General features: G+C 40.1%; 1 protein-coding gene across 1 annotated transcript; it reads right to left on the bottom strand.

Moving 5' to 3' along the window:
• Positions 1-31,805: 31,805 nt before the first annotated feature.
• RAB38 (RAB38, member RAS oncogene family) lies at positions 31,806-60,569 on the bottom strand. Its single transcript, XM_088140843.1, has 3 exons — positions 60,118-60,569; positions 46,157-46,437; positions 31,806-31,958 (listed from the first exon to the last, which is right to left on the bottom strand). The coding sequence occupies exons 1-3, from the start codon at positions 60,326-60,328 to the stop codon at positions 31,806-31,808; spliced, it is 645 nt and encodes a 214-aa protein (XP_087996969.1). The 5' UTR covers positions 60,329-60,569.
• Positions 60,570-68,617: the final 8,048 nt, after the last annotated feature.

Below are 68,617 nucleotides of genomic sequence, written 5' to 3' on the forward strand. Positions count from 1 at the left end.
AGAGAGTTGTTTCAACATCTGTATGTAAACTTACCTAAGTTCTCATTTTCAAACAAGTACACAAATGGAAGCTTCATTTATCCTTTGAAATGCCCATGTCTCTGAATGCTGCAGTGAAATTTGCAGAAAAGCTATAACTATCATACCTGCTTATCTCTGCTCCTTTTAACCATGGATTAAAGGACATTTGAAACCTGTGACATGTGTGGGAGCTGATTAAGTTCTTAGGACATGAAGCCTTTTCGTTACTTTTGAGCCTATTTGGGGCCACAGCAGGGATATATGTAGCACGTTAAATGCTCCAATTAATTGATTGATTATGTGCCATCAAGTCAGTGTCAACTCTTAATGACCACATAGACAGATTTTCTCCATGATGATCTATCCCTAACTTAGCTGTTCAAGTTTTCCAGTGATATACTCCACCCACCTTGCTGCTGATTATCCTCTTCTTCTCTTTCCTTCTACCTTTCCCAGAATTAGAGCCTTCTCCAGAGAGCTGGATCTTCACATAATGTGTCTGAGGTAGGATAATCTGAGCCTGGCCATTTGTGTCTCGAATAAGAATTCTGAGTTGATTGTTCAATGGTCCATTTGTTTGTTTTCCTCACTGTCCATGGTATTCTCAGGAGTCTTCTTCAACACCAAGGTTCAAAAGGGTCAATGCTGTTCCTATCCTACTTCTTCAAAGTCCAACTTTTGCTTACATGGAATGTCACAGGGAATACCACTGCTTGCATTATTCTGATATTTGTAGGTATAAAAATATCACGGCATCTGAACTTCTTTTCCAAGGCCTTTGTGGCTCCTCTACCAAGTGCTAGTCTGAGTATTTCTTGACTGCTTGTTCCTTGACTGTTGATGGTTGATCCTAAAAGGCAGAAGCTCTCCACCACTTTGATATTTTCATTGTCAATTCTAAGGCTGGTTGCTGTACTGCTGTCATTAGTTTGGTCTTCTTTATATTTCATGTTAATCCCATTTTTTCACTATTCTTCTTGACTTTTATTACTACAGCTTGCAGATACTTTATATTTTCAGCTATCAGAGTAGTGTCATCATCATAGCATGAGTTCTTGATGTATCTTCCTCCAGTTTTAAAACCACACCTATATGTACCTGAGAGAAATACCCCTGGAATTTAAGGGGACTCACTCTTGACTAAGCAAATATAGGAGAATCCTCCTTTATTACTCTTTTTATGATGGGATAACCTCAACTGGTTTGTATATTTCCCATAATAATATGATAGTAACAAGGAGGAGGACAAGAAGGGAACTGTAAAAGTATACAGGAACTATTACATTTAAAATGCTTGCATGCTAATTTCCTCTCTAAAATTGTGGATCTGCACATTTGATAGGGTTTGAATCCTAAAATAAGTTATTTTGATAAATCTAATTTAAAAAAAAAAACACCCTTCCTTGTTCCAGAAAAGCCTTGTGGGAATGGAGCACAGATGGTTGGGGAATGGGGTGGATGCCTTCCCCTCCCTAAACCTCCTTAAGATCACAATAATATACTTAAATTCTCAACAGAGATTGCCATTTTTTGTTATGGATTGGTCTCTGTGATAAGATGGCATGAAAATGTGGCCCTGTTAGCTTATATTTATATCCTGATTTTTGAAAAGGGTCAGCGTAAGACTTTAAAGGGAACAACAAAGGAAATACACACCTGGTTACTGGCCAGGTAAATGCATACAGTCCTCATACATCTGGAGGAACCCAGGTTGAGGAGAGGTGATTTAGTTTCCCCAAACAGTTCCCCATTCTCTCTACATGCTAAGAAGAGCTTAAGCCCTTCTTCTCAATTACCTTATTTTCACTCTCCAAACCTTCTCTCTTCTATCCATTTATCTGGTGCAGAATGAGAGGGAGAACTCAGTGCAGTTAAGTGGCGAGCTGCCATATCCCTCTCTAAGACAATGGAACTTGCTTTCTCTTCTCTATTCCATTTGTGTGCTATTTTTGCATCTCACCTCCCAGACCTTCCTATCAGCTTTAGTTGTGGCCTAATTGCTTATCTGGACCTCTTGGCTTCAGAAGATTCATTTTGGAGAGAGAGTAGTGGTCATTTGCTTGAAACTTTGGTCTGATATCAATAAACCTTTCTCAGAAATAGCAATGGTGAGACATATGTAAATCTAGTGGATGTATAGGTCCATAAAGGTGACCTTGGAGAAGGCATGTGGCAAGCATTAGTAAAACGTGAGCTTAGCCAGGGAAAAAAGAAAGTGTGAGAAAGAAAGTCAAGATTGCTTTAATTCTGTTTGGTATGAAAGGGAGGAAAGGGAAATCCAGTCAGGTTTTCAAGATTCTGTTATTGTAGCTTATATCCACAAAGTACAGTATAGTGTTTTCTGAACTGTTCTACTCACAGGGCTTATATCAATTCTGAAAGCCTCACAATATTTCCCTCTTCCTCCCTCTTGCAGCAAAGAGAGTCAAGGCAGGAATCTTGAGTTTCTTTCTCATGCTTCCTTGTTTTCTCAGGCTAAGCTGATGCTTTAATAATGGTCATCACAAAACTTCTCCAATGTTATCTCTGTGCTCCTCTACATTGGAGGGCTGATCAAGAAATATTTCAGCATATTTCTAAGGAGAATTGTAGTAAAGATTAGAAAGTTAGAATCTTGACCACAATTCTCATATTTAGAACTGCAGATGGAAGATCGTTCTTCCAGTCTTCAATTTCCATATCCAATTTCTGTGAATACAGTTTTGAAAAGGAGCATAGTCGGGGCTCGATCTCATCCTTTAAACATGAGAGGTCCCACAGCTACAAAACTCTACCCTGAAACCACAGCCAATCACTGTAGGCAATATTACTCTAGAGGGATCATATGTGACATATGTTCCAATTTTATTCTCCTTAGTATCCTAAACTTAGGAATATAACCAAAGACATCCAGCTGTAATACATATAACATAATCAGTACTCTTTGGGGGATGAAGCCTTTCAGATTCAGATAATAGGGTTGCCCTTGGAAGATTTAAGGCAGTAGTGATAAAGGAAGAACCATGAAGGAAGGAAGGAAGGAAGGAAGGAAGGAAGGAAGGAAGGAAGGAAGGAAGGAAGGAAGGAAGGAAGGGAGGGAGGGAGGGAGGGAGGGTAATTTTGAATCCAAGACTCTAAATCATTGGAAGATGCTTACAATTCTTGTCAACTGTAATTTCCTAGTAATTTCTAGAATGTGGAACGAATGCATCCTTAAATGATTTCTGGCCATCACTTCAGCCACCATTATTAGTTGTACTCAAAAGAAACAAATCTAGGACATTTTTTTTAACCAAACAAGTTGTTGTGATCTGGAAAACAACTTCACAATGATATGTCCTTGATAATGCTGGAAATACCCTGATAGAGTGGCATAACAGCACTCCCATCTTTTCCCTTCCAGCAATTATAGTTCTGCTTGAAAAGTGTTTAGTGGCACTTTAAAGCTACTTTCCTTCTAGAACAAGTGGCAATTTTGCATTGTGGCAAAGACAGAAAAGATGAAGGGCTTTAAATTCCTCTTCTTTTAGGCCACAGCCTCAGTCTTAATCACTTCACATATGGCTGATATGTCATCATCATTATTACAGTGCTAGGCCAAAATGTTCTCCTGCATTTCCCTCGATGTTTCTTATTCAGTTATATGGACAAATTATTTACTTTTAAAATCCTTTCAAAGGAGAAGAGAATGTTGATGATATTTTTATAGGTGGGATGTGGTGTCCTTGCATTATTTCATGACAAGGAGGGCAAGAATTCTGTGCAAATGTCCTGGAATGACATAACCAGGCTCCTGGCTTCCAACATTTCAAGGAAATCCGATAGCCTCCCATGATACCTTTTCATATTTGGAAGTGAGTGCAAAGAAAGAGGTTTCTGAGCAACAGAATGATATATCTTGGGAAATGACAATATCACTTCCCATCACCTCTAAAATAAAGAAATAAACCACTGAGGGTTGCTATTCCTTGAAAGAAATGAGTTATAATGCCAAAATAAATACACAAAGCTCCAAATTCAAAAGGCTTTTCAAGTACCTTAGATAAATGTGGAAGAACAGAGGCCACTTTCTGAACAGAAGAAAACTTTCAGTGCCTGAATCCCCCTGACAGGGAAAGACTGGAGAATGGGATTGATATTTCCCAGAAAAAGTACTTTCTGGCCCGTATCTAGGTACTAAGAATTAGTTTTCTGAACTCTACAGCCGAAGTGTAACAGCATAACAACAAACAAACTTGCCCATTTCACTGCTTGCAAATCTCACTCTTCTGGCCTGATGCGTATGGAAACACAATAGGTTGACTCCTGTGGGAAGGTAAATATTATACTCTCTATATAAAGGTCAACAATCTTTTCAAACTCTGAGGTCCTCCATTCCCATTGTCTGAATTCTCATTAGATTCACCAGTCTCACTCAACATCTTGTGTGGGGCCTTCAAACTTTTTCCTAGACTTGCATTCTCACAAGGGATATTCTTTCATTTCTTGAAAATATTTCTAGCCCACCATCCAGAGGTCATTGGATAGATAGATAGATAGATAGATAGATAGATAGATAGATAGATAGATAGATAGATAAATAAATAAATCCCTCATGACATTTGAGAGTCCTGCAAGATTGGGGTCAGTATTTTAATTTTTCAGTTATTTTAATTTTGATTTCATCCTGAGAAGCTATGGGTGATCTTTGAAGATAAAAGAACAGTACCATCTGGGGTGTTACCTCATGTTTCCTCTACATGCATACCTTTGTGGACATAAGGGTGAAATATATTGGAGTTCAGCTTTAATTCAGAAAAATCAATCCTTTGCTTTACTCTCAGAATAAGGGGAAAGCTTTGGGTTTGGTGATCTTTCAGCCTGACTCACCAGTTTATTATATTTCCCTGCTTGTGTTCTATTACAACTATCCATTGGTGAAAAGCAAGCTTAAAATCTTGTCTTGGACTTGAAAACAGACTTTGCTGGCTTAAAGAGGCTCTCTCTGGTCAGTCTTCTGATTATATTTAGCTGATGTTCAGTATTAGCCACCCACACTGTATCAATGCACTGCTTATAAATTATACATCCAAGCTCTGAATGGGAAAAAATGTATTTCGCCCTGTAATTTGAGAGTTACAAGGCTGTTCGGAGGGTTTGCGCCATCCTCCAGAAATGAGACAAGAAATATTTTCCATCACTTGTAACGATTTTTATCCTTGACTTCATATTGTGAGATCATAGATCCCACTCCTGTTTTAATCATTTCCTGACTTCTGTCAGATGGTCTGGTCCCCCCCCACCCCATTTTCTTTATCCCTTCAAGAGTGAAAAGTTCCACTTCATCACTTTCAGTGAACATCCTCCTTCTGAAAACTCCAACAAAAGGATTACATGGGACATTAATGGTGGCACCAGGGAGTTCTTAGAACAAAGTTAAATTCTTGTTACCAAGATAACATGCACCAATGTCCACTGGTAGAAGAAAGCCAAGAAGATAGCACCAGGTTTGAGCATTCATAATTTGAACTAGAATGATTTACATGACTCTCATTGTGCCAGAAGTCAGCCCAGACTTAAGGGACACAGTGATGGCTGTAATGGGATGTGAGAATAACCTTGGGAGACAGGAGGAAGAGCCGCAGCCTAGACAATAGTCTGACAAGAGATATCTCAGCCCACAGAAGGAATGGGAGTGGAGAAAGCATCTCAGAAGGGACCCTCCCTGGTTCTCTGGAAAGTAAAGGCAAGGAAGAGGAGAAGTGCTTTCAGACTTGCAAGATTCTGTTACTGTATCCATGCAATAAAGGTTGTGTTAGTACTCATGGTTTTGGTTTCCCATCTGGACTACCTTAAAGGGCTGACAGTGGTTGAAAAGTGAAATATGAAGACTAATAAACTATAAACAGGTTCACTGATCTCCAGAAACATGAAAACAGCCAGTCATTAGCTGACCCTTGATGGCACTGGTGTAGGAACCTTTGAACTGGTTCACCATGATTGTTAAGAAATGATGGTTCTTTAAAGTTCTTCCCCCTGTTTTTCTCACACCCAAGCTTGCTTTCCAGACAAAGCTGCAACCTAGCTTCATGCAGTGGGATCTGGGGAGGGGATATCAACAGGATGTAGAATGACAAAAGCAGTCTTACACCATTGTAACCCAAGCCTCTCCCCTTTTGTAGATATGTCATAATGTCATATGTATGAATCAAAGGGGTGAGTTTGGCCATAAAGTCATGACAGTGAATCCTGCGAATGCTTCATGCCCACAACCTGGGCTTCTAACCTATTTAGATTCTGAATATAGGTTGAAAATGGGACTGTCCCAAAGATTTTGCGTCATTTGGTCTCTGGAGAGACACAATAAAATCCCATATTTCCAAACCACTATTTCCTATTACCTCTTAATGTTATCACTTATTTCTTTGTTTAACTTGACATTCAGCTGATTACCAAAGCCTCTTAGCAGTTTATAATAAAAACCAGTTTCAAGTCTAGATGTTAAAAACAGTCAAGATAGTAGTCATGTGATCCCAGGAAAAGATGACTGTCCTGCACTCTGCAAAGGATCTTTTTGCCTTGAATTCTGTCCCTAATACATATATGCAGATGGACTGTTTTTTTTCTCCACAGATATTTGACTTAATGTGCATAATATTCCATCCACTTTCATGCATTTTGGAACTGTCATTTAGCTAATTTACTCCTGTTCTTTCTAACAACCAAAGCAGTCTGGATGAGCAACTGTGTAACTTAAAATATTTATAAAAGTTCTAAATATGTTAAGAAAAAAAAGCAAAACAGTTGAGACAATAAAGTGCAATTAATAAATAGCAAATGTAAAACCCACAGTTCTAGGGTACTTAAAATCAAATTGAATTCAGAGCAACAGAAATGTTTGGATGCATTTATTTCCAGTCTGTGAAAAGATTTGCCTTGCGGATTTCTGATTATCAAATGGTATCAAATGATGAAGTTATCAAATGATAGCTTTGAGTATCTGAAGAGCTGTCATTTGGAAGAGAGGACAAAATTACTCAGAATGGTTCCAAAAGGCAGGACAAGAAATGATGGTTTTAAATTCTAAGCAGGTAGACTTTGGTTGGACTTCAAAGTAATACTCCTAGCAGGAAGAGTTTTTCAAGGTGGAACAGATTGCCTTTGGAGATGATGGGCCTCCTTTGCTAGAGGTGTGCAAAGAGAGGGTAGATGGCCATCCATCAGGGATGATGTAGTTATGGATTCCTGCACTGGAAGGTGGTTGGGCTAGATGGTTTCTAAGGTACCTTCCAATTTAAATTATATTATCCTACTGCTAAATATACAGGAACAGACCATCTTTGGCAGCTCAGTGGGCTGTTGGAATAGCAACAGTGAGTGGGGGACGGATAGCCTTTTTTTTCTGCTAGTCATTCATCATAATAAAAAATAAATATAAATAATATTCAATACATATAAGTAAATACATTTTTCTATGTCACATAGAATATAAATTATATGAATGAATAAATGTAAAAAGAAAAATATAAAAATAAAATAATTAATCATAAACATCATTTTTATCTGGAGGAAGGCTTATCCACAGGGTACACCCAATTTAGTAGGTTTGCACTGCTGTTGCCTAGCAACTGGGTGGAGTCAAGAAAGTTTGTTTTTCTGCTATCTAAAATATAGTTTGCATAGTACGATGCCTGCCTTCTGCCTAAGCCTGCCCTGAGCGACACTATTGAAAACTGGTCTGCTGTTTCCGATTTCTTAAGTCTAACAAAATTCTAGTTAGATAATTCACTGGATTCCATTTGCTTAACAAGGAATTCTACTACTACTAACAACATGAGTTATCTGTCATAAGTACTTGACAGGTCCTACCCACGGGGAAAAAAAATAAACTCTATCATAATGATGTTGAATTTTCTTTTGTTATTCTCTGCTGCTAAACTGTCCAGCTCACCGTGACTCATCTTAAAAGCTTACATAGGGTTAAACATGGCTAGTATTGGGGTTAATGACTACCAGGAAATGTCAGGTCTGTAAGATAGACTGGGAATTTAAGAAATATTCTGAAAGAAGGCACTGGGAAATCACTTCCATATTGCTGGGTCTACACGGACACCAGGAGTTGACCATGACTCCAAGGAAACTTTAAAAACTGTAACACCTCTCCAGAAATGCAACAATGGTATACTGAAATATCTGCAAGAAATACCATTTTCCTACAAGTAAGAACTGGTGGGGCCACAAAACAGACAAAGTGATAGAAAATGAAGAAGCTCAAGTGGTCTGGGACTTTAGAATTCAAATAGACAAGCACCTGCCACACAACAGCCCAGACTTAACAAATATTGATAAGAAAGACAAAGAAGTCTGGATAGTGGACATTGCTATACCTGAAGACAGCAGAAGAGAAGAGAAAGAACTGGAGAAAATCACAAAATATAAAGACCTGCAAATAGAAGTAAAATGACTATAGCAAAATAAAGCAAAGATAGTATCAATAGTCATAGGCACCTTGGGTGCAATCCCAAAACATCTGTAGCACCACCTGAACACCATCGGCATTGACAAGATTGCCATCAGTCAATTGCAAAAGGCAGCTTGACTTGGAAGAGCTTACATCCTGCGACGATACCTTTAACAATATCAAACAATATCTGCCTATCCCAGGTCCTTGGGAAGGACTCGATAGGTGAATAAAAATGCCAAATCCAGTCTAAACATCTGGCTGTCTATGTGACCAACCATAATAATAATAATATAACCCCTCCATGGATACCTCCTTATCATGGGGGAGGGGCTTGCAATGCTCTGATGAGGTTGAAAGCTATGCTGGCAGTAGTGTATTCTACTAGAAGGGTCACCCATGCCAGACAGGCCCAGCAGAAGAGTCAGACTAAGTGTATCCATCAACCCATTAACTATGGTGAGATAACAGAAAAAGAATCCTATACTTAATTGGTTGTCGCGCGGGTCAACAAGGACTGTGTCAGATGTTGGAGTCCCTGGGCATCTGTCGACAAGTGGGCAATGGGACTCAGGAGCTATGGCTGGGCAACCATACAGGGCTTAGCCCTGTAGGATTACCAGAAGAACAACAACCACAGACTCGGCAAAAATATACTGTGTTTGAAAATCGCGCCATTATGGCCTGCAATTACAAATCAGAACCAACGAAGCAGGGCTACTTAAAGTGAATGTTTGAACTGTGGAAAGGAATTTATCCAGACTCAGATATCCCTGAACAACGATTAGCAGATGAAAGGAGATTCGTTACCAAAAATAAAATATTCAGGGATGCAGAACTGGAAGAGATTCAGAAAAACGGTGAAAATGGAAGAACCAAAAGCAATAGTAGAATAGTAGAAGAAACTCAGATGACAACAATTGGAAATATAGAAGAAACAGCTGATATGAACTACAGCAATGATAACTTAGAAGAAGTAATAACAGGCCAGCACTGAAACAACCTATGAATTGAGCCCCTGACAAGAAGAATTAAAAGAGAAAATTATGGCATATGCAGAATTACCAGTAGAAAGACAAAGACTGCCAGCACTGAAAGTAGTCCCCAAAAAAGACCTGGCACCTATCATGAAGGATGTGAATAAGGCGCTTGAAACTATTAAAATAACATCTATCGAACAGACCAATCAGTTTGCCTACAATACAGCAGTTGTGGTTACAGAAGAACTGGGTATCGAAATCAGAAAACTGAAAGCAGAATTGTATTCAATCCCAAAGTGGAAAATCAGACTGAAGGCCAAGATAAAGAAATCAAAATCAGATGTGATTACGTTAAAGAACATGAAAGAGCAAAAATTGAAGAATGTAAGGATCAAGACAAGCCTAATTAAAAAAAAAAATTGGCTTAGCACCAGAAAAATTGAAGAAGCTTTGAAAAACATAAAGCAACAGATAACAGAAAGAGCTGGGAAAATTGAATGCGATGAGGCACGAATCATCTGATTTAAGCAAGATCAGCAATTTCAATCAACCCAGAGGTGATTATACCGAAGTATAAATGGCAATAAAGATGCTGAAAATGGAAAACCAAAGAAAAAGGAAACAATCCAGTTTTGGAAAAATCTATGGGAAACTGAAAAAAAAATAATAAAAATGCTGGATGGATAAAAGAATTTGAAAATGAATTTAGTAAAAGTCAAATGGAGGAACTAATAACAACAGAAATGGTTAAATATTGAGGGAAAAGGATTAAAAACTGGACATCTGGAAATTAACTGAATGGCTTTTGGCTCAAATATCTGACTAGCTTACATCCAAATATAGCTAAACAGCTTAATGAAGTATTACAGAAAGGAAACATCAGTGACTGGTTAATAACTGGCAAAACTTATCTTATTCAAAAAGACCCAGCGAAAGGGATAACCATGGGAAACTATAGTCGATACCATGCTTGCCTACAGTGTTTAAATTACTCATAGGCATAATAGTGGACAACATCCAAGATTATTTAGAAGAAACTAACATCCTTCCAGTAGAACAGAAAGGAAATAAAGGAAAAAGCAGAGGTACCAAAGATCAACTTCTGATTGATAAAATGGTTTGGGAGAATTGCAAAAGCCAAAAAACCAATTTATATATGGTCTGGATTGTCAGGTCTAGCCCAAGAACAACAATGAGGCGATCCAGTCCAGTATAGTTCCTTTATTAGCTTGCACCCAATAGACAGAATCTCACCAGACTAAACCTATGCTAAAGCAACTAGTGGTTATACCCCGTGAGACTCTAGGGAGGGTCTAGTCTCATCCTCTTTATCTTCTCATGGTCCTGCTGCGGCCTGAGAAAGCACTTTCCCTGGAATGCTCCCCCTTCCTCCTAATAACCTTGAACCTCCATTCCAGTATCCTTCTCGCACATGCCTTCCATTACAGGATTGATTCTGAAAAGGCGTTTGATTCATTACCACAGAGCTGGATCATCAAATGTTTGGAAACAACTGGTGTCAGTAAAAACATTAGAATGTTTATAGAAAAAATAATGAAGCAGTGGAAGGCAGAATTGATGGTTGGAAATGAAAAATATGGGCTTGTCAACATTAGGAGAGGCATCTTCCCGGGTGACTCATTATCACCCTTAATATTTGTCATTGCTATGATTCCACTTTCAGTGATTTTGAAGAAAACAAATCTTGGCTATCAAACAGCAAAAAAAAAAAAAAAAAAAAGCTAATAAAATCTCACATTTGCTTTATATGGATGATTTGAAGCTTTATGGAAAATCAGAAATTGAAATCCGGTTATTAACAAATGTTCAGCCCAGATATAGTAATAGAATTTGGCCTAGAGAAATGTGCTACAGTAGCAATAAATTGGGATAAAATCACAACACTAATGGAATTGAAATGCCAAATGGCCAAACCATTCGGAGCCATCAGGATGAAGCCTACAAATATCTGGGCATTTTACAGTTGGATAACATCAAGCATGGACAAGTTAAAAATGTGATTAGTAAAAAATACATCCAAGGAGTGAGAAAATTGCTAAAGATGAAATTAAATGGTGGAAGCAAGCCATCAATACCTGGGCCATACCTGTTATATGATATGCTGCTGGAATTATTAACTGGACATAAGCTGAACTGGACAGTTTGGACCAAAAAATTGATGACTATTCACTATGCGTTACGTCCCTGTAGTGATATTGATAGTGATTACATTGTATCCCCATAGCGATACTGATATTGATACCTGTCCCACAGAAATGGAGGCAGAGGTTTACTTCAAGTCAAACCAACTGTCAAAGAAGAAAAGCATGCATTGGCTGATTATATAAAAGACAGTCAAGAACAAGCACTGGTACAAGTTAAAAACTGGAACTCACTGAATGTACTGGAAACAAAAGCAAATATCGAAATAACGTAATAAAAACATGAACAGAAAGCTGGCAAGGAAAAGCATTTACATGGTCAATTTCTACAAAAGATTGAAGGGAAAGTTGATAAAGATAAAACCTGGCAATGGCTTACAACTGGAACTTTAAAAAAAGAAACTGAAGGCTTGATTTTGGGTGCTCAAGAGCAAACTATTTGAATTAATGCAATCAAGGCCAGAATTGAAAAATCATGAAATGATTCAAAGTGCAGATTGTGCAAAAAAGCAGAAGAAACAGTAGATCACATACTCAGCTCATGCAAGGAGATCACACAAACTGATTGTAAACAATGACATAACACACTTGTCAAAATGATTCACTGGAACATCTGTAAAAATTAACATGTGCTAGTAATGAAAAATTGGTAGGAACATATATTTGAAAATGTAGTAAAATATGAGCAAGTTGTGAGATTTCCAAATACAAACTGATAAAGCCTTGGTGCATAACACATCAAATTTAACTCTGGTTGAAAAGAAGAAAGTGTGGATAATTGATGTGGCAATACCAGGGGATAATAGAATAGAAGACAAAGAATTGGAGAAGATCACAAAGTATCAAGATCTGAAAATCGAAGTTGGAAGATTGTGGTATAAACCGGCAATGGTGGTCTCAGTGGTTATCAGCACACTGGGTGCCATACCAAAAAACCTTGGATGGCACTTAGAAAATCTGCACATTGACAAAATTTCCATCTGTCAATTACAAAAGGCCACACTGCTTGGATCTGCACATATAAATATGATTATATAAATAATAATAATAATAATAATAATAATAATAATAATAATAATATACTGTGCTGATACATTAAGACATCCTAGGTTCTTGGGAAGAACTTGATGCGAATGAAGGCCAACACCAGCTAAAGAACTGGCAGCTGTGATTCCACATTGTTGTGTAGAAGAAGAAGAAGAAGAAGAAGAAGAAGAAGAAGAAGAAGAAGAAGAAGAAGAAGAAGAAGAAGAAGGGGAGGGGGAGGGGGAGGGGGAGGGGGAGGAAGCAGAAGAGAAAGAACCCTTGTAATCTGTGGTAAAGAGTGTTGTGTACCCATGAATTTGGGACATGATTGTATTTCAAGAAGAGCTCTTGGAATTTTTTTGGTACATTTTATGCATGTGCAAAATGGCAGAACTGCTTTTGCACATGCATAAAATACAATTTTGCAAAGTCTCATTGCCTCTGGTTTTGTTATGTATAGATTTGGAACCCCCACACATAACAAGATTCACCTATACTGTGGTTTTTATAAATACAGGCAATGCCCATTTCCCAAGTAACTCATAGTTTTACTCGCTCTCACTGTTTGCTATTCATCTATTTTTATGGACGTGTGCAGGGAAGGATAAAATGAGAAAATGAGATCTGTAACATTGCTAAATGTATGTGTTGTGAACCTACACATGACGGTAGGTATATGTACCTATGTATATGTATATGAGGGACAAACCTTGCATTGAAATGTCACAACATCCATTTCATCATTCCTACAAAACCGTCGGATTCTGCAGATGCCTCTGTTTATTAGTTTGGTTTATTACCTTTCTTCTAAGGAGCTTAAGATGATATTACACAGTGTACTGTCTTGGCCATCTGGATGTTTCTCTCTTATCAGTTAAAAGAAGAGTTTCCTCACTAGTTCACACCAAGACCCTTAATAAAAGCCTGAAAAGGTCTCCACCATAACTGGCTGAGAGATAAATTGGGTTGTAATGTAAAGAGTTGGTGAGATTTCCTATTCTCTTTTAATAAATCTTGTTAAAGAAACTCCAGGAGAATCTTGTTTTTTATTGAAAGGGACTGCCAAGAGCTTGACAAATACCGATCATTTTTATCTATGCAGCAACAACCCTGTGAGGCTGGGACTGGTTCAAAATCACCCAGTGAGTTTCTATGGTAGAGGGAGAACTTGAAATGGGCCACCATTTCAATCATTACTTAACGTTCCTCTGCAACATTCCTTTGCCCATAAATGCAGCAGCCCTACTATGTAAACATTCAGCTTTTATTTTTCCATCACTTGATTAGGAAAATGTGCCAAAGAAAAGCTTCAGCCATTTTTTTACATTCAGAGGACAGTGCAGTAGGACAGTTGATGCTCTCCCTGGAGATGTGAAGTTGAGCTTGAGAAGTTCTGAACTAGCTGGCCCAAAACAGGGCCAGTGTCAAAATGTTCCAGCCAGCCATGGCTCCCCAGTGGGTTTTCATCTTTCCATCTAACAAACACTCCAAACATATTCACATTCTGAAAGGAAGATAACCCCTGAGTTTAAGTAGACTGAAGAACTATGGACAAATATCCAGTTTTAATGCACAGCTCCCCTGTCTTGTCATCCTAGAATTGCCAGCTCCAGTTGAAATAAGTCTCCAAGTTCCTCCAATGTATGCATATAACACACTTATGTACATATGCATATGTGTATACATACCAGCCAGAGGCCATACTCATTCACAGATAAAACAAACTTACATTTTGGCTGATTTCACCCATTGCACTAGACTCTAATGTATGGGTGGACTTTTGGCTTTCAGATTAAGTCTGATGTGTATGTGGTTTACACAGACCATGGCTTAACAGTGTGCAAATCCAGTTAATGAATGGTATAAATGTAGAATTCTGTTCATACTTATTGATTCTTCTTTGCATTTGTTCTGGAATCAAATAAAATGCAAAGATTGCATTTCATCCAGCATTTCATTTCGTTTCCATGGCCATTGAAAGACTGGGTTATGGCATATCATGCCTTTTGCAGCAAAAGATATATACTGTGATTTATAAATAGATTTTTAGATTTATTTATTTATAGTGTACAGGTGTGGTTCTCCTGACCCTTTGCAGGATAGTATATGACACATAGATTATTTGTTTTTCCCTCTCTCCTTATGTTTATTATTCTATGCTACCTGGTGGAATATAGGAGTATCTCATCCATCTTTCATGTAATTTAATTTTTAGCCCATCCAATATCAGCAACATTCTCTGGCTGGGTGACATAAGACTAAAATAAGATTAAATAAAATAGAATCAATGAATATAGTAATCAGCATAGGAACAATATATAAGAGTGCCCTTTCCAACCTTTCTTGGATCGAAAATCTAATTTGTCAGCACTTCAATTGGCAGCTCTCTGCATGCCAATCTCGGCTTCGTTCTGAACGTAGCTCTCTCAGCCTCTTGCCAAGATCTGCTGGCTTTGAAGTCAGCTCAGTGCCGGGATTTCATGTTAATTAGACATGGCAGCTACCTGGCACAGGGGCTCAGAGGGGCTCCTGCAAGTATCAGGAGCTCACAGCATCCGTCCTCCATCCTTGACAACATCAAGGAGCAGATGCTGGTCAGGTCTGCTCCAGCAGTGTGGTGTGCAACTTTGATTTGACAAGGCAAGGGCCATCTCACTGAAGGAGCAGGATCTTTCATCATGATTTCTTTCATGACAATTATGTCTAAGCAAGGAATATTTATTATAGGAATGGGGAAAAATAGAGCCTGTACTCCAACATTTAACATACAAAAATACATGCAACTACATATGGGGAGTAGCTGTGTGTGAGTCAGCCCACTCCATTCAGATATGTTTTTAAAAACTCTAACTGAAAAACACCAACTGAAGTGTGTTTTTTTCAATGCACTGAATCTTTCCAGCAGTACCTAGTGTCTACTTAAGACACCATGAATCATCATTAATTCCTTGGGCTGGCTCATGCTGCATGCTAGGCTAAAACATAGCTGTTGGTTTTTTTTTTTGCTTCTTCCATGAATTGTGTGAGCACAACTCACTTTTCCTATTTTCTCATTCCTAAGTGCTTTTTATCCCCTTTCTGAAAGTGTGCATGAACATTCTGTTCCAGATTAAAATGGAATTTGAGTCATAGCAACAATTTTTGTTATTCACGTTTAGTAGAATAGCTGAGCTTAAAATGACCTAGCTGATCTTGGAAGCTATACATGTTTGGCTCTGGTTAGGACATAAATGAGGCTACAGCCTAGACTGGGAAGTTAAAAAAAACATCTTGTATCTTGGAAGAAGGCAACGCTGGCTTGACATTGGCAAGAAAATTACATAGATGCCTTTAACAGGAGTCCATCTGAACACAAGGGTGTCTTTCCTAAAATTCTATTTTCAGCAATCATTTTGTGGAAGTGCCATAGGACTGCAGGGGCCTTGCTTTGTCAACCTAGGACAGACATGTCCAGCTGGCTATCATCAGCATATTGATGATACCACATCCTGTGTTGACATATGACCTCCCCTAGCAGCTTAATGTAGTTATTAAATAGAAAGGAAAAGAATAGAGCCCTGAGGCTCCCCACAAAACAGGGGTCTCTGGCTCAACCTCTCCTCCCCAACACCAGCTGAAACCAGTCCTGAAGAAAGGACCACCATAATACCATGCCTCCCACTCCCAATCCCCGAAGTTGGGCCAGAAGGCTACTATGATCAATGGCATTGAAGGGCAAGGAGGGCCAAGATGAACGCACTACCCCCATCCAAAACCACTGCAGTCAATACTGTCTCAGTACTATGACCAAGCCTGAATCCTGCCTGAAAGAGGTCCAGATAATCCACTTCTTCCAGGGCCCTCTGGAGCTGTAAGGTAACCACTTTCTCATTGCACCTGGAAGCCTACTGGCAACCAGTGCAGCTCACCAAGCAAAGGTGTGACATGTGGAATAGGTGGAATGCTCATAATTGCCAGTGTTGCTGCGTTCAGAACCAGTTGCAGCTTCTGAGTGGTTTTCAAGGGTGAGGTAGTATAAGAGTGCAGCAGTAGAGCCCACCTTTGATGTTGGCACCTCATTACTGGAGTTAGTCATCCGCTGAATTTCTGACAATGCCCCTGGCCTGTCATAATTCTGGGATACTGCTGGAAATTAAATGGGTAATAGAGTGGAATGTGTGGAATGCTGCCAGCAGCAGCCCACCCTTGAGACAGAAAAGGGGGCCCAATCAGAGAACACAATGCAAGGGTTCCTTCAGATCCAAAACCAACAGTTCAGTTACAATGGCTGGTGTGGGTCTTCCGGGCTGTGTGGCCGTGTTCTTGAAGTTTTGTTTCCTAATGTTTCGCCAGCACCTGTGACCGGCATCTTCAGAGTGCAGGAGCACAGACAGGAGCAGTTCTCTCTGTGCCCTGCTGTGAACTGCTCCTGTCTGTGCTGTGCAGGAGCACAGACAGGAGCAGTTCTCTCTGTGCCCCCTGTGAACTGCTCCTGTCTGTGCTCCTGCACTCTGAAGATGCCGGTCACAGGTGCTGGCGAAACGTTAGGAAACAAAACTTCAAGAACACAGCCACACAGCCCGGAAGACCCACACCAGCCATCGTATGCCGGCCGTGAAAGCCTTCGACAATACAGTTCAGTTACAGTTGTGTATATTTGCCAATATAGCTTCTCTTTTGGAAAAGCAGCCTTTCAGTGCTGCAAGGCAGGCTACTTTGAGGAACATCTTCTCCCTATGCTATAAGAAAGATTGCAGGATCTGTAACCTGCACTTATCAGGATGATATCTTGAATTCCAATGTGACTGCCACAGGCAGATAATAGAGACAGAACTCATCAAGCTGTAAGACCGTAAGTGGATTATTTTGTCAAGAAATACAGACACAAACCTCTGTGTTGGCCAGAGATAAGTCATCACTGTTTGTGTGCCAGCTTTACCTTTGAGTTCCCTCAGATACCTGCAGCTTCATTATACCTAAGGCTACTGTTGAAGCTCAGGTCCAAATGGCTGGTTTATGGCTGTAATTAAGGCAGACAAGAAGACTCAGTACTCACTCTGAAAAGAAGGGTCTTCTGGGGATGGGCTTTCCTTCTGAAACAACACCAAATGGATATTTATATGCCTCACATGGAAGTAAGGAAGCTGTTAAAACTTTTTTCAGCAAATGGGGCCAGAGATGGCTCTGGGGCAACAAAAATTGGATTCTAGGTCTGCCGGAGTTCCCTGGTTGATCATCCCCACCCTAAAGAACAGTTCAATAGGATGATATGAATGAAGGCCTTTCACAGAAGCTATTCTTGTATACTTTTCGGTGGGAATGGTTTTTCATGGCATTTGTTGCTAATAACTTACTTTTTATAATAGAACAAGAGAGTCTAAAGGAAGGGACAAGATGTGCAGGTATGAATTAAGTATACAAGTCTAGGTATAGCCTGAGCAGAAGCTCTATTCTGACAAGCAATCTGTTATCTTGAACAGTCAGTGCTTTTAAGGGAAGATGGGTATAACAAATCTCTAAACAAATTCTCTTCAGAAGTGGCTCATTTCTGGCTTCTGGGGAAGAAATGGCAGACTGAAGGCATGACTGCAGCAGAATGAAGAGCTGGCAAGTAGACTGGCCCTTTGTAATTCTTCTCTGGACAAGAAGAGGACTTGAGATCTCCCACAAGTGCTCCAGACAGCTGCTCCTCATGAGGAGACTGCAATACAGCAGTCTCTGGAGGATTTAGAGCTCTGGGAGCTGAGGGAATGGCCATCTTGCTCAAACCACAGTTGACACCTTCAAAAGGATGCTGGGTTCACGTATTTCTTTTTCTAATCACTTTTGGAAATTGCTTGTTAACTGCTTTTCAGCTACTAGGAACCTTTGGATCAACACGTCTGAAAATATTGGGTGAGTTCCCTTCAACCCTTAGCGAAAGAAGTTTTAAATACAAGTTTAAGGACTTTATTTCTGGAATAAACAGCAAAAGGGTGATTAAAACTTTGATTTTAAAAAGCTACAAATGGACTAAAGGTCCAGATAAATTTGAAATAAGATTTTGGAATTAATTATAAAGAATCCTTCTAGTGGGAAAATGCTTTTGTTTTGATTTTTTAAAAAAAAATAAGGTAAGACTTTAAAAATTGGACACTAGAGAGAACTAGAGGGAACTAAAGATTACAATTAAAGGAGAAGAACACTTACAATTACAGAATGAAGCATAATATTTTAACATTGAACATATTGAAGGATATTTTTGAACAATGGACCCAGCAGTTAATTTTAATAGTGTCTGCATCTATAGATAGACTGTGTCTAAACGATGGTATGAAAGAGGAACAAGTTGTACCTGACAAGATCAAAATTGACTTGAAAGTGGATGTAAAAATGACAGGCTGCAAGGATGACATGGTAAAAGATGTTAACCTTTTGATCAAGGTTAAAATAGATACGTTGCTATCTCTGGTAACCTTTAATGGACTTTGCTGACATCAGGACTGAAACAAGGCTTTATGGATTTGTTTATAGAAAAGAGATGGGATATGGGAAGAAGAGATCATTTGTTGTATTTTAAGAGAAGGTGATAAATTACTAAAATTCTTTATACTTTTTGTGATGAAAGGGAAAGTCACGTCTTTATATATTTCTTTTCTTTATTCTTATTTTTTCTTCCTTTTCTCTTTTTCTTTCTCTTTCTCCCTTTTTTTCTTTCTTTTCTGCACTTTCCATTTTTTCTCTTTATTCTTTTTTTTTCCAGTTTGTATTCGTTTTTATTGTTGTAATCATAATCTTTAATACAATTACATTTTTTGTTTGTTTGTTTTTAAAAAGAAGTGGCTCAGTGCTGGAACAAGAAACCTACTGTAAGGAGGAAAATGGGGAATGGAGGAGTATGTATATGTGTGTGCATAAGTATGTGTGTGCATCATACCCATAGCATCCTCATCCCTGGCTCTGAGGGTTTGTGAATCCAGTCCAAGGTTGGAAAGTGGCCACAAAAAACAAAAAAAACCAAGAGAGCATTTTTCTTAACTCTAACCAGCATAATTCAAGCTTTCCCTGGAAGATTGGAAAGGGATTTTTCTACTGAGAAGGCAGCTGTCTTTGAATCAACTCCATAAAAACCTCTACCTGTCTTCCCAAAATTAAGGAAAAATTGAGAGTCTCTTTTTTTCCACCTTGCATTTCCTGCTCCTTCTTCCTGAGCCAAAGACATTATAAGGAGTTTTCAACATGGGCTTGCTTTTCAGCAGTAGCTGGTGTCTTCTTATGAGGCACCTATTTTTAGCAGCTGGTTTCTGCCAAAGATCCAAATTCTAATTTACTAAAGCTTGTTCCAGATTGTTCAAATTAGCCTCAAGTGTGGTTTGCTCCCAGTGGGGCTGAACTTGAAGCTTTCTAGCTTGAAGGGAAATTTATATTCTGTGCTGTTGGCCAGAAGGAAAGAGGGCCAATAAATGGCATTCTCCAGCCATGCCACAACCCATCTAGCTTCCAATTCTTCTGTAATTAAGGCTGAAATGAATGCTACTGGGAAGACCTTTCTTTACAAACTGTTCAGAAGGGACAAACAGAAATGCATGACACCATTAGCAATTTAGGGAAATGGATGTGATCATTAAAAAAAAACACACATCTGATTTTCAGATGAATGTGGCATTCTTTGGCTTTCCCAGGTTGAGGAAACTGCACTAGGCCATGAAACATTGCTTGCTTTTGACATCAGTTTTTTTTTTTAAATCCATCCTGAAAATGAAAGGTGATTCTTCCATGACTCTCCTAAAAGTGAGAAGGGCAAACCACTTCTGCATTGTTGCCAAGAAAAGTACATAAATGGGTCCATCAAGGCAGACTCCCAAGCCTGCACTATCTGAACATCAGTAAAACACTTGATTGAAGCAGTTTCCTGCATATGTTAAAAGTGAGATTGATTAGGGAGATTTTGATTCCCATGCTTCCCTTTTGCAGAGAGCAAAAGCTTAATTAAATCCTTTTGATGTAATTAATTCATCTGCAGCAGGGGGTTGATAGTATTTTCAGGTAATGGCCCAGGGCTCTTTCCTCTTTAACTGAAATCATGCAAGCTCTTGCATTCCTATTGGCAATTTCATGAGGTGTCACCCTCCCAAATATATATTGGGGCATGCAGGCATCTGAATACTCTCCATGGCAGAGTTGAGATTTTGTATTGTGATGGGGACGATTGGCTGCTACAATTTCCTTCAGACACAAGTGCAACTGGTAACTACATTGGTGGTGTCCCCTACATGCTATAGTAAGAGACACCACCATTGATAGACACCAGCCCCTGTACCTGGTGGTCTTTGGATGTCCAGTTGATAGTGGTCACCAAGGCCATTTCCTATTAACGGTATCTTTTATTTCTTGGTTAGATTTAGGTTCTGTCTTCAGATCCTGCCTCCCAAAGCATAAAACTGGTACATGATTCACTCTCTCCATTGATTTTTCCTCCAAGAAGAAACCCTCTAAGGTAAGCTAAGGAACAAGGACTGGACCAAAGATAATCAATAGCCTTCTGTGGATGAGGGTACTATCTTGGAAAATGATGCAACAGGTACTAAATTTGCACCCCTGCACACTGCATAGGACTTTTATGGAGCTGAATTCAAAGCACCGCACAGCTTATTAACTACTGCACCAATTGTTTTTTTCCACTGGGGAGAAATTCTCACCTCCTTTCTTGAATTTCTTGCTCTTCTAGTCGTTTTACTTCCTTCTCTTCCCCCAAGCAAGTGTAAAGAAAAGACCATATCTTTCTCTCTCCAAACTCATCAAGTTCTTCAATTCCCATTGCTGCTGCCTAATGTCAGGAAGAGGGGATTTCCTTGCAATAAAAAAGAGAAAATCTAACTGGAGGAGGAGGAGCAAATTACAACAGTTAAATGGTACTGATGGAAAGACAAGCTCCATTCAAGTAATTTTATTTTCCTCCCCACAAAAATCATAACCTGAAATTGATCGTTTAGTTTTCATGGATAACTTACGTAGGTTGCTCAATGTTAAGCCTCTCAATTTAAATCCTCAGGGTGCTCATTTTGGCACTACTTGGGTGCAAATGAAGGGGGGTAGGCAACATCTTCTTGTGTCTTTCTTATTATTTGGCAAAAACTCTGGTGATCTTTCCATTTCTCTTAAGACTCTGCAGTGCAATCTTTCTTCTGTATTTTAGCTGATGTATTTTGCTCCTTTACGAAGTCCAACTCTTTCCTTTTATATTTATATTCCTCAAAATCCCTACCTTCTCAAGATGTACCTAGCTGATAAGGGGAAAAGTGGATAAATGCTTTCAAGATGATGACTGACTTTGCTAATACCACAAGGGGCAAAGCTGCCTTAAATGAACTTGATTGCCATATGGATAATGTTACCATATAGTTAGTTACTATACTCAGCATCATACTTAGGGTCACAAGAGTCTACAATGATTCTTCAATTCTTGCTCCAAAAATGAATAAAATACTTGTCGAGCTGTGTGATTAACATGTTCTCCAAGTCTTTGATGGAACTGGCCATTGGTGGTAGCAGGTGAAATATACATCCATTGAATTAGACATAAATTCACATGTCAGAAGAATGGGAAATGTGAGCTACAATCTTATTTTCATTTATCTGGTTATACTTTATTTACCTGGAAGTAAGCTCAACGAAATATGTTCCTGAAAATACATGTCTAGGACAGTACTGTTCAGTGTTGGAGATGTGAAAAAGATGAAATATTGAGATTTCATAAGAAGAGAAGAGAAGAGAAGAGAAGAGAAGAGAAGAGAAGAGAAGAGAAGAGAAGAGAAGAGGCAAAAGGGATGAAGTTGAGGGGACAGGAAGAGGTAACTGGACAAGGAAGGGCGGTGTAAGAGAAGCCATATTTAGACTTTACAAAAGGGTTATAGTTCAGCATGTAAGAAAAGCAAGTAGACCTGAAGTCATTTCTCTTACCCTTTCTTATCCATTGTGGTGTCTTTAACATATTTTTTTGTAAGGGAATGTAATGCCAATGCCCCCACCCCAATTCCGAGGTACTTATTTGGGAAAAACTCCACATATTCTTATCTTGTAAATACAGCACATTAAAAAAAAATCAGTTAATTGGAAATATGCCCCAGCAGGAAAAATATCAGCTGTCTCTAGAGATGGTTGACAGCTCCAACTGTCTGCATGTCACTAAATTAGAGAGAAAACTGGATGGGATGGGGTGGTGAGGAATTTGACTGTAATGTTATGTGGGAATAATCTTGGGAGGCTGGGCAAAGAGATGGCGCCAAGGAATGGTCAGATAAGAGGCAGCAGATAAGAGACACCCAGCTGGATAGTGGGTGGGGCAAGAGGCTCAGAAGAGACCCTCCCTAGTTTCTTGGGCTGTAAAGGAGACGGGGGAGAATTGCACTTTCAGACTTGCAAGATTCTGTCAATGTAGCTTTACAATAAAGTAGAATTAGCTTACGAGGTCATGTTTCCTATCTGGTCTGCCCTGCAAGGCTGACAATTACAGAGGATTGATTCCATAGCAAGTGCTATTGAAATCAATGTGAAAATGATTTTTTGGGAAACTTACATTAATCTGGGGCTAACCTAGTGGATATGTATCTAACATAACATCCCTTGCATGGAGGACAAGGTCGACTACCACTAGTGGGTTGGTGTATAGCTGGTATTACAAAATGCTAAATATAATTAAGCTCGACTTTAAAATGAATCTGTCTTTAAAATGCACAAATGTGTAAATGCGCAATCATTGTAATCATGGCTTCATAATGCGCTGTGATACCACAGAGTGTTAGAGAAGGCAAAATGTGTATATGTATATATTTAATTCCCCATTCCCCTTTCTTTCTAAATTATTTATGGCAGCCAGAAGAGATAAATGGCCCAGGATAAGTTTGGATGTTAAATAATGGCAAATTGCTGAAGTATCTTCATAAATCACATGAATAAGTCAAAAGTTGGGGACCACATGGGCTGTCTCCTCGAGCAGCACTGGAAGCATCAGGAATGGTTTGCCAGATTTAGAACCTCCATATTATTGAAATGATGGGGTGGAGGGAAGCAAGAGAGAGGGTTTGTCAGTTTCAGAAGAATTCTCCCCAGTTCAGAAGCTGAGAAGGAAACTTCAAATGGAAATTTCTCAAAAGGATTACTTCAGTTTCAGAGGTTGTCAAGCAGATACATTCTGTCTCTCCCCCTACCAGTTTTAATTCAATTTGATGAAAGGGGATTTACATTAGAAATACTTTCAGCCTTCTCATTGGCGGCACGTGTGAGGTTCTTGTACTTTTCATTTCCAAAATGGCCAATATCCTGTCTTTCACATCTCCAGGGGTCTGCATGTTCTCTGCTTTCCATGTTACCATTATAATCCCAAAGAAAGACATCAAGGAACTTCTTTATTGAACTTTTTCTTAAGGGGAATTCTGCTTTTGAAAAATGGTTGGAGATGTTCTTCTTTCTCTTGAGAAACTGTCCACCCAAATTCTCTGCTGATGTATACTTGGGGGAGACTTTTGAAAGGTCATTTGTGCCCAAAGTTGCCTTCAGAAGCATCAGTACTGGTATAACAACATAGCAGGCTATACACTTGGAAACAAAAGGGTTCCCTGTGTACATAATATATTTTTTCTTTCGTTTCTCAGTGACTCCATCTTTGCTCCATTTATGTCAGTGTGCACCACCTGAGTATGCTATTAGAAGAATAGATATCATATTAGAGCACAAGTGAATGACACCAGAAGGCTTTTTATATGCTCGCATTTCACAGCAGCATTTCAGTCTTCATTTGGAAAGTTCACAATCATGCCGTGAAAGCTTTAATTCTAAATTATGGAGCATTCATTCAAGGATCTCAAAATGATTTCAGTGCACACGAACTGCTAACTAACTACCCAGGCGTCTTTTGTGGACTGGCTCTGTTGCAAGCTCACCGCCAATTAGTGATCACTTAAGCTGACTTAAGTGAAAACTGACTATGGTGTCAAAAGCAGAAAATGAAAAAAAAAGAGAAGTCAAGCAGCAGCCACAATTTATCATGGGCAAAGAAGAAGAATCACGCTCTTCAGTTTCTGCATGACTCCAAGAGAACGTTTGCAGCAATAGAAGGTACGGATGTAATGGGCAGAAGGAGTAAATCTGAGGAACAGAAGGACGAGTTGCAACCAAGACAATGGTCAGATAAAAGGAATCTGAGTCTGGGGCAGAAATGTAATTTGAGGAAGTGTCTCAGACATGACCCTCCCTAGTTCTCATGAAAATAAAGGTAGAGAGGGGGGAAGTGCATTTAGACTTGCAAGATTCTGTTACTATAACCTTATAATAAAGGTAGCATTAGCTTGTGTGTCTTTGGTTTCCAACTTTGGTCTACCTTGGAGGGCTAACAAAGGATTGTTGTACCAGTTATTTGAATAATGTTCTCACTGAGGCTGAGTTTACAAGGCTAGTTCTTTAACAGGGCCAGTTAAAGGTTCAGTCTGTTGGGTGAATGCACTACCCAAGTCAGTATTGGAGCGGAACAATATTAACCCCAAACTGCCCTGAAGTTATTATAGTCAAACTACCCTCTCCCAAACAGTCATGTTGTACATAGCGAATAATCCTCCAAGAAAATGAGACAAGTTCTCCCAGAGAATGAGAAGAGCAGCTGAACACTTTGTTGGAAAACTCATAGCCAAGTTAGGAAAATATCTCCCAAATGCTGATTGGTTGCAGCCTACAAGCCATATCTCTAGCTGTCTATTTGGCCAGTGGAAAGGAGCCTATTGACATAATGAAGTCAAGTCAATACCTTTCTGAATCAAAGGCTTAGAAGATAGTAGGTAGAATGGGAGAGAAGGGACAGGAAGTCTGTACTCCCCCCACCCCCACCAAAGTGGACCTTTACCAGATTAGCATGCTAGTGTGGTGCCAGATCCAATAGTAATGAGCTAAGAATGGGTTAGTGACTATTATACAGGTGAAACTCGAAAAATTAGAATATCGTGCAAATGTTCATTTATGTCAATAAGGCAACTCAAAAGGTGAAACCAATATATGAGATAGACACATTACATGCAAAGCGAGATATGTCAAGCCTTACTTTGGTATAATTATGATGATTATGGTGTACAGCTTATGAAAACCCCAAATTCACAATCTCAGAAAATTAGAATATTACATGACATCAATAACACAAGGATTGGAAATAGAACAATATCGGACCTCTGCAAAGTATAAGCATGCGTATGTACTCAGTACTTGGTTTGGGCCCCTTTTGCAGCAATGACTGCCGCAATGTGGCGTGGCATGGATGCTATCAGCCTGTGGCACTGCTGAGGTGTTATGGAAGACCAGGATGCTTCAATAGCGGCCTTCAGCTCCACTGCATTGTTCGGTCTCATGTCCCTCATCTTTCTCTTGGCAATGCCCCATAGATTCTCTATGGGGTTCAGGTCAGGCGAGTTTGCTGGCCAATCAAGCACAGTAATCCCATGGTCATTGAACCAGGTTTTGGTACTTTTGGCAGTGTGGGCAGGTGCCAAGTCCTGCTGGAAAATGAAGTCAGCATCCCCATAAAGCTCGTCTGTGGAAGGAAGCATGAAGTGCTCCAAAATCTCCTGGTAGACGGCTGCGTTGACCCTGGATTTAATGGAGCACAGTGGACCAACACCAGCATGACATGGCTCCCCAAATCAACAGAGACTGTGGAAACTTCACACTGGACTTCAAGCATCATGCATTGTGTGCCTCTCCATTCTTCCTCCAGACTCTGGGTCCTTGGTTCCCAAATGAGATGCAAAAGTTGCTCTCATCAGAAAAGAGGACTTTGGACCACTGGGCAACAGACCAGTTCTTTTTTTCTGTAGCCCAGGTAAGAGGAATACGACATTTGAAGCCCATGTCCAGGATCCGTCTGTGTGTGGTGGCTCTTGATGCACCAACTCCAGCCTCAGTCCACTCCTTGTGAAAGTCCCCAACACTTCTGAATGGCCTTTTCCTGACAATCCTCTCCAGGCTGCGGTCATCCCTGCTGCTTGTGCACCTTTTTCTTCCACACTTTTCCCTTCCACATAACCTTCTATTGATGTGCTTTGCTACAGCACTTTGGGAACATCCAACTTCTTTTGCAATTACCTTTTGGGGCTTTCCCTCCTTATGGAGGGTGTCAATGATGGTTTTCTGCACAACTGTCAGGTCAGCAGTCTTTCCCATGCTTGTGATTCCTACTGAACCAGCCTGAGAGACCATTTAAAGGCTCAGGAGCCCTTTGCAGGTGTTATGGATTCATTAGCTGATTAGAGTGGGACACTTTAAGCCTAGAATATTGAACCTTTTCACACTATTCTCATTTTCTGAGACTGTGAATTTGGGGTTTTCATAAGCTGTATGCCATAATCATCACAATTATACCAAAGTAAGGCTTGACATATCTCGCTTTGCATGTAATGTGTCTGTCTCATATATTGGTTTCACCTTTTGAGTTGCCATACTGACATAAATGAACATTTGCACAATATTCTAATTTTTCGAGTTTCACCTGTATACTAGGGGAAGTATATCACAGGAACACCACTGATAGACCTAAAAAACCAGGTTAGGGACAGATCATCATGGACAGAATTTATCTATGTGGTTGCTAATAGCCAACAACAACTTGATGGCACATAATCAATCAATCAATCAATCAATCACATGAACCCAGTCAGATGTTCTCCAGTATTCAGATATAGGTTTTGTCCAAGTCCTGTCTGGAGACGGTCAGATTTGAACCAAACGACTTTAATATGCAAAGCAGGTGCATGACCACTGAGTTACAGCATTTCCACAGCTCAGTGTGAAATTATCATGTGATATTTGCATAGAGGCCAGCTCAATAGGGGCTCAGCAGACATTCAGTTTCTTCAGGCAAGGCACAGTAGGTTTTGTGGATACAAGAATGTGCATACAATTCCTGCTTTCAACCTCCTCCTTGCTACCCACTCATTTCTTCATTTCCTATTCTGAGCTGGATGGAATCATGGGGACTTTGATAATTGCAGATATAAGTAGCCAGCTCATATGTTCCACACTATCAGGAAGTTCTCATTTATCTGGCTGGATATCTGTTTGAAATAGTTTTAACCTACCTTTTGTCCTAGAACAAGGGTTGACAATGCAGACCTTCAAAGACATTTCCTAAACTTCTAACATCTTATTCCTGTCTCCATGGAATAAAATAATATAGTAGTTTTAAAACTGCTGGTGTTTCTTAAGTCAGATCTCATGCTGTAGCTATGATCTCACATGATCTTGTGCAAGAACAAGATTGCACAAAATCTACCAGAATTTTAGAGATTTTTGCTAACATCCAACAAAGCAAAGGACAACTTATTTCAGACCTTTCAATTCAATCAAAGAAAGTTAGGAACTGCCAGACCATGTAGATGACAAGATTTATGCGTGACATATCCATATCTTTGCTGCACTTCTAGCCTGCACAGTACTCCAATGAATGCAACTGTAGGAGGTAGACCAGATCAGGAAACTGACTCCATATGAAGGTAGAACTCTACTTTATTGAGAAAGGCTATAACAACAGAAACTTGCAAGTTTGCCTGTGTTTTCCCTTTCCCACTCATATACCCCAAGGAGTAGGGGTGGGGGGAGTCAATCTACATCTCTTTCTCATAGTTTCCCACATGCCTGGGCTTAGTACATGCTTCTTCTGCACCTATTGTCCTAATGACTTCTGCCTGCTTTTTCCAAGGTCATCTTCATGACTCCCTACAAACATGGTTCCCTACCAACATTCCTTACAGTGGAATAGAGTTCAAGTAAGAAAAGGAGGGCTTATGTGACCTTTGTTCAACATACCCCATGGAGGTATGTTGAACAAAGGAGGAACTAGACATACACACATTGGTATATACTGTACATAACATCCCTTCACACAGTCATGAATTGGTCTTCTGTTCTGTTTGCATGTGACTTGAAAATAGAAAGTGCTACTTTGCTCCCTTGGATGTGTTTAAAAAGTTGAAAGTAAGGATATTTATACCACCTCCTCACCATGAGCAATGATTGGAGTTTTCTAACCTTTCCCCCAATTTAATTCAGTAAAATATTGAAAGGTATGGAAGAAGAAGAAATACAATTAAGGGAAAAATTGATTTATGTTTTTGAGTTCATTGAACAAATATTTCTATGTGTACGAAGTGGAGCGTATCATTTCAGCATAATAATACGAGTTAGAGGCAATGTACAATCACATTATCAAATTGCATAGCTATTCTGCTAAATTGCATCCTTAAAAGCAGTAGCACATTTTTAGGAGAACAAAGAAAAATGAAACTGAACTGGACCTCTGCATGTCCAGTTGAGATAAGCAGATATTTTTATGCCTGATAAACAAGCAGGAAAAATGGAGGTGGAAAGGATTCAAGCCCTGTTCTGTCCATAAATCTAGTATCAAACATCTACAGTTTTTGGTTTTCTAGCATCTGCTTGGACACATCCAGGGAAGATGATGCTCCCCAAACCCTAGGGATTGGATTCTGGTGTAAAACTGTTTTATCGTCAGGATGGCTTTCCCAACGTTCAATAGGAATCTGTCTTCCTGAAATTTAAGACCAATTCTATCATGTCTGGGCTGGCAGAAACTAGTCATGGTCTTGTTCAGCTCCCATAAGTTCTAGGGAGATCTCCAGGTTCACAGTGACCACAGGCTGAGAAAGTTGAATCCAACACATTAGAAGACCACAAGGTTATATATATCACAGAACTGGAAGGAGAAATAGGCTATTGAGTCCAACCTACGGCTCAATACAAATTAAAGCATCCCAAACAGATGGCTATACAGCCATTATCTGAACATACAGTATTGGGTAATTGGTTCCACTTTCAAATTGCTCTTACTGCTAGGTAGATTTTAGATCCTGTAATTTAGATTTGTTATTTTATTTTTTTACTTCTGGGATAATAGATTACTTGTCTTGATTTTCTTCTCTGTGACATGTTTTCAGGTATTTGAAGAATGCTATCTCCCCTCCCATCCACTCACTAATACCAAAATGAGCCATCTAAATAGCGGGGAGTGCTGTCAAAATAGACATTCTACACCCTCCCTTAAAATCTCTAGAAAGATATTGCAAATCACTCCATCATCTGTATCGCCAAATTGCCATGAAAATATTTAGTTCTGTGATTGTTGTTGCTTTCTGTAGATATAGTTGCATACAGAGGTTTGAGCAGCCCTGGTCAAACTGTATGCTTCAATGAATCCCTAAGTGAACAGAAGCTGACATTGTCTCTCTACACAGTCAGAGTTAAACAGAACATTTTTCTGCAAATTTGAATGCATACTTACTATATATGTGCAGTCGCTTACAGATTCAAAATAAGAAAATAGTGAATATAGCAGGTGCAGAGATTTGGACATCGTTCCAGTTAATTCAGTACTTTTTAAAAACTCTAAAGTCGTTAATAAGGCCCCCAAAGACTTAATAAGCCTACAATTAGCCAGGTGACAACAACTCCACAGGTGAAGAAATACTCTGATTCTTCTGATCGTTCAGAATCCGAATATTGTTCTGTCTACTTTCAGCAAACATAGGCTTTTCTAAGCAGCTGTCTCAGCATCTGAAAATGAATATAGTTCACTCTTACAACATGGGAAAGCTATTAAAAATATCTCTAAATGCTTCCAGCCAGCAACTTTAAGAAACACTGTTAGGAAATGGAAGTTAATGAAACTGTTGAAATCAAGACAAGATCTGGAATACCAAGAAAAATCTCTGCTACAGCTGCCCCCCAAACTGATCAGATTTGCAAAGCAGGGTCCCTAGACCACTGCAAAGGATCTGCTGAAAAGTTTAGCTGACACTGAAGCACTTATTGACAGGTCCACAGCACAGCATTTTCCCCACAACTATGATTTACATGAGAGAATTGTCAAAAAGAGACATTTTCTCCAAGCTCATCGCAAAAGATATTGTCTAAAGTAGTGTTTCTCAACCTTGGCAACTTTAAGATGTGTGGACTTCAACTCCCAGAATTCCCCAGCCAGCCATGGGGTTCTATGGCACAGGAGATTCTGTGCAAGGGTAAGGAAGAAGGGATTCAACTCAATATCAATCTATCCTAGAAGCTAATGTCCCACAGTCACTGAACGAAAATAAAAATGGGAAAATGGTTGGATATTGCAGCAAGACAATGGTCTGAAACATACCTTAAAATCAAACTTGAGGTAATTACAGAAAAGACAGAAAAGGGCTTTCAATGGCCTTCACAGTTCCCTGACTTGAATGTTCTTGAAATCTGTGAAGAGATATCAAACATGATGTGCATTCAAGGAGACCGACGAATATTTCTGACCTAGACAAGTTCTGCAAGGACAAACGGGAAAGCATTTCAAAACCAAGACTAGAAAGACTCTAAGTCGGCTACAGGAAACCTTTGGAAGCTGTTACTTCTGTGAAAGGGGTGTGATCAAGTATTGACTGAAAGGATGTCTAAACTTCTGTATTCACTGTTTTCTTATTCTGAATCTGTGCAAAACGGCACACGCAGGATAAGTATGCATTCAGATTTGCAGAAAGAGGTCAGGTTTAACTTTGTACCATGTCAAGGTTGTGTCAGCTTCTGTTCACTTAGGGATTCATGGAAACACACCATTAAACCAAGACTTCTGCATGCAGCTACGTGCTTGGGATTGAGATGCATGAGGAGAAAATCTTCAGGAAGCAAAATGTAGCCATCTTCAAGAGAGTAATTCATACCACAAAAGTGACAAACGATATGTTTGGACACCTTGGTCTTCCCGAAGAAAGCCCTTTGGCTGACCAAGTATAATGAACATAAATTGCCCAGATAATATCTCCTATTTGCAGAAGACTCTCTACAAACTATCCAAAGAATAATAAAAAAATATTTGTTTTAAATATTTGGGTTTTTTTTTTTTTCTTCCCAGCCATATGTGTGAGGAAGGATACGCGTTTTTTAAGCTTGGTTTCTGTTTTGTTTTCTGTTTGCTCAAGGGCAAAGCACGCTCAGCTCCCTTGCATTGGAGAGATCCTGCTTCATGAGTTATTCATGAGTTATTCATGAGTTATTATTTGCTCAGTTCCAGGGTCCACGAACAGCGTGGAAATTGTATTGTCGAAGGCTTTCACGGCCGGCATACGATGGCTGGTGTGGGTCTTCCGGGCTGTGTGGCCGTGTTCTGGAAATTCCAGGCCACGCAGCCCGGAAGACCCACACCAGCTTGGAAATTGCTTAGGATCTGAAGCAAGCTGAACAGCGAATGAGTTTGGAGGAATTCAGGTGTGGCTTAATGATATCTGGCTTGATAGACTGCACCGGTTCACTCTCACTGGCAATTATGTGTTTCACCAAGCACCGAGCAGCTTCATCAATGTTTATGTTTTCCTGGAAGTGGGGAGAAAAAGACAAGAAAAGGAGAAGAATGAGTTACAATAGCTGATTCCCGATGCTCTCTGGACATCTTGGGGTTGCAACTCCCAAAATTCCTAGAAGACATTACAACTCCCAGAACTCCTAGCCAACATTAGAATGGCTAGAATGTTTATGGCCAAGTCCCCAAATTACCTGCTAGCAGATATCCCCAAATATCTAACATGCTAACTCCCAGAATTCCTAGTCAGCACAACCAACTCCCCAAATTCCTGGACAACATAAGTGGTTAAGTTAGAGACTCCAATGAATGAAGTCCATCTGAAATTCATCTAAGGTTCTTCTCCTGAGCTCCATAGAGTCCCATTGTTCTAGTTCCAGGAACTCCCTAAGATTAAACTTCAACAGAAAACTGCCAAGTAACAGCAGCATGATTTTTTACAATTTTGGAGCAAGCAAACCAATAAAATATCTGCCTTAAGCCTAAATTGATACCTATGGCAGTTAACCTCTAGGCTAAAAAATCATTTTCCATGGAGCCCTTAGCCACTTTATATATATTACAGAGAGAGAATTTAAAACAGGTTCTCAGAAAAAAAAAAAAGATTACCCATACTTACTTAAGGCTGAATTTAAAGTACATCTTTAGAGTTCTACAATTCTGAATAATTTGGGACCAAGTTCATTTGAAGAATCAGTGGCATCAAGGGATCAGAAATGACCTTTTCGGTGTGACAATGTATGACATTCATTTAAAAGTCTTCTGAGTTTGTTGTTATGAAAACTATATATGATTATCAATTCTATATCAGTGAGGGTTAAGGTTAACTATGGCAGGGATAGGAAACCCCTGAATTAATACTGAACTACGATGGGTTTTGACATGATCCAGGAGGGTAATTCTTATGGCCTTACCCCATTTTTTAAATGTCTTCGTTTGGCTACTCCTAACACTCTTTCTTGTTTTCTTGTTTACTGGTTTGATTATTTCACTAGCTTTATGCTATAAATTTCAGTTGTTCAGCTTGTTTTTAATTACGTTGATTTTAACCTGACAACTTCTGCTTTTTTTTTTTTTTTTGCACTATTTGGTGAAGTTGCTAAAAAACAGAGCATGGAAAAGCATTTACATATATGCAGAGAAAGGATGCTTTGAGATTACATCAAAATTATGGAAGCATGCAGATTGCAGTGAATCAGTAATATTGATACAATATTATTTTAAGTTGTCCTCTTCTGGTCATCTATTTGGGATGCTGTAACACTGGATTTTCTCTAGACAGTATCTTTCAAATTGCTTGCAATTTTGCATGTTTACAAATTCTTGCAGGAGTGCATGGCTTAATATTAACGCTTGTGCTTCTGACAGCCAAATGCTAGTTCTCAATTAGCCACCATCTCTCTTTGGAATTTAACAATTTAGTGACTAATACTGAATGAACAGGAGGCACCAATTTGCTATCACAGAGAACAAAAGTTGATCATGAGATTTTCTGAACAGACCTGGCAAATTCCTCTGGTTGATGAGTAGTTATCTTCAAGATGCTGTGAAATGCCACTGGAGAAAATCATGTAAACCTATAAATTGCTTTTCAAGTCCAGCTGAGAATGCTAGAGAGAAAACAGAATTCCACCACTTCAGAAGTTGAGATTTAACGTCTGCTCTCAAAGGTGTTAGGCCAGTGGTAAAGAACTACTGTGCATGGAGAAGGTTCCATTTCAAATTCTCAGCATCATTAGAAAGACCTGGGGGGGGGCGGGGGGGGAAACTCTGCCAGAAACTCTGGAGAATTGCTACCAGTATTAACAAGGCCACATTCCTAAGAAAAGTCAAACCTTCTATCTAGGTTTATAAACTGCAGTGACCTGAGAAGCAGGACAAATTAATACATTATCATATTAATGATGAACCGTTGCATCTGCTCATGGCTCAAAGGGGCTTAAAGCTATGTACACAGTCATCCCAACCCATTTAATTGTCACAAAGATAAACCTAAGCCAGGCTAAAGTAGGATGGCTCTTTATCCCTATATCTGTCAGCCTAGCAAGGTAGTCCAGACAGGAAGCACAACCAGATGGACTAATTCTAGTAAGTTTACATTAATAGCATCATGCAAGTCTGAAAGGGCATCTCTCCCCTATTGCCTTTACAGCCTAAGAAACTAGGGAGGGTCCCTTCTGAGATGTTTGCTGTGCCCACATTCCTGCTGTGGTGGGCTCAGCTGCCTCTTATCCGACCGTTCCCCTGGCTGTGGCTCTTCCCCCATCTCCCAAGGTCATTCCCACATACCATTACAGTATCTATAAAAAGTGGTGTACTGCACGTGTATTGGAGCCCAGAGGTTGATGCACCCAGACAAAATTGCATAGATAGAGAGAGAGAGTAGATAGATGATAGAGTAGGTAGGTAGACAGACAGACAGATAGATAGATCCCACAGGGCAATCACAATATGTTCTATTTTTTCCCAGAGCAAATGTTACTGTATTTAGGAATGTTCAAAAATCGTGTGCCAAGTGAGAAAGCAAGTGTTTAGAAGAAAATGGCAACCAATTCAAATATTTAATGTACTGTATATAATGTTTTATGGGACCTGACATACATACATATATACATACGTACATACATACGAGAGACAGGGTGGTATAATGGTTAAGGTACTGGATTAGGAGCAGGGAGACCCAGGTTTTGGTCCTCCCTTAGGCATAGGGAGGTGGGTGGCCTTAGGCCAGTTATTCCCTCTCCAACCCCAAACGGTGTCAAGCTCTCCAACAAGCTGGTTGAACAACAAATCCTCACAAGCTGTGACTGAATAGTACTAATATTTGTAGTTGGTGTTTCCTGTCTTGCTTGGTTTTAGGAATGGAGCATTAAAAGGACAAAGGGGTTTAGAACAGAAATGGTTTAGGAGCAATTCTAAAAATTATCAAGCTAATGAGTGGGTGGTACTATTTTCACAAGTTGTTGTTGTTGTTTAGTCGTTAAGTCGTGTCCGACTCTCCGTGACCCCATGAACCATACTGCGCCAGGCCTTCCGGTCCTTCACTGCCTCCCTGAGTTTGCTCAGTTTCATGCTCATTGCTTCAGTGATGCTATCTAACCATCTCATCCTCTGCCGTCCTCTTCTCCTTTTGCCTTCAATCTTTCCCAGCATCAGGGTCTTTTCCAAAGAGTCCTCTCTTCGCATTAGGTGACCAAAGTATCTGAGCTTGAGCTTCATTATCGATCCTTCCAATGAGCAATCAGGGTTGATTTCCTTTAAGATTGACTGGTTTGACCTCCTAGCAGTCCAGGGGACTCTCAAGAGTCTTCTCCAGCACCAGAGTTCAAAGGCATCAATTCTTCGGCGCTCCGCCTTCTTTATGGTCCAGCTCTCACAGCCATACATTACTACTGGAAAAACCATAGCTTTGACTATGCGGATCTTTGTCGGCAAGGTGACGTCTCTGCTTTTTAATATGCTATCTAGATTTTTTCACAAGTGTGACTATGTTATTTTATTTTCTTGGCTTTTTGAATTGAAACAAGTATTTATGGATGTATGTTTTCAGACAGTATTGTCTGGATGGGAGGTGTGCAAATAGATTTTAGTAGCTCTCACATGCAGACTTCATAATTATCAAGTATTTCCCAGTTTGGTATACTCTATATCATTTGGGTGAGAGCTCTCAGAATTCCTGGCCAAACTGACCTGGCCTGAAATCTGGGGGAAAACCTTGGGAGGACATGAGGTTATAGAAGGCTGATACACAATATGCAATTCTTTGAAATTTGTACAAATATTCTTTGTATCTTTGCTACCCCCCCCCCCAAAAAAATCCTGATTAAACTTTGAGCAAGCATGCAATTTATCCCTGGATATGTGGGATGTAAGCCTTCTTGTTACTGATGCTCCCCACAAAAAAAAAAAAAAAAATAGATGGAAGGTTTTAAAAGCTGTTCCTGTAAGTTATACATGTGATGATTTGATCTGATCTCTATGCCTAATCCCTCTCCCACTCCCCAGATATAAATTGTAAAAACCTTTGATTATTGGTAATAAAATTGACTAATGCATACACAAGCAGCAAAGAGTAAAAATGCACTGATTTTATGTTAACATGAAATAAACACTTTTGAATTCACCCTCGAGCAATCTTTAATGCAGCTTAGAGTTTATTGCCAGTCTTGTCTTTTGCAACGTTCTTCCTTCCGTGATGGAAAAGTGCTGCCTCCAGATTAGAGTTTAGGGTTTTCCATTGTAATATCTGAAATAAATTCCCTTAAATCTGGATAGCTAGTTTTCTTTTGCTGACATAATGTGCCTTTATTAGTTTTTATGGGCCATTCTCTCTTCCAGATGAAATATTTTATGACTAGCCATGCAAATCTCTTAGGATTTATGATGCTTGCAGTCCCAAGATATACTACTACATCTAGTTTCATACAGCACTGTAACTTTAGTTTACAGTGACATGAAATTCTGTAGGTTTTGAAGCTCAAGGGGAGAGTTATTTTAGGCAATCAAGGTTTCTGAAATGCCTGGGGTTGCATTCTAAATTGGCAGTTTGGGATGTGTTCCCTGATCCCTCTGAAGGAATCTAGCAACACCTGTTCCAATTAACAAATTTTATTACAAGGCATAGGCTTTTGTAGATTTTGTACATTTAAGTTTAATAAGCGAAAGTCAGATTCCTCCTGAAGTTTTGTTACCATAGATTAACCCAACTCTCCTCTCCTCTGATCCCTCTGCTTCAGTATGAGGGCCAGTGATCTCTGTTGAAGAACACCTGTTCTCAAGCCCCTTAACTTCAGAGCATTGTCAAGGAACCAAGATTCAAGCAGACTTTAATTAGTTTGAATGCCAACAATCAGGGTTTAGAGCAGCGTTTCTCAACCTTGGCAACTTTAAGATGTGTTACTCTCTGAGCTTCCGCACAATCTCACACCCCTTCATCACCTTTGATTGGTATGCCAAGAGCTGTATGTTCCAGACATACCCTTACCAATTCTTCATAGCTGAATACCTTCCATTCCAATTTTGCACGGTATCTATCTTTCTGAACCATTATTTTTAAATATCCAGGCAAGGTGTGGTTTTTAATCAGTCAAGCAATCAATCACCAGAGATTTAAAACCCACTCTCGTTGCTTGCAGGCTGAATTGAGGGAGAGAAACTAGATGATAATAACTTGCTCAGGTCACAGAAGAATGGAAGCAGAATTGAAAAAGACCTCTTTCTCCATTTCCTGAGTCACTGCTCACATCATTATCATGTCATCACTAGGAAATAATTATGATTATCTTGCAACTGCCACATTAGAAAAACCATTGGTGGAACTAAGCTGAACTACTCCTTCAGGGGAATAACAACATTAAATATAAAGTATCCAGAGCCAGGGTTCAAATCCTGTGAATCTGCTGCATGGGTGAAAATAGGAATATGGGTTTAGTGCCTCACAAATGCCCTTGTCCTATAGGCATGAAAAATCATATTTTGGACATTTTGATGATTATCATCTATATTAGATTACACTGTATTATATTTTGGCACCCACAGCAAGGTGTGAAATTAGATGACGCCCGCCACTCGAAAAAGCTAATATGTTCTGTGTCTCAACTCAGCCAGCAGACAAACTAGGTTATGAACTAATTTTCTCACATCATTATGATAGAAAAGAGCTGATCTTAGCATGTCAGTGTTAGGCATTTTTTTAAATAGTAATTTTATTAAAAATTACAAAGATAAAAACTAATACAAACTAAAAAAAGAAAAAAGAAAAAAAGAAAAAATAGGAAGTTTATAAACATATAAAGTAATTACTTTCCCCTCCATCACAATACAGTGGTGCCTCGGGTCACGAACGCTGCTGTTCACAACCAATTCGGGTCACGAACAGCTCTGGTTGCAAAATTTTGCCTCCGTTCGTGAACACCAGATCGGGTCACGAACAGGATCCGCGGCCATTTTCCCGCCCGTGACACGTGGTCCGCGGCCATTTTCCGCCCCTGACACATGGTCCGCGGCCATTTTCCGCCCCTGACACGTGGTCCGCAGTCATTTTTCTGCCCCTGACACGTGGTCCGTGGCCATTTTTCCACCCCGACACATGGTCGTAGGGAGGGGGACTCTCCCTCCAAGCAATAGCCGCCTCCCTGTCCTCCACGCCAGAACGGATTAACGGTAATTACATTGAACCTTATGGGAAAATTTGCTTCGGGTCGCGACCAATTCGGGTCGTGACCAGAGTCGCGGAACGTATTAAGTTCGTGAACCGAGGTTCCACTGTACGTATAAACAATTTTAGTAAGTTATCATCTTCTCTTAAAATACAACAAATGATCTTTTCTTCCAGTATCCCATCTTCCATCTATAAACAAATCCTAAAAGCCTAATTATTTCAGTCCTGATGAACAAAAGTCCATTAAAGGTTACCAGAGACAACATATCTATGTTAACCTTGATCAAATAAACCAACTTGATATACCTTCCTTTTACTTCTAACAATCTTGATCTTTAGTCCCTTCAAGTAATGTCCTATAACTTGGCTTATTTTCACTTTTTCTTTGTCCCGTCTCACAAAATTCTTCAAAGCTTTAACAAGTCTCTTTTGTAAATCCAGTATAGGAAAATTATCCAGGTCACTGTCTTGCTTTGTTATTTGTATATCCCTTTTAATTATTAAGACATCAGCCAGTTTCTTTTGTATGTCCAGTGCAGCATCTTTTTCCATATCATTCTTGTAGCCTGTCATTTTTAAATCCACTTTCAGATCAGTCTCAATCTTGTCAGGTAAAACCTGTTCATCTTTCATAACATTTTTAAGTCTATCTATAGAGGCAGACATTAACTTCTGAGTCCATTGTTTAAAAATATCCTTCAGTATGTCCAATGCTAAAATATTTTTCTTCATTCTGTATTAGTAAGTCAAATTTAAGTGTACTTCTCCTTTAATTGTAATCTTTAGTTCCTTCTAAGGAATTTAGTTCCCTCTAGTGCCCAACCTTCAAAGTCTCATCCTATCATGTTTTTTTTTTTTTAAACAGAATTCAAAACAAAAGTATTTTCCCATGGGAAATATTCTTATAATTAATTCCAAAATCTTATTTCAAATCCATCTGGACTCTTAGTCCATTTGTAACTTTCTAAAATCAAGTTCTAATCACTCTTTTCCTGTTTATTAAAAAAAATTAAGTCCTTAAACTTGTATTTAAAACTTCTTTCACTAAAGATTGAAGGAAACTCACCCAGTGCTGTAAAACTTGTTGATCCAAAGGCTCCTAATACTCTAAATGGAGCACTTGTGGGTGATCTCAAGCCTCACTTAGTAGCGGAGCCGTCTTCAGTTCACCATTCCTTCCTCAGAAGTCCAATGTTAGGCATTGTTGACCCATGGAAGATATTGGAATATGTAATTCCAGTCCCTTCTGTGCACTAGAAATTTTTTTTAATTTACTCAATTTATATATTCTATTCAATCTATTTTCCAAGAGACAAGTGAGTTCTTTCTTTCTTTTATGGATATCTATGGATCTAGGAATATTATAAGAATGTCCCTAAGCATTCTGTGTGCATTTATTTAAAGCATGCACAAAATGTCTAGACCTGTCTAGATTTGTGTCTTCATGATAAGAATAAAGCATTTAACAAAACCAAGTGATACATTTATGCAGTTTATAATGTATTTGTTAACATTCTGCATTCCTTTCAAGATCATTATTATGAACCTTCTGTCTTTAGGAGTGGAAGACGTTAGAATACTAACAAGCATTTGCCTATTTAAAAAAGCATTACAAAACCTGGAAATGATGTGCAAATTAGGACAAAACAGGAGGAGCACATTGAGTGCCACGCACAAAGAATAAATAGTAGTTCTTGAAAGTACCTCTGCTTTGGAACATTCTCCTTTCATCTAGAAAACTTCAAACAAAGCTTCATCTGAACTGTGGGGCCCTTCTACAAAGCAGGTATTCATCTATTTACACATGGCCAATTTCTGTCCAAATGTAGCATCTGTCCAAATGTAGCATTTATTCAAAAATCCCTAGCATTCCTGGCAGTTTCCATTACTGGAAAGCTAATTACAGAAGAAAATTTGCTATCTCTTTTAAACTGATCAAAACTCAAGAACAAACCAAATGAAGTACAGGAGATCCCCACCCAGAATGCTGTCTCCATTCCTTATTTTTATTTTATTTTGCTGGTTATCTTGGTTTGAAGATTGGTGATACAATCGTTTAGAACAGGATGTTTAATCCTCTCTTCCCATTTCTGATTCCAGATGTCCATTGGTTCTTTGGAAGGAGGATAGTTAATCAGTACCTATCCAATTTCAGGCACTGAAATGAGCCAGTAATAACTTAGATAAATCACCAAGAATTTACAGTGAAGAATAAGTAGGAGAGAATCAATTAATTAATCAATCATTAATTAAGGTGGTTTCCAAGAGACTGCTTGCAAGATCTTTTGAGGCATTTGGAAAAGAAAATATAGAAAGAATACAGGGATAGTTTTCCACCCAAGCATCTTTACCCTTCTCTCATCATTCAGTGGAATAGAGTTCTTACTTCCACAGAGAGAATAATCATCCTGAGCAATCTGTGGCCTTCCAGATGGTACTAAGGATTCCAAGCAGCCCCAACCACTGTAGCCAATGATGAGAGATGGTGCAAGTTGTAGGTCAGCAACATACTATAGAGAGGTCCTCATGTTCCTGGACCTTAATTGAAAACCTTGCCAAACTTTCTGCCAAACCAAATGTCATGAGTAGCTCATTCTGGAAGGAAGAAGAGGAAATGGCATTTGAAAGAGAGATAAGCTGAGACCTAGCAATTCTCAGGGCAAAAATGCCAGTTATATCAACAATCCCGAACAGTGTATTGTCGAAGGCCGGTCACAGGTGCTGGCGAAACGTTAGGAAACAAAACTTCCAGAACACGGCCACACAGCCCGGAAGACCCACACCAGTCAATCCCAAACAGCTCAGCTTCAGGTCAATGACATGCAGGTCAAAGAGCTGCTGAAATGTGGGAAAGGCAGGAAGAAGGAGGAACAAGTTTAAACTGCCATGATTATAAAGAGGAAACTGCACTTTTATGCTGACAGAGGGCAATCAGTCTAGTTTGCAATAAAGATTCTTATCTAGTTGCACCATGTCAAGTCTAGAAAGTCTGCTGCAGAGTCTGAACCTAACAGCTAAGGTAAGCCACATACAGTTGGGGTTGGAGATTTGTACTAAGCCTTAGTCTGGGGAGGCTGACAGCAGCTGAGACCAAAAAATCTTTCTGCTTAACCCCAAAAGCAGCTACTACTATAGTATTTTGTAATGTTAAGCTCTCAGAAGGAATCTGAAGACTCAAATGCTTCAGATATGAACTTCTCCACCATTCTGCTATGAAAGAAGATTAGAAAGAGAAACAACAGGACTACAAGGGAGTGACAGGCTATGAAGATGGGGATTTGGGTCTGCATTTTCTAGAGGATGATGGACAGCTGTACCTTACAACTCTGAGAAAGATGTTTGGGGATCTGGGTCAGAAGGGGTTTAAAAGAATTTATGGGCAGAGGGCGTGGCTTGTCACCAGAAAAGATGGCATGGTGAGCTGATTGCTTTGCTCCTGACCCAGCTTTCTTGATGATTTTTACATTTTTTTTTTACTCATATACATCTAATTGGCAAGATTAAGAAAAAACAACAACAATTTTTAGCTGCCAAGAGTCTTGTGATTGCAGTGACATACAAATGTGATAAAAATAAATAGATAACAAAGAAATAGATAAAAAGAAACAGAAGGGTGTTCCCCAACATGCCAGAGGAACGAAGATGTACTTGGATGAGTCAAGGACAGCTGAGACAACATCCTGTTCTGGCAGTGAAGAAGAGATAGTGGAGGAAGAAAGTGCCTGTTGGAGGGCACAAAAGCCAAGTGACATTGGAGTTGAAGGCTCAAGGTTGACTTGATAGGATATTTGATTAAGCAACTCAAAGAACTAAAGGAGGAATGGGATAAAGCATCTACTTTGTTTTGAAAAGATCTGGCAGGGATGTTTGAACAAGTTAATAAATGACTGAAAGATCTGTTTTTTTACATTTCAGAAATGGTCCAGACTGCTAGCAAAGCATATAATGTTGCTATGAAAAATGAGCTTGACATAGAAAAGTTCAAAAAATATTACTGACATTAGATTGGATTTGGTCAATATTCAGAAATAGAAATAATTTGAGAATTAGAGGAATTAGGAAAAATGCAGGAAAGACTAATTTAATTGGATATCTTATCTCAGAACTTAATTACAAGCTACCAGGTTTAAAACTTCAAGATAATGATGTGGAATGCACCCATAGAGTCTTTCCTTCTAAGTTCAATCAAATGCAAAACCCAAAAGATATGCTAATAAGATCTGTAAAATAATCAGATGAAAGAAGAAAAATCTGCAAAAAAAGCTCACGGACTAAAAGAGATAGTCTTTTGGGATGGAGATAGAGTGTTGTTTTTTTCAAGACATTAGTCCTGTCATGCTACAAAGAAAAGTCTTCAAACCAATGACAGAAGAATGATTAAAAAGAACAAGGTATAAATGGGGGTACTCTTTCAAGCTAACTGTATTTCAACCACAAGCAAGAGAGATTATTTTTATGCTTTCTGACAACCTGGAAGGGGAGAAATTAGCATTGCTCTAAACTAGACCAGTGAGAGCAGTGTTTCTTAAAGTGTGGTCCGAGGACTTCTGGGCACCCTCGGGAGCTGCTCATGAGTCTGTGAAACCAAAATTATTTGCAAAATTTAAAACAATGTCACTCTTCTCATTATTAATTTTTGTTTAAAAAAATGGGTTTTTTTTCATGAAAAAGTATTTTATTTATGTTAATATCAGATGGGTTTAATATTATTTTTACATGATTCAATAAATAAATATTCTATGAATGCATCAATTTTAATTTTTAGTATGGTAAATATCAGTAAAAATAACTCATATAAATGAAAGCCCTATTGGGGTCCTCCATAATTTTTGAGAAGGGGAAAGCAAACAGTTTAAGAAACACTGAGATCTAATTAATCCTTTATTCACATGTGGTCTAAACGGGGTGGGAGAAGGGAATTGGGGGAAAGCTGGAGAAACAGGGAATGGGGGCAAAAAGGGATGGCGCCCACTATTTTGGTTTACATGGCTCAAACTTACATCTTTTTTAAATAACAAAGATATAATGGAATCAGCATCTTGTTGTTTAACTACTTTTGAAAAATTAATCATTAGTTACCCTTCCCAACTCAAGGGAACAATCTCAAAAATTTGTAAGTTAGTTATTAGAAATGGAGGCAAATGTTTCCTCCATAAGTTTAAAAGAAGTCTGAGATTCAGATTTAAGAAAATGAATGGAAGAGATGAAATGGAGAACACAGGTGGTTTTCTATCAGTTTCCATACAAGAAATGCAGTGGAAGATACTGCATCACTGGCATTTAACTCCAAGTGGACTAGCACAAATATAAGAATTCATCAAAATGTTGGAGGGATTGCAATCAAAAGGGAACATTTTTTTCATTTGTGGTGGGCTTATGAAAAGATTGTGCCTTATTGAAAGGCAATATTCAAAGAATTTAGAACAACAACAAAAAGTAGGATGTGTTTGATATTTGGGATTATTACCTATTTTGAGAAAGATAACGCTACATTCAAAGAAAAGGATCTTATCTCTGGCTGCTAAATCAATAACTGCTCAAAAATGGATTTTTTTTAGATAACCTATTGTATCATTAGTATTGGTATACTAAGGAATGGTCTGTTGCTTTTATGGAAAAGGTTGCCAATAAAATTCAAATACTGACTTCTCAGAAGGATGAGTCACATTTTAATCAGATATGGAAGTTATACTAACAATAACAACTCTTCTTTTGATAAATGTAGTGATGTACACAATGCCTATATGTTTGAATATGGGGTTAGGGGCTGTTGTATTCTTGTTTCTTTCTTGCCTTATGGAACACTAAAAGTAAATAAAATAAAAAAAAAATCACTTAAAAAAAGATTGCAGTGTTGATGTGACTCCAGAAATAAGAGTTTCAGACAAAGAGTGTTAGAAGACAGGAAGAGAGAAACAATACTGAACCAAGATTAAACCACTCAATAAGACTCAGTTTGGTGTAGTGATTAAGGGCATCGGACTAGAAACTGGAAGACTTGAATTCTAGTCCTGCTATGGACACAAAACCAGCTGAGTGACTTTGGCCCAGTCATTCTCTCTTTCTGCCTTCAGAAGAAGGCAATGGCAAACCACTTCCAGAAATATTGCCAAGAAAACTGTAGGGATTTGTTTGGGCAGTTGCCAGGGATCAGGACTGACTGGAAGGCACAATGATAATGAAACCACTCAATAAAAACCAGGAAGAACACTGGCTCATAAACTTCATGACCTATATGGTCTACACCAGTGTTTTTCAACCTTACCAACTTTAAGATATGTGGACTTCAACTCCGAGAATTCCCCAGCCAGCACGGGGATAAATAAATGGTCTCAAGAACTTAGGGAAAGGATTTATAGGCATAATGGAGACCTGGTGAGAGGATTCGCATTACTAAGATACTGTAACCGAACAATGGAACTTGTTCCAACATAACAGAAACAATGCAAAGGGAGAGAGGATTTGCATTTTATATTAAACAATATCCATATCTGCAAAACCAGTCTAATACAGTAGACTGGCTTATTTCTAACTGAAGGAGCTTCCACCAATGGAAGATCTTCAATCAAAGAAAGGGACCTCTGGATCCAATCCAGTGTCTTTCAACCTTGACATTCAAGTTTTAGCAGTCATAGAAGCTACTGCTTGATGGATCTCTCTACCAAAAAATGCCTTTAGAAAATTCACTGTCCAGATATTATGAACAAACAAATGTAATTTATTTTACGTTTCTACCACACATTCTCATGGAGAGAAGCTGGATGAGGTGGTAGATTTTATCATCTCTTATGGTAAGTTAAATGTATGCTCTATCTTGAATTTGCTTTCTGCTGGTTTTATAGAACAAGCTGCAGGCCAGACTGGAGAATCCAACCTGAAGAAAAGAAATTGCTTCTCCACACAACGCAAAAGAATTTAATCTCTTTCCCAGCTACACAGCAGATAGTTTCATTTTGCCATTGGCTGAAGCACCTTGGAATCCCAGTTATTTAAAACCTGCATTACTACATACTGGATTGACTTCCATATACAGTATAAGCAGAATTCACAAATCAGAGTTTTCCATAAGTCTCTATTTTACCTCAACTATCAACAGCCTTATGTTGTTAGTATTAAGTTTTTGAAATATTATAATGAACAGTGTTTATACTGATTAGTCCCAAGAGATCTCTCTCTGTCTCTTGAAATTTTAAAAGGGGAAATAAACCTAATGCTATGGAATTAATTCAAGATACCTTTTTTTTTAAAAAAAACCCCACAAATATACACATTTATATAAGGAAAAAAAATGAGTGGGAAACAATATAATGATGCCCATCTGCCCTATATTTTCTTTATAGTTTTTTTTTTTTTAATATATGAAGTTGGCATACTGCCAAGCAAAGGAGCTCTTCATTCTGGATTTTCTTCACTTACAGAATCCTCACAGGAATTCACAGAAGATAAAAATGAATTGAGCTCAGTGTGAAAATCTCTTCCTCTGCTCTGAAACATCCCAATGTTCTGATAGAGAACAACCTAGAGGAGATGGTGGGAAGCTATCTCACTAAGGGGTGCCACACCCAGTGTGGCAACCATTTTGTGATAGTGGCCATGACATGCTCTCCACTTTTCCAAAGCTTTATTATGCCATTTATTTATCATGCCATTAACTGAATTTGCTGAACCTGCTCTGAATCATGATCTTGATAAAGGGACATAATATTGTCCCAAGTTGGACTTCTGGGTGGACCAGCTGTGGGTTAACCATTAAGCAAAACAAGCCCGTGCTTGGGGCACCAAGGGAAGGGGGGCACCACAGAGTTCCCCCCCAGCTATCATGTCCTTAACTCTTTCAGTGCCATACTCAACTTTAGTTTTCAGCACTTACTGAGTCTTAATGTCTCAGTAAGCAATGGAAGAGGTGAGGGGCACCATTGTTGGGCTGTGCTTAGGGGATCATTTGGCCATAATCTGCCCCTTCAATGGACAGTAGAATCTAATGAATGGTGACCACACCTAACCTCAGTTAATGGGCCACTTCTGTTACCCATTAGCACAGAAGGCAGTTACCTTAGCTGATGTTTCGAACCACCCCACAAAGCCATTGTCCTTGCAGAACTGCTCCATCTTGAGACCATTATTCACCAGTAACTCTTGGCCTTGATCACATTTGTTGGCTAACAGGACAGTTGGCACCAGCTTGCCATTAGGGAGAGTCAGTTTAGTGTCCAAATCTTCCTTCCATTTGGTTACCGCTTCAAAAGTGGCTGGCCTCGTAACATCAAAGACAACAAAAGCTCCCACAGCTTCTCGGTAGTAGACCCGGGTCATGTTCCCAAACCTTTCTTGACCTATAATGATAAAAGGACACTTTTTAACACATCCATACCCATGACACTGTGACAGATTGTAGGGAGGCTGGGAAAGGAAGGGAAGGAAACACAGACATAAACAATCAAGAGATAGCAGATGAATCAGTCGACAGCTTATCTCATAAACAGCAGCTTAGCCCACATGAAGAACTATCTGGGAAGAAGTGTTTTGAAGCATTAAAGAGACTCTACCTTAATTAACTCACTATAAATAAGGCTGGGAAATTCTTTAAAAAAATAAATTATTAAAAGTTTTAAAGAGAACACTAAAAACTAACACAAACTAATACAAAGTAGAAGGAAGGAAGGAAGGAAGGAAGGAAGGAAGGAAGGAAGGAAGGAAGGAAGGAAGGAAGGAAGGAAGGAAGGAAGGAAGGAAGGCGGGCTAGGCTAGGCTAGGCTATTCCTATGATAGTTTCTGAGATTTTGTATTTATACTAGCCTTGCATTAAAGGTTTCTTACTAAAATCTATGTAGTTCTTGCTTCCTTGATCTTGCCCAGCTTGGTGGAATTGAACGTATACAACAGGAATGAGACCTCTTATATTGCCTAGGGACTGAAATATTGGTGGGTGGGGACTTGAGGATGTAGCGTATTACTGTATTTTTATTTTTATTTAATTAAACATGCCTATGATTTTGCATTGTAACACAATTATCTGGATCTTACTGTATATTATAATTCTTGTAAACTCCTTGGAATTAGTTCTTCTAGAAGTTTCAGTAAACCAAACAGCAGAAAAACCTGACCCAACTGTCTTTTGTTTGATTGGTAGAGAAGAGACAACAATGACAACAAAGTCTGATTGTTAAAAAAAGAAAATTTCTCAAGCTTCATTTTACCAACAGAGAAGGAGGAGAGACAGTAAAAACAAAGCCAGAATAAAACTGAACTATTCACACTGAGTAAAAACATAGAGAAAAAGAGAACTGCAGGATGGATAGCTTTATTGGGAAGATTAATGTGTTTGATAGTGCAACAGATGATTGGACTTTATATAAAGACAGACTTAAACAATTTTTGGAGACAATGAGACAGTTGCTGAAAAAAAGCTCGTTTTACTGGGGATCATGAGAAGCAAAGCACACAGTTTATTAAAAAGCTTAACTGCTTCACAAAACCCCTCAGAACTTGGCTTTGCAGAAATAACACAGGGACATTTGGTATCAAAATGACTATTGATTGCAAACCACTTCAGGTTCTACAAACACAAACAAAAAGAAGCAAAAAACTATCTGAACATTGCAAATTTGGCGAAGGGCAAAACAATTGAGAAGCTGTTCGGTGGAATTCTGAAAGAAAGCATTCAAAAAAAGACTCTCAGCAGACAGAGATTTACATTTAAGAGAGCATTTGAAATTGTTATCTCCATGGAAACTGCTGCTAGAAAGACTATAAAGCTGCAATCAGGAGTGAACGCAAATGTGACTAAGCTTGCAACTGCATACACACAAAGAGTAACAGGCCCAAATGAACTGTGCTATTGTTGTGGCAGAGGTTCACACATGCCAGCTCAATGTAGATTTAAAGAGGAAAGCTCAAAAAATGCATGTATGACATCTTCAAACAGCTTGTTACTCAGGGAAAAACAAAGCATTTACTCAAGATAGGCAACTAAGCCATTACTTTCAAAGGAATTCAGTTGTGCATGATATAGATGGAGAATTTGATAATGGAAGTAAAATAGGGATAGCTAATCTTGAAATCTAATGCATAAAAGGTGAAATGAAGCTAGCAATATGTTTATATCAGAAGTGAGTAGCAACACTATGTTGGTAGAATTGGACACTGGTTCTGTTGCTTATAACACAATGTGAATTCAAGCAGCATTTCAGAGATGCTACACTAAAACCAACAAAAAAACAATTAAAAACCTATATTAGCAAACACCTGGTGCTGAAGTAACAAGTAGTGGAGTCCAAACTCTTTGAAAATAATTTTGTGACCTTTTCCAGCTTGATGAGCATCAACAACTGCTTTTTGGAGGTCCTTAGAAATCTCCATTGTTCAAGCCATGACATACTTCCACATCCCTATGTTCTGAAGTCTTTGATAGTGAATACCCATAATTCTGTTCTTTAAATAAGGACCTCCCACCTTGAGTACACCTGATTATGATCCCATTGATTGAAACACCTGGCTCTAATTTCCCCTTCAAATGAACTGATAATCCTTGAGGTTCACCTACTTTTGGTACACACAAATATGTAGCTTTGGATCATTTTCCTCAATAAATAAATGAACAAGTACAATTTTTAATTCATTTGTTTAACTGGGTTGTCTTTATCTAATTTTAGGACTTGTGTGGAGAACAGATCATGTCGTAGGTCATATTTATGCACAAATATTGAAAATGCAAAAGGATTCACAAACTTTTAAGCCTCACTGTATAGGTACAATGATTTTAGTTGTGGTGGATACATGTTCAAAGTGCCAGAGATGTTTCTAATGACTTTAACAATAGCACACATACCACAGATATATTGAGAAAATTCTAAGCAAGAACAGGTGCTCCAGAACAACTAGTGAGTGACAATGGACCACAATTGTAGCCGGACAATTTCCAACATTTCTGAAAAAGAATGGAATCAGACATATAACATCAGCCCACACCACTTAGCTACAAATGGATTGGCTGAAAAGTTTGTTCAAAGTCTCAAGAATGCTTTGCAGGCATTGTCTAAAGAAAGGTTCACACTGAATCAAAAGCTTGCTATATTTCTATTTACATATTGCAACACAGTACACAGGCAACAACAAATCAAAGGCCAGCAATGTTGTTCTTTGGTCGTTCTTTTTGTTCAAGGTTGGATCTTCTCAAATCTAATTTGAGCAGAGTTCAGAAAAACAGCTAACACAGATTGAGTAATGTCCTTATCCTGAAAGAGAACACCTGTCCAGCTGAAGGCAACAAAGCTACTGAAAGAAGTTATGACTGATGTGGCTGTAAACTCAACTCTAATTCCTGAGTTACTACCACTAGCACCTACTCCTGAAGTCAACACAGAACCAGTGGTTTCTCCATGATCACCAGTACCATCAAACATTGCAGGCATTTCTGTTTGTGGTGACCAACATTATCCTATTGGCACATGAAAGCTACCATAGCACTTAAATATGTAAATATAATATCTGTATCCTGGTGGGGAGGGGACCTGAGCTGGGTGTTGACATTTACATGTCCTCCATTTACAACAGCCCCATGGAAAACAGACAGTTCAAGCAACCTGCTTCACCAGATCTAGAGGCTGGATTTGCTCAATGCGCTAAGTTTCCTTTCTGAACTCTGTCTGTTATACAAACCCAGCCTGTGTGGTTCATTTATGCTTCAACACAATGTGTAAATTCAGAAACTGGGTTTATTTAGTAAACGAGCAAAGCGTGTTCTGTGAACCCAACCAATATCACCATGCTAGCCAAAGAATGATTGGACCTGTGGTTCAAAACATTGGAATGGGACCAGACTGGAGAACATGCATAGATAGCACTTCAGAACACAGCCCTCCTGCACTACAGAACAGCTCTAAAACATGCTTGCAGGATGCGCGTCCATCCAGATTTTAGCGAGCTACAATTTTTATGCATGGCTGGTAGCTTTAGTTCATCAGCATCTGGAAGGGTACCTGCTCTTCCCTCTTGCTTAATATATTAGTTAATCCTTTGCATTCTGCCAAAGGAGCTTTGCTTGCAACAAGCTTTTGAAGTAGACACTAGTTCAAGAATGAAATCCCAATGGCCATTAGCTTTTAGAACCATCACTCAGAGCATCTTAATGGAAGGCAGTTCTTCCCAGCTGATATTCTGAAGGAGGCAGGGAACTAAGGAGAGAAGAATTGGGAGGTGATTTTTTTAAACTTACTTCTCTGCAGTCTTTAGAACTTCTTTTCATAGTGCTTGGGGAGGGGGGCTCAACTTCTGTAAATTGGCAGTGAGTTTTTGTTTTGATGGTTTCTCCATCATTCTGCAGCCTCTTTGGCTGCCCCCACTTCCTGATCTAAACAAGCCCTATTCTAAAAATTCCCCCTCCCACCACAGACTGCTAGAGACATGGTTGTATAATAAAAGCTGGATCCACAGTTGCTCTTTCTGCCCTTTTATAAGTAAGCTAAGTGCATGAATTCAGCATTATCCCCATGAGAAATTCATGTGACCCCTTTGGGCAAAGGAGGACTTGATAGATTTTGAAAAAACTACATCACTTGAGGAGTCCAGAATCACCACTTCACCCTCTGACAGCCTTAATTTCTCTTATTTTTGTCTTTTTTTTTTTAATCGCCACAAAGCATAATAGGCCAAAATATAGGGCATCTGGGGACATAGCAGTCTTTTCACTTCACAGATAATATCACAGGTTGTAATATCATGCTTTTATTTTTTTTTAATGGGACAAATTCTTTTCACATGATTCTGAAACTCCAAATTTAACTTTTTGGCCTTTGATTTCATCTTATATAACAATGCTGTCCATTGATAAAGCTAAACTCAAGCTTTGCTTATGATCAGTCTCAATAGGCTAATCTGATGAGTAGATATATCATGTGTTAGTCAATCATATCCTTGTTGTGATGGCTCCCTTGTGCACTGAGGTCCCTCCATTGTGAAAGTACAGTATGTCCAAGTTTTCAGCACCATAGCCTAGGAGAAAATGTTCTTAGACATGATCATGCTAAATTAAAAGGAGTAGAAGTTTCCCAAATATCTTGGAACAGAAGGAAATCTATTCCTTCTCTTTTGGCTAACACAGTCCAAGCCCTAAGAGTTCAGGTGCATATACAGTACATATGCAAGGCTCTGAAATTCCAAAATAGTGTCAGGAAGAATTGCAGGAAGGAGAAGACAATAACTCCAATCACCATTTTTGGTCAGTAAATATGGAGCTGACCTGACTCAGAAGGAATATACTATAGCATTACTCCCAAGGTGGGCCAATGTAATGGCTAAAACACCCTTTGTAATACAGTACAACCAAAGGTCATATATACAGAGGCAAAATTGTCAGTCTTATAATACTTAAGAAAAGTAGATGGTTCCACCTAAGTTGGCAAACACCTGTTATGCTATATGAGTTGTTGATGCAGTCACAACACCCTCCCACCCCCTACCCCCAACTCAGTGAGCTGTGACACTGGAGCAATGCTGATAGTGGATTGTTTAATTTGTCTCTCCAGATGTTCTGTTTTGAAGGAGACAAATAGCCTATCAGGCCTTTGTTCCTCTTGAGTATGATTGAGGTATACTCCTAGAGTCCTGAGCACATCTATCTTGGACCGGGTTCTTTAGGATGGAAATATTCTAGGAAAAAACTGGGAAGCACGATTTCTTGCATCTGGAGGAACTTGGATATGAAGCATGCTCTTAGTATCATCTTGTCTTTGTGGAATATGCCTGGGTCCCTCTTACTGATAGTGCTTGTAATTCCCTCATCCTCCTAGCTAAGGTTAGGTCTACCAACAAAGATGTCTTCCAGGTGAAGATGATAATGGGAAACTGTGTGATAGATTCAAAAGGGTTTGGTCAGCAAAGATAGGTTTCATAAAGACAAACAGTGAGAGGAAGTTTGTGCCTCTGAGGAAGCAACACAAATGTAGGTGGCCAAAGAATGATGCCACTTTCCCATCCAGGACAGCATAGCCTTAGGTGACTATCCATGTGGCCTTGGAATCAGGAGAAGCAGCACTTTATTTATCTGTAGTCCACTGTTATGAACAGACTGACTTACAGTGTCCCCATATTGCTGAGATCTCAGGGAAGATCTCTGAATGTAAAGTGAACTTCCTACCATATTTGGCTGGAATCTGTAGCCATTTGGCTATTGATCAGCTTTCTGAGTGCAGTTCTTGGTACCATGTTGGCTGGGATTGACCACCAATGCAATAATTGAGTTACATTGTTTAGCACTGTTATATTAAGGTGAGGTCTGTTGGTGATCTGATCCTGGAGTGGGACAAGGAGTGACTGGAGCAGTCCAGATTGGAAGTGTCCATGGGACCAAGTCTAATGCCACAACCATTATCTCATGTAATCTTGCCAAAGTCATGAATGAAAATCTCCCAGATGCTAAGATACCCCTCATGGGTTTTTGAAGTTTGAGGACACGAATCATGGAACATTTCTTGTTCCCATATGAGAATCTGAGGAACATCCAATGAGAAGGCCTGATTGGGACATGCATATGGGCCTGCAAAAGGAAGTTGTTAGAAGCTAGGAAGTTGTTTGGTATTACATCTTCCACCATCACCTTTAATGTCTCCATCCTGAAGGTTTGGGGCCTTCTAGGGCCTAAAGTTCAGGCTCTCATTCTTTCCAACCCCCATTTTTCTTTGGCACCACAAAGGTCATGGAAAATCTCTTGTTTGGGTACATGCCCTAGGACCACTAAGTGATTTATTGCTACTTTCATCCTGAGTTGCTTCTCTTTGTTTCTGGAGAAGGGAAATAGCAGAAATCTGCCTGTTGGTTGTCTTATGAATTCCAGACAATACCACACTAAAATGTGTCTAGCACTCATTTGTCCTTGCATATGTGCTCTCAGACATGCCAAATTTTTTGCAGTCAGCCATGGTCTTGAGAACTAGTAGCATCAGTTTGAAGTTTTCTTTTCTTTTCTTTTCTTTTCTTTTCTTTTCTTTTCTTTTCTTTTCTTTTCTTTTCTTTTCTTTTCTTTTCTTTTCTTTCTTGCCTCCATTGCTTATCTATTGGAGGTATAGTTGGGTTGGAAGAACTGGGAACTCCAGCAGTTGTTTCCCTATATGTTTCCTCCCTGAAAATAGGTCAGGTGCAGTCCCTGAAATAGAAGAATGATAACAATCTCTTCCTTCCTTAGGGTTGTAGGCATAGGTTTCTTTTTATTCTTGTTTTCTACTAGGACTGAGTTGATTGACTCCCTAAATAGTCTCTTCCTCAAAAGAGTCTTTAGTGCTAGATTGCCTCTTGATTGCCATTCCATCCCTCATGGTCCATCATGCCACCACTGTAGAAGCCCTGAATCTGGCTGCAGACTATAAACTGTCCATAGATGTATTTTTTATGAGCACTGCTGCTCTGGACTGATGTTTTCTCTGGCATTTTCCTTCTGTCAGGACTTCTGGGAAAGAGTTATAACAGTGAAACTTAGGCAAGGATGGAAAGAACAGTTATAGCCCTTGTTCTCTGAGTTGTTGCTTTGTGGGCTTCCTTCAGCACTCTTTCTATTCTACATTCAGTTTGATCTGCGAGCACTGCTTCTTCTGTTGGAAGTAGCAATGGTAATCTTAAAATGGCACTCCCAGGAGAAGAAGGAAAAGTGCTTACAGAACCATCAATGCTAGGCAGAGCTAGCCATTTTGTAATCTCTGGATGAGTAGCTTGTTTGCTAATGCAGAAGGTACCCTGCCTTTGGCTGGCCACTCATGCCTTGATTATCTTTGTGAAGAAGTCTAGACAGGGCATTTCAAGGACTGTGATAAAACCTGAAGGGAACCTCTTGACAGATCCTTGAAGGCACTGACTATAGGGTTGTTGGGCCCTATTGTCAAGCCCCATGAGGAACAGGCCTCAGATGTGTCACCTAACTCTTCCATCCACTTCCCTGCAAGATACAGAGGTTCCTCTTCATCAGTTAAGATATTGATAGCTGAGAATCCTGAGTATTTTGGCCCCTCATGCTGCCAGAATGGTTATCCATGTCCTTCTTGTGTCTATTCTTTTTATAGTACAGACCTTTGAGGATCCCACCCTTCTCTTTTTAACTTTACTTGAGGCCAGGAGATGTCAGATGAAAGGAAATGGAAGTCCTATAAAACAGGCATTTTTTGACACAGATGGTGTCACTCTCTCCCAGCCAATTTTATCAGAATAGTTTGTTCTACTAAATGCAAGCCAGCATCTTACACAATCTACTCTTGCTTGGGCTAAACCCTCCCACTTCCTTCGGCTTCTCTTTACAGATCTTACCCTCTGTATCACTTTATTTGCTGATCTCCTTGAAATGCATTCCAATTTTCAAATCTCTTAAAGGATAGTGCCCAAAACTAGACACAATGATCTGCATTAGAGATTCTCTGTTCCATGCATTAACATTTGGCCTCACCTCTTTGGGCATTTTGCAATATGCCTTGCATTTCCCCCCAGTCAGGTTTCAGACAGAAAAACTTTCCACTTTCAGAAATGTTATGTATTATTAAGGGAATGTAACCAAGATAGCATTGTGGCTATCTTGCTTTCCTGCATTTGCATTCCAAATGCATTTTTTTTAAAAAGAGCATCCTACAACGTACTCAACCAACTCCTATTTTTAAATTCCTCTTTGAGCATTTGAATGGTATCTGGGCTTCCTGAAGACCTCTCTTTCTGAAGGAGAAACTGTCAGACGTGGAAAATGAGTCTATTCAGTCATTACAGCTGCAGTTTTCAATGTGAGGCTTAGAGATTAGAATACTTAGGCAGAAAATGTTTAAAAAGAACAAATACTGTACAATAAAAAATAGGCTAAGAACTTAGGCTAAAAATATGGGCCCATCCTTCATCTTGAAGGCCCATCCTTCATCAAGGATGGGCCCATCCTTCATCAAGAATAGGGAGATTCTAGACTGCAACTCCTATTAGGCCACCCAAATTATTCTATTAACTGTTTCAGCAGAACTAGTTTTATGGTAACTGCATTTTAATATAAAGTCCTGCTGAGATATAGAAGAAAGATTACAACAATGCTGGTCTTGGGAGAGTTCAACATTCATGCTGAGACTACCTTGATAGGTTTCGCCCAGGATTTCATGGCATCCATTGGGTTTACCCAGATTGTTTCAGAACCCACACATGAGATTGGTCAATCTCTCAATCTGTTTTTGGCACAGAGGGGAATGATCAATATATAGGAATCCCAGAAGTTTGGATCTGGAATATGGATCAATACTGTGTTGGGTTGTCAGAGCAAATTCCCCTTTGCAGCGGTAGGAACAAGATTGGATTGGTCCACTTCGGGAGATGAACGGATCCAACTGATTCCAATGGTTTGGGGAAGATATTTTGTTCAACCTAACTATTCATTTCATCAGCACAGGTTCTGCTACTTTGGGATTGCTTTACTATAATGTAATTCAGCCCAACAGGGCTGTTTCAATACAAAGTGGGATTAAACTCCTAGATTTCCAGGAAATTGCTGAGAATTGAACCTGAGAACTGATGTTATGTAAGCAAGGCATGTCTTGATTACCACATTGGGATCTTTATCCCAAAACTACCCCAGATGAATAATTCTCAAAAGATGATATTGTAATGGGCTGTGAGAATAACCTTGAGAAACAGGAGGAAGAGCCACAGCCAAGACAATGGTCAGATAAGAGAAATCTGAGTCCAAAGCAGAAATGTAATTGAGAAAAGTCTCAAATTTGACCCTCCCTAAATTATCTTGTAATAAAGGCAGGGATGGGGGAGGCACTTTCAGACTTGCAAGATTCTGTTACTGTAATCTTATAATAAAAGGTTATTAACATTATATTAGCATTCATAACTTTTGTTTCTTAGTCTGGTCTACATACAGTAGAAGGACTGAAAGATATTCTCAAGAGGCATGCCTGTTCAGACTTCCACACAATTTATTTTAGAAGGGCTCCTGACCTTGCTTCTTGAATGCAACCCTACTTCCTCTTCAGCCCCAATTTAGTAAGATACGTCCCCCTCCAAAATACAATAGTATAATTCTCTGTTCCCCATGGCATAATTCAGCAGTTGTGCTGCTCATTAAAATCTACCGCTTTTTGGCAATTACTTCCAAAACATTTGATGGTTGGCTTCAAAGCCACATCTTATGATTTTATAGCACGTGACTTGCTGTACAGTTCTTTTCCATGCACACAGAGGGGTTAGTAAAACCACAATGCTCTTACTTCAGATTCTGTGTCCATTTTTAAAAAATGCAACTTTAAGAACGTTGGTGCTCTATTAAATTCTAGTCATTCCCCTGAGCTGCAATTCCTTTCAATGCTAATTATGCAACATTATTATGAAGTTATGATTTTGAAATACTCCAGTCCAGTGCAAAGAAAGGCTATGAGGCTGCCCTTTGATAAATGGAGAATGCATTCCTGTTCCTATCTAGAGCTACAATTCTTTCTAGATCTAATTATTAATAATTGTTCTTCTTTTAAAGTTGTTACAGCTGGTGCCAGCACTAGCCAAACTCAACTGATTTGGAGGGGGTGGGGGGAGTAAGCATGGCCAGACCTGGTTAACATTTGGAGGGGAGACTATCAGAAATCACTGGGCTGTACACTGGGAAATTACACCCCCACCCAATCCTACAAATTGACAATTGGAGGACCATTTCTATATTGCTGCCAAGAAAAATATGGACCTACCTGGCAATCTTCAGGCATCAAGTTGGACCTGAAGAAGCACACAGAATGTGACAGTACCTAGCTGATCTTGGCTGATCTTTCAAAAAGTTAAGCAGTCAGATTTACTTCATACTTTTCATATGTGGAGAAATGACCAGAAAATCCCTGGTCTGTAATTTAGATTTAAAAAAAAAAAACTACATCCATGTAACTGAACCTTGATCTTATTATAAAATTAAGATTTCCAAATACCATAGTCCGCATTGTGGCCATTTGCCTACACTTAATTTCTTTTTTATTTTATGCTGGCGAGGTGGGATGTAGAAAGTCCACCAGCGCTCCTCATTCCTATGACCAAAATGACTTCAGATTTCTGTCTTTATCCCAGTGATTTAAGAGAAGGTTCCGGTACAATGTGTGGCACGATCTTGGTGGAACCCAAGTAGAGGATAAAAATACATCCACTTTCTGCATTATGCAGCACTGGATTCTAAGCTTAAGGAGTCACAGAGTTTGAGCAAGGTTGAATGTATGAAACAAAAGATATTGGTTGCAGAAGTGCAGCTAATATCATCGATGCCAAACCACCCAGCACAAACATCTAAAATCCCTTAATTCCAAAAGATATTTGGAATTTGTTCTCCAAGTCGCTGTTTTGGTGCCTTCGAGTCATCGTTGACTCCTGGCAATTGCCTGGACAAGTCCTTGCAGTTTTCTTGGCAAGATTTCGGAAGTGGTTTGCCATTGTCTCCTTCCTAGGGCTGAGACTTTTTTTTGAGTGACTTTTTAAAAATTATTATTTATTTATTGTGGACTATACCAGTTGTAATTCCTGACCATTAGTTGTGGGGGGACTATTGGCTAAAATATCTGGAGGTCACCAGGTTGCCTTCCCCTGCAACAGAGTTTAGAAATAAAAGTTTTGGGTTTCATAAATCATTTCAGAAAAAGTTTGGTTTGGAGAAAATTGGGATGATATAAAACAAAAGGAAAACAAAGAACTCTGCATCTTTCTTTCTTTTTTCCCCCTAATGTATATTTAAAAACGCAGCTGGCATTCTAGTGAAGAAACATGTTTGAATGCAATTGGGCAGTTGTAATATAAAAATCTGCTAGGTGCTGAATATTCATTTGTCTGTATATTTTTGTCTGTATAGGTAGTCCCCAGTTTAAGAACGAGTCCCGTTCCCAAGGTCTGTCCTTAAGTTGAATTTCTATGTAAGCCAGAACAGTGTTATTGTATAATACTGTATAAGTAGTATTGGGTAATGAACTCGAATCATGGTGTATTTAACTCGAATTTTGCTACAATAGGCTCTGTTCTTAACTACGGGCCGTCCTTAAACTGGGCGTTCTTAACCTGGGGACTTCCTACATTTTCCTTCCCCTTGTTGGACAAAAAGTTGGTTTCTATTTCCTTCACGGATTAAGTCAGTTTTGGTGAAATGTTTGTTTCTAGAGGGGCTTCTACCACTAATATTGATTATAATCAAACTTCGACTAGCAATGATAGGAGGGCTTTTGCCTTTCCTTGTACTATCCATGCTTCAGCAATTGCACCTTCCCTGACTTCTTCTCCTTCATTGCATCCCAAGAAACTCCCCTTCAGATCAGGAAATGAAGTCACCAGGCTGCAGAGGGAGGGAAATTTCTGCAACAAGAAAAAGACAAAAGCAGCATCGAGCCGTTGCCCTGCAAGCTCCGCCTCCTTTGTGCATACATGTGATGTCACAACGCAGGTACAAAAGCAGTGGGGCTTATGGCACAATCCTTCTTTCACCTTTCTGTCTCTTGCAGATGTCACTGCTCCAACAAGAGCGACACGGATATGTGGCCATCTCACAAGTGTGAGCTCTAAACCGCCAAGAGAAATGGAAAGAAATTCAAAACTATCCTGAGAATGAAGTAGGAAAAAAAGGCCTTTTTTGCAGCAGAAGAAAGAAATTGAAGGACAGATTTCATGCTAATGAGACTATAAAGAAACTATAAAAGCAAAGTTTCCATCAACATGTTGCAAAGTTACTTGAGTCATAGGGAAAATGGAATTTGTTGTAACTCCAGATACCTTAACGAATTCCAAACGTTAAGAGGGTTAACTATATTCTTAAATCAACCTTAACTGGGAGAGAAAAGAGCTCCTTTCAGCTGGAATGTTTCTGATGATGATGATGATGATGATGATGATGATGATGATGATGATCTCAAATCTATCCACTGCAGGATGAAGGCCTCTTTGTTGAAGGTAATAGACAGGTTATTGGACTCTCATACTGGTCCAATGTGGTTGGTAGATAGATGTTTTCAACTTCCTGGTCTAAAGATGAGAGTCAGTGACTAGCCCAAAGTCACCCAGCCAGCTTCTGTGTCTAAGGGAGCCCTAGAACTTGGGTTTTCACACTTCTAGTTCAGCACCTTATTGACTCTATGAGGCTACATCTTTCAACATACCATACATTCAACACTTCAGCACTGTAGACTGAACGTAAGAACTTTTTACTGACTTGCAATGCTTTCCACTGAAATTGAGAGGACTCCAAAAGAAGTTTGCCATTTTATGTTCCCTTGTTTAGAAGTAAGTTCAAACTTTCTCAACTTTTGGGTCAACTTGAACGAGATGACACTTGATTTCTGAGCTCTATCCAGAACTTAAAAGCCAGCTTCTGAAAAACGTGGTTTCAAATGCTAAGATCTCTGCAGGCTTACTTGGGCATAAGACCCAGTAGCTTCAGTGGGTCACACAAAGAGTTGCACAAGAGTTGCACACTTCTGTGGTACCATGCCTCCTTACTTAGGGGCAAGGCTCAGAGAACTGGGCTGGGTTTATACAACCAGCTAAAACCTAATCCTAGTTTTAAAAAGGGCCAGTTGCTGTGTTCACACAGCATGCAATGCTAGAACAAATAAACAGTGCTTCATTTATGCCTTGATGGATAAACTACGGCAGACTACCTAAACTGCCTATAGGTTCAAACTAACCTACTATATTCTGTGAAATATTGCTGACTGAGTTGGAATACTGTACGCTCTATACACTTAATTGGATGTCCTATCGATTTTAATGGAATTGCCACACACAAATGCTGCTATCATGATCATGACCATCATCACCACCATCATCATCATTTAAAAATTAAACTTTGGTCCCTGTACATCTGTTCTTCCTGCTTCCCCGTTCCACTACGGATATCTATCCCAGGAGATCGGGTGATGGGAACTGTAGTCCCGTACGCGGGAGAAGAGGCGGGGCGCGCCTGACTAGCGAATTTGCTCTTGCGCTCCGCTTGCTCCGAGGCCCCCCACCCACCCACTACCCCGCCCTACCGGCCGCCGGCCGGGGAGGCTCACCGGCGATATCCCACAGCTGGAGCCGCACCACCGTTTCAGAGTCCCAGCTGAGCACCTTGAGGGCGAAGTCCACGCCGATGGTGGCCCGGTAGTGCGGGGAGAAATTGTGGTGGACATAGCGCTTGATAATGCTGGTCTTGCCCACCCCCAAGTCGCCGATCACCAGCAGTTTGTAGAGATGCTCCTGTTGGCTCGGCGGCTGCTTGCGCATCTTCCCCGCCGCCGCCGCTGCTGCTGCTGCTGCTGCTGCGCGCCGGCAGTGGCGGATCGCCCGTCCGGCGGGAAAGGCAAGGGGCGAGGCGAGCAGCAGCGAGGGCAGGAGACCAAAGCAGAAGGCGGGCGAGCGCTCTCTCTCTCGGGGTCTGGCGCCGCGTCCGAGCCGCAAGGAATCCCCGCCTCTCCGGCCCCTCTCGAAGATCACATTTCACGCTTCCGACCGAGTCCCGACAGGGGGGCTTCCTTCCTTCCTTCCTTCCGAGGAGACGCGGCCCGGCCGGGCTCGTTGCGCCCTTTCCTTTCAGCTGACTCGGAAACGGCTGATGTGTTAAACGGGACAGATTCCTCCCGCCCGCCCCCGAAGAGGCTCAGTCCAGTCCAGTTCAATTCATGGGTCCTCTTTAGGTCTTTGGGAGACTTTTCGAGAGGGGTCGAGAGGGAAGCGTTAGTTTCTGCTCTTTGCACGCGGGAATAGTTTCCTGCAAGGGAAGTCTGGAGGAATCCAGCTCGGAGGCCGTTCGTAGAACGACCCCCTTGGCTTCCATGGGGTCGCTGTAGATTTCTGCACTTTGAAGAACCGACTTGGGGTTTGGCCTCCCTCGTTCTTCTATTAAAGAAGGATTAAACGGCGGATGACCCTGCGAGCGACCCCTGCTATTTGGAGCCTCATGCATTTCAGGGCAAATGATAACACCGCATGTATTCTTTAACTACACCCCGAGTGACTTGACAGCTGAATAGTCCTCTGAATATTCCGGGCTGACCCTTCCGGAACAGGTAGCGCACTTTCCGACTGCCCCTGCCGCCCTCTAGCAGATGGCATCGAGAAGCAGGTTGCTGCCCCATCACTCGCACTCATCTACAATGGAGCAAGCCAGCACCTCCTTTGGGTTGGAAGGGCACAAAGGATGTTGGTCAGCTGGTGCTTCACCCTTGCCCCGATGGTCCTCTGCCCTATTTCTTTTTTGTAGCAAAGGGGAAACCCAATCAGAGTGTAAGGGGAACAGCAAAACTGCTCTCATAAGTGACTGTGGGGGAGTGGGGAGGAAGGATGCCAAGTTCTTACAGCATTTTAAGGAAACAAGGGGGAAATCCCAGGAGCCCGGAGGTTCGTTCTTCAGGACAGAAACTTCTACTATTCCTGTTTTTTCAGAGAGCTGATGATGCAACAACTCAGGGGATGGGATTTGCAGCCACATTTGACGTTCAGCTGCTTTCAGATTTGACAGAATCGCCCTGCCTTTTGCACAACTTGTTCCTGAGGCATAGGAGGTGCTGGCTGTCTTTGGTAAGGTTAGTTGGTGGCTTGGTTTGGTTACAGTCAGGATCTTTAAAGCGACATAAACAATGGGACATAATTTGATTAGTGACATCAACAAACTGGTCAAGGATTTAAAATGATGTAATAAATCGACTCCATAAAATAAGCTGAAGTAAACCAGCGTGGCTTATTTATCTGTGAGGAATAGTAAAATCTGTAACTATTGTTAATTTTTGTTTGTTTGAAAAGTTTGGAAAGTCTTATTCTTTTGGAGCAAGAATATGGCCCTAAAACCTGAGGAACTGTGCGTACCTCTGGGATGAGAGAATTCATAAGTTGGGGGTACTACTAAGAAGGCCTGTCACCTAGTCCACCTTCCATGTACCTCAATAGGAGGGCAGACTCTCAGACCTTCTTTTGATGACCCAACTGGGTGGGCAGATTTGATTCCCTCAACACGTTGCCTGCTGTGACCTGGTGCTGTAGATTAGATCCAAGACAGCAGATCTCCTTGTTCTTTCTTCCATCTTCTGTCAAATGTGTTGTCGCCAGGATGGGCCAAGAATTTGATGGATATCGGACTCTTGGCAGAGTTTGATTTCCAGCAGATGTCAAGGTAGTTGAAATCTCCCATTGTCACCATTGTGTGTCTCTTTAAAAATGTGGCTGTCTGGCAAGAAAAGTCTCATATGTATCTTCTAACTGTCCAGGTGGTCTACAATAAATTCTGATGATGGCATCATTTTTGTTTCTCTTTCCTTTTATTCTTACCAAACACTCTCAACAGGGTATCCAAACTGGATTTGTGAACTTCTGCACAGACATAGACTTTCTTTATGCACAGGGCAGTACCTCCTCTCTTTCTCTTGAGTCTGTTTCTTTTGAAATACGCTGAACAGGTAGTCCTCACTTACCAACCCTAATTGGGACTGGCAACTCCATCGCTGAGCAATGTGGTTGTTAAGTGAAACATCACATGACTGTGCAGCTTAGTGACAGCAGTTCTGGCTGTCCCAGTTGCCATCGTTAAGTGAATCCTGCACAGTTGTTAAATGAGGACCCACCCTGATCCAAGCCATTCCCAGCTTGGTCCCTCCCAGTCCTGAGTCTCGGTTCTTCCAAGGCAAGGGACAATTTCATGGGATCCTTGAGCCAGAAGAGGGTGACTCGCTTCTCCTGTCCTCTGCAAACTGCCTCCACTTCAACTCCCCCCACCCGCCTATCTTCCTCCCCATCTCTGCCCTTTTGGCTGCCCTGTCTAGCATGGCTGAGATGAAGAGGGTGCTGTATTCTGCGTCTGCTGCCCCCAGCAGACCTTCTTCCTCTTCTTCTTCCTCTTCCTCTTCCTCGATGTCTGCCTTGCCCTCCCCTCCGTTGGGCTCACCAACGGTGGCTGGCCTCAAGGCCCATAAGCAGGGGGGTTCTGTCAGCCCTGGGCTTGCCCCTGCCCCACCCCTCACTGCTGCCTCCTCTTTGCCTGCCCCTCCAGGGAGGGCTCTGCATGACCCCTGACCAGAAGATGGGCATCCTGCTGGGCAGCTTGGCCAAAGGCTTGGGGGTACCTCCCCACAGTGATGGTGGAACTGGGGCTGAAGTAGAGGCCTGGAGCTTTCAGCAGTTTCAGCCCCCACCATTGCTCCAGGACCTCTACTTCCTCCTCCTCATTGCCCACCCTTCTAGGGAAGACTCTGCATGACCCCCAGACAGAAGATGCAGGGCAGCTCAACCAAAGGCTTGGGGTACTTCCCTATGGTGGCCACGGCAGCAGTGGTGGCACTGGGGCTGAAGTAGAGGCCCTGGGCCTCTTCTGGCCAGGGACGGCCATGCAAACACATCCAGATTTATAAACCCAAAGCCCGAAACCAACTGATTGATGGAGAGTCTGGCTCTAACTTCATTGGTGATGTTGCCACATTGCGACTCCACCCATTGAGACCTTTGACAGTTTCCTCCAAGTAGAAAAACTCAATGAAAAGTGCATCTCCCTGGCCCCTTTATTTAGGTGCATCTCTTTATCTGGTTCCTGTTTGTTTAAGACTGTTCCCTTGATTTATTATTGCAGCACTTCCAACAGCTTATGAAACTGGATGTATTGAAAAAAGGCAACAGCCATGGAACTTCTGTGAGCAGATTATTATGCTTTCTGTTTTAGGTTATTGTATTTTGATATTCTGAGGGTGAAACCAGCCATCTCAGAGATCGGAGGTCAAAGTTCTGTGCCTGTATTTTGACCCAGTGGATCACAAGTTATATCAACTAGTTACAATGATTTAATGATCATTGATCAACTACTTTGATGTTTTAGTGCTGAAGAATTCAGGCACATACCAAGAAATGTAGAGTTTAAAGAAGAATTTTCTTTCCCTCCAGCGATGGCTTTGTGGACAAGATAGATATAATCAGCTAGTTCTGTTAGTTTTATCTTCTCCCAGTCTTCTTTTTTCTTCAAACATTCAAAACGTTCATCATTGGGTAATGACTGTTGATTCATCCAACATATCTATAGTCAAGGAGCTCTTGAGTCACTAAATACCCATGACACTGATTGGCTGAAAGTTAAGGAATTTGCATTCATAAATATACAATGGATCTCTTGTGCAATCCAGATAAGTAATTTGTATACTTCTTCAGCAAGGTTTCCTGATGGGAGATATTCCTATTCAACACAAGATAGATGGAGAATTTTATTAATCATTTTATTTTTTTAAAATAATAAACATTTTCTTAAAAAAAAAAAAAAAAGTTGAGCAGAAAGCAAAGTCAAGTAAAAGTCAGTGGGATTTTTTCCCCCTGCCAGCTTGAAAAAGTCAGTCTTTGTACAGAAAGAGGATTATGTTGGAGTTGAATGATTTTAACTCAATCCTGTTTATAGTCCTTGAGAAAAATACTTTTGGTGGATTTATGGATGGGTGGAGGGGAAGCAGTACTGTGACATTGTTCTACAATAAACTGCTTTTGTGGATAATAGTTATCCTCATCATATGCCTTTGGATGGATTGATATGGCCAAACGTTCTTCCTATCTAACCCAGGGCAAGCTATCCTAATGTCTTTGGTAAATATAAATGTTTTTCAATCTTCTCCAGAGCGCTGACATTTGTCGGCATAATCCAGCTTCTTCCACACGCAGCAGATAATAGGGTGTAGAACAGTTTTGCCCAAGCTGGCAGCATCCAGATGTGGTAAAACTATACTGAATTACCTGAATGACCAGGCTGAAACCTCAGGTGGCTGTTATGAGCAGGAGAGGTCCCCACCCTTAACCTTGCCTTGGCATGACGCACTTCCGGCAGACTGGATAGCATAACTTATGCCAAAGAAGCTGGAAAACACTACTCATAAAACTAGAATAGGAAAAGATGACTTCAGGTGTCTTCTCCTACTAGTTAGGGGTGAGTTGAACGTGACATCGTCTGTTCATGTCCTCTAAGTCTCTTTGATGGCCTGTGGTTATCAATTCGTGTGAAAGAGCCCTGAGAGAGAAACCAAATTCAATTTGCTTGCAGTATGACTTGCTTTATTCATATGCATATCAGGAGATCCAGCAATGTCATATGCTCTGAGTGGGGGCCAGTGTAACAGTGATGGGGGAAAAGATACATTCCTCTTTGGAACATCTCTTCTACTATCTTCATCATGTGTTCAATCCTTAAATCTTGTGCCAAATCTCTTCCTGCCTCCTCCTGCTTCACCATTTGTGTTGGGCCAGAGCCAACAAAGAATCATAAGCAGGAATCACAAGTTAGAAGGCCATCCAAGAGTGAAGCCATATAAGATGCTCCTTTCTGGATGAATTCTGTTTTAATGAGTTGTTTTCTCATTGCATTATTGTTATTGTTTGTTTTATGGGAGATTGCTTTATTGTCAACTGTTCTTCTCATATTGATTTAGTTGAAAGTATTTATATTCATTGCAGCAAGACTATTATATGCACAACACTGGAGAAATACTGGAATGGCCACAATGGAGGAATGGATTGTGAAGATGGCAGAATTTGCAGAAATGGCAAAGTTTGCCTGTTTGATTAGGGATAAGACAATACATACTTTTATAAAAGATTGGAAACCTTTTATGGCCTTTTTGCTAAAAATGGGAAAAAATGAAATGGCGATTTCTGGATTTGCTGACTAAAAAGGGTTGAATATGGGATAGAGATGAACTATGTAATGTAATCTTAGAGAGGCAGGAGGAATAAGTTTGTACTGCTCTGAAGAAGATTGGAAGTCACTTCTTTCTTTCTTTCTTTCTTTCTTTCTTTCTTTCTTTCTTTCTTTCTTTCTTTCTTTCTTTCTTTCTTTCTTTCTTTCTCTTTCTTTCTTTCTTTCTTTCTTTCTTTCTTTCTTTCTTTCTTTCTTTCTTTCTTTCTTTCTTTCTTTCTTTCTTTCTTTCTTTCTTTCTTTCTTTCTCTGTATTGTCTCCCACCCTTTTTTTCAATCTTTTTCCTAACTTTCTTTTATATATGTTTTCATGTTTATCTTTTATTCATGTAAAAATCTTCAATAAAAATTATATTAAAAAGAAGAAAATAATTATGTTTATTTTCCTGCCAGCTTCTTTCAACTTACTCCCTCTGCATGAGGCCCTTTTTTTCTCTGCAAACCTCTTATTGCTTCTTTTGCAGACTCCCACTATCACTTGTAAGTACAATTTGTATGTCTGAGAGGTCAGGAGACAGGATGGCAGACAGTGTTTACCTTTTCCATTCTGTCAGAATACAAATGTATGTCTATATGTTACAGTCAGCCATTCAAGCTGGGTTGGGAAAGCTGGATGTCTCCCCCCCCCCCCCAACCTTCCATGTTCAGGACTGAAAGTTTCAAGGTTGCTTTCTTGAATTACAATATTGATAATGGGAAATGGATATAGGAAGGAGGAATGTTGCCAAATAAATATAGTCTCATGCTTCTTGGAATGTAGGAAGAGTTGCTAAGATACTTCAAGTCATTTCAAAAATCCAAGAATTAACCTGTTGCTGCACTCTGATTGACCACTGACATGGTGATGTAATGAATTATAGGAAATATTTAGAATAGAATCACATGTATCCTGTACTGGTAAACATGAGGAGTTACCATTAGCTAAGATATTCCATGGGTACAGAAGTATGAGTGGAAGGGAGGACTATAGCTCAGTGGTAGGAATCTTCCTTTGTAAGTAGAAAATCTTTTCAGACCTTGATATTTGCATTTTAAAAGATTAGATAGGAGACCTCAGAAAAATCTCTTCCTGAGATCTTAGAGACATATAACCAGTTGGATCAAAATAATCTTTCTCAATCTGGTGGGCCTCCAGATTCTGTTCCCAGAAGCCTCAGAGAGAATGGTGGCTTGGAATTTGGTGGGGTTGAGGTCCCACATTTTTGGAAATACCCAGCCTTGGAGAGATGGCTGGGGTGAAAAATAGTGGGCTGAACAAATACAGCAGTGTAACTTTTAACTGGGTATGTTCTTATGCTCCTTTTAACCCCTTTACCATTGAAATGCAATGTAAAATTACACTTGAGCCTTCTTTATCTATCCAAATATTGTAATGAAGACCCAAGAAAATAGGGCTTTCAAAAGACGACCACTGTTAATGACCAGAAATTATTCTATATTCAGTGCTTTGGGAAAGCAAGAGTTCCCTAGTTAATAGATCTAAAGCTAATTAATAGGCATTCATAAATTTAGAAAAGTTGTAAGAAAATGAACCAATAACCCTTTAAATGCATTTTATCCAGTTGGCCATTTCCTTAACTGACTGGCACACGTTTTCCCTGGTGGCAAATGCATTTTCTTTTGCATTCCAGTGGCGAAAGGATTACAAGGATCATAAGAACATACCCAGTTAAAGATTATACTATTTGTTTAGTCATGTACTTAACCTGGTCAGGATAAAGACCTATCAATTGCATACTTACAGGGTTAGGGTTGACCTTGGTTTTCTTTTTGGGAAAACTCAGCTTGTTTATCTCGTTTATGGTTCTGGGGAAATGAGTAGAACAATAACCAGGTTAGGGATGTTAGGTGAACACAAACACTGAGTAGCAGAGGAGCCAACAAAGCAGTCTTATGTTGCCATGGGCACCTTGCATGTAACACCTAAGGCACTCCTCGCTTAATGACCACATGAGACATCACATGCTTAGCGACGGCAGTTCCAGCAGTCCCTGTTGCCATCGTTAAGCAAATTCCACTCGGCTGTTAGACGAGGAGCCACCCTGGTCCAAGCCAATCCCTGCTTCATTCCTCTCAGCCCCAAACCTTGGTTCTTCCAAGGTAAGGGACTGCCTCCTCTTCAACTCCTTCCACCTGCCTATCTCTCCCCTCATCTCTGCCCTTTTGGCAGCCCTACACATTGGCACTCCTTGGTGGCAGTGGCAGCACTGGTGGCACTGGGGCTGAAGTAGAGGCCCCGGGCCTTCAGCAGTCTCAGCAGCACAAAGCCCCAGCTGCCCCAGCCACCACCGCTCTAGCACCACAGCACAAAGACCCTGCCACCAACCACATCCACCGCCGTTGCCCTGCCCTCCACCCTGCACCCCCGCCATCCTGCCCTCCGCTGCCCCTGCTGCCTCCAGCTGATCTTCGCCATCTTCTTCCTCCTGCTGCTGACAAGGCGCACCTGGCCTGGCCCTTCATGAGGGAACTGTGGCCTCAGGAAGGCCTTGTTAGGCTTCAGGAAGGCTGCACGCAACTTTGAGAAGAAGGCCATGTGCAAAGGTGAGCTGGGGCAGCAGGGACAGTGGAGGGCAGGGCAGAGGGCAGGGTGGCCAAAAGGGCAGAGATGGGGGGGAGATAGGTGGGTGGGGGAGTTGAAGTGTATCCTGCAGTCATAAATGTGGACAGGCTCAATTTTGTTCACTGTGAGGGTGCTGCAACGGCCATCACTTCGAGGATTGGGCATAAATACCATTCGTTCAGTGCTGTTGTAACTTCGGTCACTGAATGAATGGCCGTTAAGCAAGGACTACCTGTACTTTATACAATTTCTTAGCCAAGAGATGGGCAATCAAGCTATGGCATGAGAAATGCTATATGTATAT

This window comes from Python bivittatus, unplaced genomic scaffold, assembly GCF_059951505.1.
Source record: "Python bivittatus isolate LINGU-HERP-01145 unplaced genomic scaffold, Pbiv_v1 ctg000340_np1212, whole genome shotgun sequence".
Taxonomy (NCBI): domain Eukaryota; kingdom Metazoa; phylum Chordata; class Lepidosauria; order Squamata; family Pythonidae; genus Python; species Python bivittatus.

Excerpts from the sequence above, each read along its gene's own strand:
- RAB38 (XM_088140843.1), bottom strand. The coding sequence starts at position 60,328 with ATGCGCAAGCAGCCGCCGAGCCAACAGGAGCATCTCTACAAACTGCTG. Across the intron at positions 46,438-60,117 it reads CCAGCTGTGGGATATCGCCG|GTCAAGAAAGGTTTGGGAAC; the intron begins GTGAGCCTCCCC and ends TTATCATTATAG. Across the intron at positions 31,959-46,156 it reads GGTTCGAAACATCAGCTAAG|GAAAACATAAACATTGATGA; the intron begins GTAACTGCCTTC and ends CCCCACTTCCAG.